Source organism: Ptychodera flava, chromosome 12 (genome assembly GCF_041260155.1).
Source record: "Ptychodera flava strain L36383 chromosome 12, AS_Pfla_20210202, whole genome shotgun sequence".
In the NCBI taxonomy this organism is placed as follows: Eukaryota; Metazoa; Hemichordata; class Enteropneusta; family Ptychoderidae; genus Ptychodera; species Ptychodera flava.
The window spans coordinates 11080865-11152953 of NC_091939.1; the positions used below are offsets into that span (position 1 = coordinate 11080865).

General features: G+C 39.5%; 2 protein-coding genes across 5 annotated transcripts in view; one reads left to right on the forward strand and one right to left on the reverse strand.

The window, feature by feature from the left end:
- Positions 1–9317: 9317 nt before the first annotated feature.
- Positions 9318–60524, reverse strand: LOC139144979 (neuronal acetylcholine receptor subunit alpha-3-like). 4 transcript variants are annotated; one of them, XR_011554881.1, is made up of 7 exons: positions 60005–60497; positions 24000–24139; positions 15386–15430; positions 14449–14558; positions 12855–13839; positions 10758–12287; positions 9318–10682 (listed from the first exon to the last, which is right to left on the reverse strand). XR_011554881.1 is itself a non-coding variant. In XM_070715860.1 (6 exons), exons 1-6 carry the CDS (start codon positions 60141–60143, stop codon positions 12087–12089), a joined length of 1620 nt encoding a protein of 539 aa, XP_070571961.1. In that variant the 5' UTR covers positions 60144–60524; the 3' UTR covers positions 9318–12086. The 4 variants fall into 4 exon arrangements, 2 of the variants coding, with proteins under 2 accessions (XP_070571961.1, XP_070571962.1); XR_011554882.1 differs by lacking the exon at positions 60005–60497 and adding an exon at positions 37597–37819; XM_070715860.1 differs by having other exon boundaries at positions 9318–12287; positions 60005–60524.
- Positions 60525–68033: 7509 nt separating this feature from the next.
- The window catches only part of LOC139144981 (glutathione hydrolase 1 proenzyme-like), a 13605-nt gene continuing 9549 nt past the window's right edge, over positions 68034–72089 (forward strand). Inside the window, exons 1-3 of the mRNA XM_070715862.1 lie at positions 68034–68178; positions 70747–70914; positions 71935–72020. Of these exons, the coding sequence (XP_070571963.1) occupies positions 68159–68178; positions 70747–70914; positions 71935–72020 (274 nt within the window). The 5' untranslated portion in view covers positions 68034–68158. The remainder of the gene's footprint in view (positions 68179–70746; positions 70915–71934; positions 72021–72089) is intronic.

Here is a 72089-nt window from a genome sequence, read left to right on the forward strand (position 1 = left end):
AGCTATAGTGTACGGCCTATGTGCTCAAATTAGCGACATAAAACAAATAAATGCTCTGTATATGGAAAATTTCATATTTGTCAAATTTGTCATTTTATTTTTAATGATACAGTGACGACGATCTGTCATAAATCAGCGGCCATAATCAAATTTTTACGGGTTTCATTGCATCTCCTTTTGAGAAAACTGGCGGGAAAATAAATTTTCATACTTAAATGTACGTCAGTACATCATTCACTCCCGTTGAGAACTGTCTCGTGGTTGAAGAGGGAAGTGTAACAAATCGATAACGTTAGTTAGCCTAATCAGCTAGCGTGCTATCCCCCCGGTTAGCTGAATTAGATGAAGATTATCTTTCATGGTGAAATAAGGGATTGCCTTTTTAAAGTTACACTGAGTAGGTTACATGACCAGCCGAATATGGGGATTAAGTTTATCAGGAACAATAACAACACCAAATTCCTCTTTACGTTTCTTATCAGACTTGTCCATTTCGTTTACAAGGGATTAATAAGACAAGCAGATAGAGAAGCAGAGAAAAATATTGGTGTAGCAATTTGAATGGAGGTCGTGGTGTGGTTACAGAATGCCTCGTCGGCGTATTTCAACAGACGACCATAGACCTTATGACAGATTTTGCTATCTTTTGATGATACTTTGATGGTTGAAACTTGCGCGGAATCGTTTGAACCGTTCTGTTTTGCGAATTGCAATTTAACACAAATAATGTAATATAGTTTATCTTTGATTTTCTTTCAAATTTACTTGATGACCCGTGATTCTTATTCTTTATTATGAAAGAAAATAAATCTAATTTTTTTATTGACTGAGTATAAGCAAATGTTGACTTAATTTTCGGAGTGCGTACATGTATTTCCTAAAGTGGAACAAAGTCATGGTTTTCGCTGTTATTTGTGTGTGTTTGTGTGTGTGTGTTTCTGTCTGAGTCAACCATGATTTCACATCCTTTCATAGGCATTTCGCTCATGGGCATGTATTCCGTGGTAAAGACCGCCATCATTTGTTTATCTGTTGTCTCTAGGCGAGGTTGAAGGTTTATTTTCGGTGTTCTTGTCTCAAAAACAAAATGAAGTAATTGTTGATGATTGTTTTTCCACTATTTTTGATTTTTATTCCAATGCCAAGTCTTGTTCTACTCAAAAAACATCTACATGCCACATTTCTCTAAAATTTCGATGCGGGTGGGGGGGGGGCTGGCGCTCTTCCCCCGCGGCCTTTGCGGGGGGGGGGCTTGCGCTCTTCCCCCGTCGGCCTTTCGCATTCACGTTCTGTACTTAAACATACTCCCCCTGTCAGACATCTTAGTGAAACCCTGCACGTGTAAAAGTGCAATGTCATTGTTTACATTCGAATTTAGTGCAGACTAGAATTCACTTCTCAACAAGAACAATGCAGGTTATGCTGAGGTGACAAACTGAAAACTGTGTATCTCAATATGCTTTGGGGGAGAAGAACAAATGTTGACTTAATTTTCGAGTGCGTACATGTATTTCCTAAGTGGGACAAAGTCATGGTTTTCGCTGTTATTTGTGTGTGTTTGTGTGTGTGCGTGTGTGTTTCTGTCTGAGTCAACCATGATTTCAAATCCTTTCATAGGCATTTCGCTCATGGGCATGTATTCCGTCGTGGTAAAGACCGCCATCATATGTTTATCTGTTGTCTCTAGGCGAGGTTGAAGGTTTATTTTCGGTGTTCTTGTCTCAAAAACAAAATGAAGTAATTGTTGATGATTGTTTTTTCCACTATTTTTGATTTTTATTCCAATGCCAAGTCTTGTTCTACTCAAAAACATCTACATGCCACATTTCTCTAAAATTTCGATGCGGGGGGGGGGGGCTTGCGCTCTTCCCCCGTCGGCCTTTGCGGGGGGGGGGGGCTTGCGCTCTTCCCCCGTCGGCCTTTCGCATTCACGTTCTGTACTTAAACATACTCCCCCTGTCAGACATCTTAGTGAAACCCTGCACGTGTAAAAGTGCAATGTCATTGTTTACATTCGAATTTAGTGCAGACTAGAATTCACTTCTCAACAAGAACAATGCAGGTTATACGTGCTGAGGTGACAAACTGAAAACTGTGTATCTCAATATGCTTTGGGGAGAAGAACAAGAAACTAAAGCTTGCATACAAGACCAAATAGTGGAAAAATCATCAAAAGTTACAACTAGCCCTTTAAAAAAAGGCACATACATAAGCTTATAGATGGGTATTATGAAAACCCTTTTCGGATACAGGTGTTCAGATTTCAATTAAACCTATCCATTACCTGTTGTGCCGTTCTATCATAACTTGCAAGTTTTCTTCGTGGCGACAATTTCTGTCGTTGACTGAAGTACGGGATTGGAGGCTTACAAAACGCCACCAAGATAACACATACAGCAGTGGCCCATCAAAGTGCGCTCACCTTCCCACGGGAAACCTCTAACGCCCTCATTTCAGAATTTGAAGATAAAAATGCAGTAGTCCTTTCGGTTCTGTCTGCGCCAATCGTTCACTTCTATTCATGGATTGTATATTGGCATGGATGCCACGCGGTATGATACCTGTTTCACCATACGCTGCGAGGTGAAAGGTCAACGAGATACTCTATAGGCCCCATTAACTCGGTTTCTCTGGCAGTCCCCAAGAGCATGGCGATAGGGAATTTGTGTAATTTAAATTACGCGATAGAAGAATGGCTGACCTTCTGTGCATCTGTTGTCAAAAAGGAAATATTGATGAACTCAGCAGTCATCTCGTCAAACTACCAATTTCTTTCTTATCACGTGTACATCGGAAAAAGCGAAACACCTCGATTTGGCTTACTCCGTAATTTTAATAAATCCCAAGACTGGATGGCGCCAATTTTATGAATTTTAAAATCGATCGCCAAAATGGCTCGCAGAGATCTACAGAAGACGCAATTTTTCCTTGCTGTGATAGTTCAAATCCACAATTGTAAGTGACGTCATATGCATACGCCATTTATTCGACTGTTTCATCGATCGTTTCTCTACAAGCCTTTAGGGTGGCTACAACTTATTACTGTGTAAAGATTTTTTTCTCAGAATCGTCGCTTTTGAGGATATTTGAATGTTTTTTTTTTCTGAAAAATGCCCCCAATCCGCCGCAAACTTGAAAAACTGTCTGCACCGCCGTTTTTTCCTATTATCACTTAATGCGTGATATTTTCCTTGTTTTATTACAGAGTGAATACGTTGAAAACGATATTTTCTTTCGTTTCTATGAAATGACACACACTTCACTCAGACTTGGCGTTCAGTGTCTTAAAATTACTTAGGAAATTTAGTGATTCGTAAAAATTTCAAACATGGCTCGCCGATTCTCATCTTATTATTTCAAAGAAATTCAATTAACGATATTGCTTTGAGTGGTTTATCTGGAGATTTCATTGAAGAAGTATCGAATTAAATCGAATTAACTCGAGTTCAAACCAAAAATTGTCGAATTTCAGCCCAAAGGTTATTTAAGTTCGAAACATACGAAAAAGTACTCACTGTATAGCACTTTTTACTCTGCTGAGTGTAAATTCAAAATGCTTTCTATCAATTGATGGCGGAAAAAGTTTGCACAGCAGCTAAACTTTTGGTAAGATTCGCCATAGTTTACCTGTTAATTCACTCTGATGCAACACACGTTTTCATGAAAATAGATCCTTGTTCCGTAAGTCTGAACCGACATGTGCGCCTCTTTACACAAATTGATTTAATAGAAAGTTCTAAAACTACTAGGGCACATTTTGAACCCAAACTACCGTGTTGCATTGTAAAAGTCATTCTTCGATTTTGGAAGTTTATTCTGCGGACATCCGGGTATTTGCTATGATAATGAAAAGACCTCGTAGTAAGTTGTGCAATGTGGAATGATTGATGTGGACAAATAGCATCATTTCTGTACAGGGTATGTTTTAAAAAGTCAGGGTAATCAAGATATTCTAGCAATTCTGCAATCGCAACACCAAGTGTAACCTCTTCTGTAAGATAAGAATTGGAAAGTTATGAAAAAGTAAGTAAAGATTTCCCTTCGGAAACCGTTGCGGGCGCTGCAAATCGAGCATACTATAGTACTCACAACCGGTTGCTTCGATGTGGAGAATGACGTCTAGCAAATGAAAAACATGGACGATGCAACAATTTGAAATGCAGCCTGTTCAGTCTTCGCTACGTTTTATTAGGAGACTGAAATTATCGGGTGAGATAATTACTCGCAGACATCATGAGAATCTCACCAATCCACGCACAGTCACGTCGCCTGGGGGCCGCTGTATGATGAGCTGCTGCATGCTGCCAGCCGTCTCGGAATTACCCATTAATCACCCTGAGCGATGGTATAAATAAGAATAGAGAGAAAGCTGAAGCTTTTATGTATCATTCAGATTTTCTTTGGAGAAGAACACAGGAAGCATTCTCGGCGGCAGATTCTATTTGACCTCCGGACGACGTCCATAATCTAGGGAAATGTTCGTTCCCTACATTAGGCCAAAGAAAGGAAATTCTTTGTTTTGCGTCCACTCAAAATTGGAAAAGGTACGCGTATAAGCGGCTGAAAAACACACACAAGAAAATTAACACAAAGTAATTTGATATCAGCAAATAAAAAATGTAACAACATTTTTAGTTCACAAAAGCTAAGCGGGAATGTCCTAAAATGTCCTATTCAAATACACTGTGTGTGTTTTTCATGAAAACCTTTAAAACCTAAGCGGGTGGGGACGCAAAACAAAGACTTTAATTACTTTGGCCTTATTATCCACCCCGGCAGACTGATCGAGGGTAACTGTTTTGAGATAACATAAAACTCACTACAAATTTTCTTCCTGAAATAACATCTTCAAGTCAACGCGCAGTCAACTAAGTTGAAGGTGATACAAGGTTGATCTACTAGCCCAAGAGAGCCCTACTCTCACTTCGACATGTTTGTCGTTATGCGGTGTTGACAAGCCAACATTGGGACAAGGAAACAACGTTGATATGAAACCTATACCGTCCGTCATGGAGCCAATGGTTTCCTCCGCAGTAAGGGCGCCCTCATCGGGAACATAACTTGTACACATACTTCTTGCACTTCGTGCGCACTGCTTTGATGGTTCCTTAAAGGTATACTGTCACCTTTTGCAATTTTGCCACAGTTACCATGGAAAGAGAAAATCTAACCAATCACAGATTTTAAGCGGGTGGCCGCTTTTTAAAAACAGCACCCTCACATGGGCATTTTGAATACCAAGGAACGCCCTTTTGACCATATATGGGCATATTTAGATTACAGGTGACTGTATACCTTTAAGATATGTATTGCAGTGGTTTGACCGACACACCTACAAACTGCAATAAAGGTGTATTTCAACACATTCTCAAAGAACGCTTGGAGAGAAGAGTGAACATCCATGAACTCAATGCACTACGCCATGCGTGAGGAAAGGTTGGATTTGAAATTATTTCAAGAATTGTGCCAGTGTGTATTAGGAGAGGGACGTTCACGCCCTTGATTTAAGTGTATCACGCCACGACAAGCCCTTCAACCGATTTTATCGCCCTGAAATGTCGTTTTCGATGACTTTGAATTGACTGGCCCGCCTTGGATTGTATAACACATGTACAGAGTTCAGACAGGAGGAGAGAGATACAACTATTGTTGGTTCTCTAACAAAGTATATTTCTCATACATTTCGAGTGGTCGGATGGCCTGATTATATTTCTTACCTTCAGCATAATGCACAAATGCTTATTAGCACTTGGTGCAATTATTTGACTGAACACGCGGTAGAGAGAGAGAGAGAGAGAGAGAGAGAGAGAGAGAGAGAGAGAGAGAGAGAGAGAGAGAGAGAGAGAGAGAGAGAGAGAGAGAGAGAGAGAGAGAGAGGGGGGAGAGAGAGAGAGAGAGAGAGAGAGAGAGAGAGAGAGAGAGAGAGAGAGAGAGAGAGAGAGAGAGAGAGAGAGAGAGAGAGAGTGTGTGTGTGTGTGTGTGTTTTAGTCTGCCAGTAGTCAAAGCGTCATGTTGATATTGAAGTATTGCATACCCCACGAGAAATTGTCTGTTTATCGGAATGAAAAATCATCCCGGGGTAAAATAAATTTTCAAGAGGATGTATTTTCTGTCCGGCTCCCTGTCAAAGCTGTCTCAAATGTCAATACATATATCATGAGGAAGCGATAAATATTTGCAAAGAGGAATATTTTCATCACAGGTCACGTGCATTCATATGTCGCGGAGACCCATCAGTAATGTCCTGAGGGTTGACCAGTCGCACGTGATGGATTTAATATACTCCATCCGTGCCTCTGGGTTCAATAAATTTCACAGCCTTTCAAGAGATTCATTGCCTAGGCTTCATGGCCTAGATTCTGTTCTGACGTGAATAGTTTTCAAAGAAAAAAAGTATTTTGTATGCTTTTATGTTTGCGTGTCTGAGAGAGAGAGAGAAAGAGAGAGAGAGAGAGAGAGAGAGAGAGAGAGAGAGAGAGAGAGAGAGAGAGAGAGAGAGAGAGAGAGAGAGAGAGAGAGAATAATTTTAACGAGAGTTGTACCGAGAAACTGCCATTTAGTGTTAACATTTCTACGTTTCTATATAATTGATAGCTATACAACGCGTGGTTAATGGTTGGCCGACGTAGTATTCACATCTGTATCTCAGCAATATTAAACAGCGACGACGACTGTCATCTTTCGATAACTCTGAAGGAACGTCTGAAGAAGACGCCTTCCTATACTGTATAATTTGCGTCCAGTAAGATAAAAGACAATTTATCAAATCAATTATTCAGAAGACATCCTTAACTTTGCAAAGGTCAGTCTACATTGGTGACCCCTTACACAATATGTGTACTATTGAAACGTTTAGCGGCAGTCGGTCCCCCCCCCAAGTCGCTATGACATCACTTTAAGTGTTGTTTTTTCCTTGTAGTGCCTGCGTGCCCATGCGTTAAAGATGTCATTTGTTTCAATGTACGTTTGACAATAAATAGATGAAAAAATAGATAAGTAAATAAATAAGTAATAAATAAATAAAGTTGATAGATAGATGGATAGATAATTAAATAAAAAACGGGTAAATAAATAAATAAATTAAATAAATAAATATCATGTCTGCTGGTCCAAGGCTTACATGTACGTGAATAAACTAACATAGCACCTGATAAACTCTGGTGCCACCGTTTTTTCCCCTCGAACAAAATTCGCATTACTAATGTGGAAAGAGAATTTCAATTTTAAATTAAGTTACTTTTCATTTTAAATTGAAGTTAATCTTGGCAATCTTAGCTGTAGTTGCAGAAGAACACGGCTGAGGGCGTGAGATATATATAACAATCTTCCATCACCTGTGTTCATTATGAAAATAGGATAATATCGCGTTGATGTGAAAGGCCGGATTTACGACTGAGGTTTGTTATAAATTTCCAACATCTCACACATTCACATGCATGGAATATTTCGATCAGTTCTGAGTGCCCTCGTTGCACCATTACGTTTTAAGCTCTATATGGCTACCGTTTTCCACTTAAGGAGGTTTGAATTCCTATTAATCGCATTACGGCGTTGGTTGCCAAGTTTTGATTAAGCTCAGTTGACGTAAGTAGAAATTTTGCCCATACCTTCTGTCTAGCTTCTTTCACTCGTGTACTTTTGAACAGATCGTATGTGCGAGTTTGAATTCCGATAGCAAAATCAATGAATATAAAACTATGATATAAAAATATGTAGTCTGCGATGGAAAAGATTCCCTACTCCACTAATTTTTATCAATTCTATGTAAAATGTGCGATAATTTAGTCAAAATTACGACGTTAAAACCACATAAATTGTCAAAGACGTTGCACGAATGAATTTCTACTTTTACTAATTAAGTACAAAGCAGCAGGCGGTCGTCCAACGATGCATTCATTTTTGTCAAGATGTATCCCTTCAGGCTATGAAAAAGACATATGAAATCAAATTCAAAATGAGTTCTGGTTTTAATTACCGGGGCCCAGCCGCAGTAATCACCATCATGCGGATTCCACTCCAAAATGCAAGCAAATTGCCTTTTACAGATAGAATTGCAAATTTAAATTCGATGCAAATAAATATCAATACCAGTATGGGAATTTGTCTCCATGGAAATGATTACTTCGAAGGCAAGGAACACACCTTATCGATTTTTAGCCAATAACGACATTAGATTAATGACTTCGCAGAGAAATACGTTGAGCATCCATTGGTTCGCATCATGTCATCAGTTTCTTTGTTTGTCAAATTCACGGACTTCAAAGCCTAATCTTAGATTACCGTAAACTTTATATCTTTATATTTATGTATGTTATATATATATATATATATATATATATATATATATATATATATATATATATATATATATATATATATATAATATATATATATATATATACATACTATATACATATATATAAAGCTAGTAACCCTTTCACTTCTGAGGATTGATATATTCGATATATATATATATATATATATATATATAAATATATATATATATAAATATATATATATATATATATATATATATATATATATGTATATCGAAGTATACAGATGTCCTCGTGGGAAATTACAGTGCTCGATGCTAAGCAGAGCGTTATAAATAAACAAATTACTTCAAGTACAAAGTAATGAAATCTATTACTTAAGTTTCATGCATCCTGAAATCCTCAGATAGAAGTGAAAGAATTACTAGCTTGACATTCTTACACATATCCTTCCACTTCTATCTGAGGATTGCAGGATGCATGAAACTTAAGTTATAGATTTCATTACTTTGTACATGAAGTAATTTGTTTATATATATATATATATATATATATATATATATATATTATATATATATATATATAGATATATATATATATATATATATATATATATATATAATATATATATATATATATATATATATATATATATATATATATATATATATATTACACACAAAATGTATACAATGTGCCCTCCCGGTTATCACCATAATGGCTTTATGGCAACCTCTGAACTTGGGCACAGAGTGTACGGTTTATATATATATATATATATATATATATATATATATATATATATATATATATATATATATATATATATATATATATATATATATATATATATATATATATATATATATATATATATATATATATATATATATATAAGATCACTGAAATAAGCATTCTGACCCGTCAATACGCTCTTTACCTATTCAGAGTGCACTATTATTATTGCTAATACGCATACATTCGTCGCCAACCATATAGCAGGTAAGCTTATACAATAAATATAAACACGAAATTTGAAAATGTGTTATACTTAGCATTTATTCATAAAAAGCACAATAAATCCTTACAATGATAAAGCATTGCTTGAGTCCAATTCAAAGGTCAAAAGACAAAATTTACATATTTTATTAATTACTCAAACGTTAAATAGGTTAGCACACAAATTCAGCTTAAATAGAAAAAAATATCACATGAGAATAATGCGGTTGTTAAGGGAAGGTGGACATTAATTTATTTGGCCTCGTTAACGATGGTGGTTACCCAATGTGAATTCGCCCATGCGTTTTATAAACAAACCACCGTAAAGTAACACAAGATATCTCTTTTAAAGGAAATTTAGTTCACAGGAATGTCAGTGCGCAGGCGTACAAGGGGTGGACTGCCCCTGCTAAAGTTTTGAAGCTGTATTCGCGATTTTCAGCACAAATAATTCGATTGAGAGAGTCGTTACTGGGGTACCTGAACAGATGTTGCGTAGTCATGCGCAGAAAACGATTCGCCAAAACCGCTCAGTGCATGAGCTGTGTGGTTTTCAAGTGAGACATTAAAAATACGAAGAAAAATAAAACGGAATTGAGTGTTGCAAATGTTCTTTTTTTTGTTTTTTTTGTTTTGTTTTTGAAACACTAGTCCGCTTTCATTCACTCACATGAAGGTTATGAATGTTTACGGACGCTGACAAAAAAAACAGCAACTTTGGTTTCGTGCATGTCCACCTTCCCCCTTGTAAAATGTTCTTGTTACTAAAATCGATTGTAAAAGATAGCTAGCTTCACCAAGCGTATCGCCGCTTCGAGTGAATAGAAAAGTCTATTGATCAACGGAAAAATGTAGAGATTTCTGGTTGGAAAGTCTTCAAAATGATTATTGCTTAACATTTGACAGTTAATATCCCCATTAAATGACAACTTGTTGCATATTTTAAGATGGTCCTCACAGTTGTAAATTGACCGTTACGATCTGAAAATTGTACGAGAGATCGAAATGAGTGTGCCCGTTCACGATCAAACTGGTTCACCCCTCGAGATTAAACGTTTTTGAAGTTCTGAGTGGCGCTCTGATCTTAGTCGAAGAATTCTTGGTGTTTCCCCTCTGCGATTCCAAAGGTAGGGCACGTATGACATTGCGAAGACGAATGTTACTATAGTTACGGCCGAGTGACAGAGTCAATGATCACATCTCATGAGGGTACTGCTTAAATAATATCAAAATATGTATTTTATGAATCGCATCATAGCATATCTGATTTGGGTCTGAAAGAGATCTCTGAACGTTGAACAAAAATTGACAAAATCTGCTGAAGTAAAATGCCAGAGAAATTCAAAGGTTTTGCCGATAATACGTCATTTTGTGCAGAATAGAGAAGTGTATTCTATAAGACATAAACTAAGGAAGCTCTTAAATCTCTCCAGTAAGGTAATGTGTAACTTTTTATTAATCATAGAAAGTTGTCGAAGTAGCCTAAAGAAGTAGTTCCACTGCGCATGTGACTTTTTTTTTCTCTGAGCAATTTTTGCGCTCAGTCGTACGGTGCGAAGGCCCTATGATACATTTCAGATCCAAATTACTGGTGGACAGTTTGACATTGTGGCAGCTGAGCTGTTAGTCATGTTGTATGTTGGTCCCACCACGGAGGAAGCACAGAATTGAAAAAAAAGTGTTTAACATGTTGGAATATTTGGTTTTACAGAGCCTATTCGTAGACGTTGAAGTGAAAATTGGGAATTGTGCACTCGCAAAGCGGCACAAGGTTTTTGAAGTGTTGGTTCAGTGTACCGTTGTCAATCTTCTGAGAATGGCACTTTCCCGGAAAGTGCATATATTATGTTCCACGTAGTACCTGTCACGCTCTAATCAAGTTTACCTTATCCCCGCGGAAGCATGAAACTCCCGAACGATAAGATGTGGGCTTTACAATGCACGAACCGTTTGGAAATGGCTTGCTCAAAACTTTTAGCGGTAGACTACGAACACTAAAATACTTGAATAGAAGAGCGAAACAGTGTAAAAACCGACCGTTTCAAGTTCGCATATAATCGAACTTGTCGAGCGGCTCAAATTGATATCAAAGCAGCAAAAACCAAACAGAAGCTATGGAGGACCACCTTGAACAACAATTACAAATCAGACACTACTAATCTGACACAAACAACGTCTCCCATCCTAAAGTGATCATACCCAAATGAGACATGCGCAAACGAACGGGAAAATCATCTAAACTGACGCCATCTTGAAAACACGGTCAACGTAGGTTTAGATCTGGTATTAAAACATAACAACTTTCATACAGCTCTCGCTAGGTTTTGTGGAACAAAATACCTTTCGGTATTGCAATACTGTAATTGTAATCTATAACCATCCATTCAGTCACGACCTCTACTCAATCCTACGATTATTGCTTTGACTACAAAACGTACTTCATCATACTCTCGCTCAACGAGATTACCCTGATTGGCCACTGGGCAGGAGTGGCATGTGGCCTGCTTTCTACGATCAACACGAACATTAAACTCTAACAACGACGCCACGTTATTGCATTTATGTATGACGTCATTCAGATCAAAATCCGTTAAATTAGTCGCCTTGAAAAGATTCGAGTCTACAAATCCGGTAATGGTTTTTCCAAGCTCTGGACGAGCAAGCGAACCGCGTCACATGGAAGGTCGGTTGACAGCACAGCTTGTCTCCTCAGTTTTTACATTAATAATGTTGTATATTTGCATAAAATCGGTTTATCAAGTATACAAAAATATAAATTCCATATTGCATGATGGGGGTAAAGTCACTGGTTTACACGCTGTATTCGCTGTAAGCTATTCTCTCAACCAGAATGGGTTTTGTTAGAGGCGGGGTATTGTGTTCATTTGGCCCTTCCCACATCACGCGAGAATTCATGAGAATAGAACACGTGCCAACCACACAAACTATGAGAAATATCCACAGGAGACAGCGGTCGATCACCAAGGCAACGTACTTCCAATCTTCACTCGACTGAAATATAAATAGATGTGGAAATTAGATGAAGAAGTGTAGATTAAAATTGGTTTGTTGAATGTACAATTCATGTATTCAATTTAAACGTAAAAAATCAATAAGATTGATGACATATTTATAAGGACCAATCCGAACTGAGTGATTCAATATACTCATACTAGATTGCATTACATAATGCAACGTGCATGAAGCGTTTATGAATTTCAATCTTCGACGTGTTCCAAAATACACTAAACGTAGAGTAATATATATATATATGTATATATATATATATATATATATTCATACATATTAGGAAAATTAAGAAACAAATATAATTACTTTATACTTTAAGTAATGTGTTATAGTAATATATATATTATATATATAATTGATAGATACATGTATAAATAGATTTATTGATAGATGGACAGATGTATAGACGCATAGATACAGACATATCGACGAATGGATTGATGGGTATATCCATTCATATATGTAATAGGTATGTATGTATGTATGTGTAATATGTATGTGTGAGTGTGTGTGTCTTAAACGGTGTAAGTAGAAAATGAGAGTACTCACATCGTCTTCAGCGTCCTCCGCTTTCAAATGATTTGTAATGAATTGGAGGCTTCTTATTGCCTCTCTGTATTCTATCGGTAATTCTGAACTACACTCCTGGTAACCTTTGTTCGTTTGTTCTCTTCCTTCTATTTCCTCCAATAAAGATGGCGTGATAGTGTTCACCATGTACTTGGCAGCCGATTTCATGAATCTCTTATCGTAATATCCGTTCGAATGGCCCTCCTCGCTACCTTTCATGTTTCTCTTGTTCAAGCGTTCCTGTGCGAGCGAGTAAGTTTTCGGTGGTCTTTCCATGTGTAGGAATTTGGGGAGCGTGTCGATGAAAACCTTCCTCACCCAGTTGGGCATGATGTGGGTCTTGGAGCTGCGGAAGTGGACGTTGATGACGATGACCGTGGCAATGATGGACAAGGTCACCAGCGACATGGTGAACAACATGTAGCGACCAATCAGTGGCAAGCTCGTCGAAGTCGGTGGGATGATTTCGCTGATAAGGAGCAAGAACACAATCAAGGCCAGGAGGATGGAGATAGACAGGGTGATTTTTTCGCAGGCGTCCGATGGCAGGTAGAAGACAAGCATGGTGAGAAAAGAAATCAACAAACAGGGAATGACCAGGGTGACGATGTAGAACAGCGATTTCCTGTGCAGCACAAATGTGAAAGTGACATCCACGAAGATCTCTTCGCAGCATGGGTACTTGACGGCATTCCGCTTGACCGGCGACTCCACGATATCCCACTCCCCGTTCTCCCAGTAATCCTCCTGCCCAACGTACTCATCCATGATGACCAGGTCCAGGACGCCGCCTCCGTACGTCCATGAACCGAACTTCATCGTGCACTTCTGCTCGTCGAACGGGAAGAACTCGATGTCGATCTTGCACGAGCTCTTGTAGATGGCCGGCGGCACCCAGTGTACCACGCCGTCGGAGTATACCAAGGCGTTGGTCATAAACTGCACGTCGTACGGACCGTCGGCACTGAAAAAGAACATGAGGTGAAAGGTGGCAATAAGGAAACGTCGATGAAGGAAATATTAGCTGTTTACGTTGATTATTTGTCTAGCTAATTTTGAAAGAAGTACACATTCTGTTCCCAAGTTGACCTATGACCTTCAAAGACGTCCAGAACACAACATGAAGATAGTCAACATAATGAGATTATGCATCACGCTGTTCTCTTGTGGAAGCGAATTTCTAGCTATCTTGAAAAAAAAGTTATTGTTCATAATGTGTACTGTATAAATCATTTGGCACATCGCGGTAGTCAGTGTATTTCAGCGGACAATTTCAACTTCAGTGGTAGGTTTTGCCTAGTATGACCAATGACACAAGTCGTGATTACTTTCAGTACTTTTCTGTTTTAGTGAACGGCGAATGAAAATAGAGCTATTCTGTAAATTTAATAGAAGCCAGAAGTGCTAGGAAGCAATCACACAGCAAACTAAGCCTGGTTCACTTTGTGCGGGGACACCCTCTCTCAAGGGCGACATCAACTACTGTTGGACTACACAACACGACATGTAGATCTGCACAACAGCTTGCTGCCATTTTGAAGATGGGCGCCCCCTAACGGCCTGTGATACTCACTTGTTGTATAGCAGAATATCAGGCATCCACAGCATGTGCACTGGTATATGAATCAGCGTTAGACCATCAAACTGGTCAGGGTTCCAGGTTAACTGATAGTCGTTCCATTTCTGGGGAGACATATGAAAGAATATGCCGTCCAATTAAATGTTTTATCTAATATCACAGGTTTTAATGAATACACATATCCGAAAGGTGATACCACGTTTCAGTATTGAGTCACCTTATAAATGAAAGACACTTTAACTGAAGTATATAGCACTGCATGCCAAAGAACAGGAAGATCGAACTTCTCACAATTTTGTAATTTCCGCTCTGGATTTTATCGAAACTGTACTTTTCGAACTTTTAAACCATTTTTGAAACAAACTTAATTTCTTTCCGATTGACAATGAGATATGGCATATATTTCAAATTTGTCAATGGTAACGTTTAATGAAGAGACTCACATATGTCGTAGGTTCACTTTGATTCTAAAGAACCGGCAACGACTCTGTGCTAGACTAGCAATGCGGTGCATCCTAACGCGAAGCAGTTTTCGACAATTCAAACGAACGATCGTGCCATTACAAGTTCAAATTTGAACACCAAACCTCATGAAATGAAGGACTGGAAGGACAATCAAACAGCACCTTGAACATGTCTCAGTGCTTGCAATCATTTTGTACGTGTTGCTAAGATCTGAGCTGGTGGACAGGGACGAGCGATGCTGGCGATATCCGAACTGTCAATATTCCCTCGTGTTTATGTTTAAAATTTTCGATTCAATTCTATGTCAGGTAATTCTGTGTAAGATTCTTCTTATTGATAGTTAAAATTTAAAGGCCTTACCTTGCCTCTGTACAGCTAATAAACAATCAACTTACGTTTACATAAAACGTACGCACTGGAATGATAGATTAAGAGAGGAATATAAAAACTACGGTGGTGAGCTTACCTGTTTTACCCACATACTTGTCGTCATGATCTGGTTCCTCTCGTCCTGCGGACAAAACAAAATCAACCTTTTTTATTATTGTGAAATGAACAAGTACGACGGGGAAAACGTTGAGGATAAACAAAGTGTCTCAACCGATTCCCTGATGTCACTGACCCAGTAGCCCTGACGTCACAATATGTGTTATGTTACATCAGTAGTGACACAGTTTTTGTTATGCCTTGGAAGGACAGCCATATAGACGGTTCGGGGAGTTGTCAAGAATCCCCAGTGACGGATTATCGGATCGAGTATCAAAAGAACTTTCTTTTTGACAGAGCGAAGTGTGCGCACATCGAACTACTTTTTAAAAGTTCGGGCAAACTGCACGGTCGCCTAACAGCGCGGCAGGACATTCACACTTGTCCGTAGACAACTCAACACGATTGAAGCAAAAAACGAGATGTTCCACTCAGAGTACGGGAAAATAACTGCTATCCCTCGAGCGTACGTATTACTCTCACAATATCGGGAATATGTGACCGAGGCCACGCCGCTGGACACAATAGTGGGCAAATGTCTTCGAACACGAGACAACGCTGTCAAATATTTGGACTGTAATGTTTAAAGACATTCTTATCTGTAACTTTAGTGGCGGGTTGTTCACACTTTTTCCCATTAAGACACTAAAACTGTCAGGACTGTCCGTCATTAAAATAATGACCGAGGGATCGTTGAGCTGGTCGAGCGATACTTTCAAGTTGGTGATTCAGTTGGAAGTCGGTGGTGTGTATAATATTGTTAAAATTGTTCTATCTTTTGTTACTCTGATGTTTCTGTGCGATTTTGCACGAGTAGTTTTCTTATTTGGCCCGAAAGGGCACAATAAATCAGATTCAGAGAGGGAACTCTAACACAAAAAAGGGAGGGGGGCCATTATGTAAATCTTTTTAAAGGCAAAGGCTCGGTCAAGGTGCAAGTTGAGTGGAATGTGTCGCTGTCGGTATTGGCACGGAAGCAATCGACATCGGTAGTGGGCTACTAAAGAGACAGCTCTGCGTTGCAGGGATGTGTTCCAGGAGGTCTCCCATAGAAAAGGTGTACGGGTTTGTGCCGCCCCAATGAGTCAATTTTTCATGAAAAAATCCCCATACATGGATCGATTTTTCATCCGGAAAAAAGTTAAGTATGGATCGATAACAAAGCATAGGTCACGTGCTTTAGGAAAACCTTCACATACAACAGAATTAACGTTAAAATTCTCCAGATTTGTCAAGTGAATCCCTAACAATGGGTCACATTTTTAAGGAATGTACATGGGTATAGAAGTTTTCAACTTGGGCGGCACACCACAATATAAAAATATCAAGCGTTTGAATGGTGTAAATATTCAAAACGGTTTGTCATATTTTGTCATATTCAAGACCGACAAAAAGTTACCGAAAAGTAACATGAATCTAATTACACATCACAAACGTACTGTTATGGCACCGTGGTAAACATTCGGCATTCGGTAGAGATAGCTCCTGCACTCCATGGCCAGATTTTCCGACAAAGGAACAGACGGCCTCCTAAGCATAGTAGTTCCACATTAAAATGCTTTTAGTATTGTTTAAAACAGCTGGGTTCAGAGCTCTGAAAATACACGATTCTGCCCTTCAAATTTACTAAACGTTCAATAATTTATGGGGCTCTTTTATGTTGGCAAAATTTTCCCGCTTTGAAACCGTACATAGCGGGAAACTTTAATAACTACAGAGTAACATGTTCATCTGAAGATCTGTTGGTTGAATATTGTGGGTTCATTATATGGTAGCAAGGCTCGGAACTTTGTTTGATGAAGGAAGTAAAGTTGGCGATGGTAAATCGTCACTGCTACTAAGTCTGTGAGCGCTTTAACAGTGAACGTTTGGCGAGAATTGTGTTGACCTACGACGCAGCCTACAGTAATTACACATCAGCTCGGTCTTCTAAATTGAAAGTTCGCCGTATATGCGCACGTTTCAATTTTTTGATTTTCAATTCACCAACACAACCTCTGTCTCAGTGAGAATACAGAACATGCAGAATGCGTTCTCAAGGTACGGTCATGAGTAGAACTAATTTCTTCAGTCTTATATTTATATACTGGCAGCAGTAACAGTCAGGCAACTCACGGCCATTAATTTAATTAAGCAATAAACCAATAAATGTGATATATGCGAAAGGCTTTTGTAGTCTGAGCGCGCGCGCGCACGGCATTTACTAATGATTGATTTTGCTAGCGACTGTGAAAGTCTTCAACTGAATATCGAAGCGCGTTTACGTCTCGGCGACTCATTTACTCTGCCAGAGGAGTCAAAAGTCGGTAACATTTCGCTTTTTGAACTCTTTCACAGCTTGTGAGCCTGTCTCCAACCCTCGACACCCGCGCAAGAAGTCATATGCAAGAATTGGCTCTCGTGACCCGCTGTCAGATGAAGACTGCCAAAAATGGGGGAGACGATATCTGCCGTTCCTTCACCATGTCAACATACAATCCTTCATCACAGTCGATACACTCTACCGAAAAGCCGCATACCAAGTTCCTATACTTAGAATTATGTATTGGTGACGATTTACAAACGACAACTACTCAATCACCAACTTTACTAAGGGCGTCTCAACCACGTCTATTTGCGTCACTGCTCTCGTCATTGTGAGAACGCAAGCTCTTTTCCGCGGCTGTTTATGGGCGGCCTACAACTGTTTGAAAACTGGAAAAAATGGCGTTTGGCGGGAGCGGATGTCGGCCTATTTACAGAATATGACGTGAGCCAACACAAGTCGAGAGAGATGCAATCGAATCTGATTTCTCGTTCAACGGTCAAATGTATGGTCTGAGCACTTTCAACAAACATACTCATTTCTCTTATTTTTATCTGAGTAGGCCGATTATGAAATCTACAAAACGCAAATAGGACAATGGAGTCATCGTGTGAACTTTTCAACTGGCCTGCTTTGAACTTTAACCTAAAAGTGATTCTCAAATGTCAATAAAATTTGATAATTGGTCACAGAGGGATTGCGTGATCCAGAATCGCATGATCTGGTGGTCTAATTATTCTCAGGGGACCCGGACACACATCAATGTCTAGTATTATCGCTTGTCGTTTTTAAGGTCACCCCGTTCGCCCCTTATTGAGGATTAGCCACTTGATCTTGGAAGGTTTTTAAAATGGAAATTAAACACCCAGAGGAAAAACAGTGTGTTTCACCCTTTTTTGTTTTTGAAAAGAAATTTAGCTGAGAAATAAAACCATTGTTCGATGAAAATGAATGAGCATGGCACGCCCTGCCTTCTGAAGCACTGGTGATATACTTAGACAATGAAAAAAATACATATTCATATTCTGGGTAACCTTTCAAAAGATCAACTGGTGCATGCCCGATGGTGGCACTGCACTATTCTTCCAGTCACTCGGATTCGATCGTGCTAATGAGCGCGCTGTACTTTTGCCGGCACAGTTTTTAATCTAACGAGTAAACAGAGCGACAAATTAAACCAATCTGTATAAAGTGGGCCTCCGCGATGGTCGAAAAGGACTGGAGTGCATCTGTTGGACTGGATGAGAGCAAAGAGGGTGATTTCTATCGACCAGCTTGGTATACCGTCGGCATCGAAACGTAAAATTCCGCTTTTAGGCTTTCCAGGAAATCAAGCCGGGGATTCATGTAGAAGCCTGACTTGAATGAAGCTGCAGCAGCGGTTTTTCCCAAATTAGAAAGTAAAAGTACTACTGCGTCAGCTTAGCTGTTCTTAAGCAAACTGGAGAATCGATAATAAGAATTAGCTATACATACATATAACCCGACTTTCATTGATTTTGCAGACTTGAGCAGAAAAAAAGAAAACAACGGTCTGAATGCAATGAAATTTGATTGTTTAATATCAACATGTGTTGGCTGACAACCAGACAGCGGTGACCATTATTCCAAATAAGTATTTTAAGTTTCAAAAACCATATCTTTATTTATTTATTTATTTATTCATGAGAATCTGGCTGAAATGACCCCATCACCCTTTTTATCTGCATTATTCTTCTATTTTTCTGTCGATATGCAGGGACCGAGGCTGAACAAGATAACAGCGGATTGTGCTAGACACGTAGTCTTCGAAATCACAAACTGCATTCACTTCACGAACCTGTCGTACAGTAACGCGATTCATTATTAATCGAGGGTCCGCTGTTCTTTATCGACTAAAGTGCACCACTGTGACCCTTGATTGAGAAATGTGCATCGTTAAATATTGACCTGGCAACATACAGCGAACCACTGTTATCCTGATTGAAAAGTGTACATGGTTAAATATTGACACGGCCCGCAACACGTGTGGGCCTCCTATTGTTGTGGATTGTCCCACCACTGTTTATGTAAGCCTTCAATCCTTGTACCGGATTGCTATTCTGTGGCGGATTTAGTTTGTAATGTGAAAAAATTTTGAGCGTACATTGTACATTTTAGCATGGACACATTTTATCATCTCAATAGTTCTGACGTCGACAGGTGACGCGTTCAAAAAATATTAGGTAGCATTGCCTCTTTTTTTCCCGGACGAGCGACAAAACAAATTACGAAGACAGTAACTGCTATGCGTCCGCTAACTTTCAATTAATATTTTGTTCATAATATTCTGTTACTGTGGGTCGCAAAATGCACAGATAAAACCATGTATATATTAACTAACGAGTGTTGTCATAACAGCATTTTTCAATTGAAAACGGTTGACTCTTAAATAAATGGCGGACTTTTAGCCGTTTCACGACCTAGCGGCGAGACGAACAGACAAAATGAGAAACCAACCGAGTACTGAAAAACTCCGATGAATTAGATTAGTATCCAGAAATTGGTTTCTTTACAGACTTTCCGCGCTCGGCCTGCAAATGCCGCAAAATACGCTACGCTCGATAAATTACACGGGGCTTGATACCGCTCATAGCTACGCTGATCCCGGGAACAACGTGACCGCAGTGAATCTCATACGCGCGTGTCGACGCGTCGCATCGAAGGAAAATCTCATCTAATCCGTCTATCAATTGAAATGTCAGCACTGAAACGAATCATAAGCTTTCCCCTGAACTGATCAACGGTTCCGACAGCCATGAAATCCGTGACATTCTTCACTGTATCGACTTACACCAGGTCGTAAACTGGAGGTTTTGTGGCTTCGACGACACTTTGTCAAGATTACATGTTTAGACGCTGCCGTTATGTACAAGAACGACGTAACAAAAGTCAACGCCCTGATCTGTCCCGATCTAAACGATATTGCAGTAATCTGTCTGGCAGACTTGATCTCTACTAAATAACAAGCGACCTAGGGGCCGATATAGCTCCGCTGTGTTTTATAGAGAATAACTATTTTTGACACATGTTGATGGAGGTGGAAATCTTTGATAGCTTAATGCAGTGGCCAGAAAAAAGTGGCAAAAATAGCTGCAAAAATACACAATTGAAGATTCATCATACTTTGAATATATCACAGCAGATCATCCCTAAGAACATGTCAACCAAAGCTATCTGATAGTAGTTTTTTGAGAACAAAATTTTCAGACCAAAAATGGCAACTATTGCCCCCCATAAATAAAATTGCAGCTTTCATCATAATTTCAAAAGATCAATTTAGTTCATCTATAGAAACCTGTAGACCAAATTTCAAAGCTGTTAGATCAGTACTTTTTGAAAATACATTTTTTGACAAAAATGGCAAAAATTACCCCAAAAATTCAAAATTCCAGATTTCATCATAATTTCAATAAATATCATTAAGGTGATCTGTAGGAACCTGTATACCAAATTGCAAAGCTATCAGATGAGTAGTTTTGGAAATACACATTTTTGACCAAAAATGGCTAAAATTGCCCCAAAAAACCAAAACTCATCTGTAAAAACCAACATACCAAATTTCAAAGCTATCAGACCAGTACTTTTTGAGAAACACATTTTTTGACCAAAAATGGCAAAAATTGCCCCCAAAATACAAAATTGCAGATTTCATCATAATTTCAATAAATATCATTTAGTTCATGTGTAGGAACCTCTATACCAAATTTCAAAGCTATCTGATAAGTAGTTTTGGAAATACACATTTTTTGACCAAAAATGGCAAAAATTGCCCCAAAAATACAAAATTACAGATTTCATCAGAAGTTCAATATATATTACTTAGTGCATCTATAGAAACCTGTATACCAAATTTCAAAACTATCAGACCAGTACTTTTTGAGAAATACATTTTTTGACTAAAAATGGCAAAAATTGCCTTAAAAATGCAAATTTGCATATTTCTGCACAATTTGAACAAATCTGAAATAGATCATCCCTAGGGACATATGTACCAAATATCAAAGCTATCTGATTGGTAGTTTTGAAGAAGATTTTTAAAGATATTTTTTACCAAAATGACAAAAATTGCCTTAAAAATACAAATATGCAAATTTCACCACGATTTGAACAAATCTGACTGAAGTCACCCTAAGTAAACTGCATATCAAATTTCAAAGCAATCGGACAAGGGGTTTCAGAGGAGAAGACTTTTTACCGAAAACACAAAAAGTGCCCAAAAATACAAATATGCAAATTTCACCACGATTTGAATAAACTTAAGTGAGGTCACCCCAAGTGAACTGCATATAAAATTTCAAAGCAATTGGACTGGTGGTTTCAGAGGAGAAGGCAATTGTTGAAAGACGACGACGACGACGACGGACGACGGACGACGACGGAAAATCAACCTATTTGATAGGCTCCGCGTCGCTGACAGTGGAGCTAAAAACCTGATTGAAATTAGACACAAGATTTGTAAACAGCACCTCTGGGACACTTTTTGTGTATGGCAAACAACTTGTACAATTTCAACATGATTTGTGTTAAGAAGGCACATCAAGAACGCACATTGTAAGTCCTGACGTATTTTCTAGTATTTTTGCTGTGTTTGTGAAAAACAGTTTCTTGTGGTACTTTTATAATGACGTGCAGAGGTGGAAACGCCCACTATTCATAATGTCAACACAGTCTGTATGTATTTATATTCCATGGTTATTGTTGACGACTAAAATTTTTATCGACAAAAATACCATATATTGAACATTAGGCTTAGGTAGAAGATGACCTCGCTTTAAAATTAGCGTATTTTGGTAATGTCAGAATGCATCAACGATTCTCCAAGACACAAGCCAGCGACACTCGACACGAGGTTACAAAACGGACATGCCTGGGTCGACTCTCCCCTGCCATATCATCGACTAAATGACATTTAATTACAGCACATCACATGGCGCAATGTCACACGCAGTATGAAATATACAATTCCATGTCGCACAAGTCATGTGGCGTCGTATCTCGTATAGACAACATGGATACAGGGTCATGCCACTTCCCTTCCATCACGTTGTACGCCTAATTGCATCATGTATTGTCATGAGACCTTAAAGGGGCAAAGTCGGCCATTTTTCATGAATTTTGTTTGATACGACATACTACTTCTATTGTTTGACACGTTGAAAGATACTGAATGAATGGGTGACCATGCATATATTCGACCCAGGTTTTAGACACGATACATGAAACCATTGCGAAAATGAATTAATGGTCATGACCATTAATTCATTTTTGCGATGGTTTCATTTAATTTGTCTAAAACCGGGGTCGAATATATGCATGGTCACCCATTTATTCAGCATCTTTCAACATATCAAACAATATAAGTAGTATCTCGTATAAAACAAACTTCATGAAAAATGGCCGACTTTGTCGCTTTAAAGAAGTCAAAGCTGAAATAGAATACCAACATATAATAATACATTGGATAAACAATATGTATATATATAAATACATATTAACTTCATATATATATATATATATAATATATATATATATATATATATATATATATATATAAATTCACATTAACTTTATATATATATAAATATATATATATATATATATATATATATATATATATATATATATATATATATATATAAATTCATATAAATATATAAATTCACATTAACTTCATGCGATTTTAATGTGTCTATCCCCTTCTCTTGCCCTGTGCATGGAATGACGCCTGAAAACTTTGACGTGCTCTTATATTGCATATATCTACATCTTCATTATTTTCATCTATACCTGTCTGTCTACCTAATATATTTTTGAATATGAATTTGATGTAGCTGTTATAAATAATTGTAAATATTGTAAATAAATGTATATTTATAAATGTACGTGCACGCATAGTCCCATACAAGACAAATTTAATACATTATGATGTCAAGCGAAATTCTTTTATGTTGTTGCTATTGATATGAACTGTTGCCCTGCTTAGTGATTCGTTAAATAATGTATCTAGGCTTTGTCATGCAAATGACTCGATGTGCCATGTCGAAGCAAGGCAAAATATTTAGGATCCTATAGCCCATGACGTGCCCACAGCAAAATTTCGCTAGCAGCCTTACATGCTAAGTAACTGTAGTCGATTCATGGGCCTGTTAAATGTACACTACAGCGAAATTGACAACAGTTTATGGAGAGATTTGCATCAGCTATTCTGACAAAATAATTTTCATAGTAATTTTTACAGTGGGCGAGTGATTAAGACATAGAAACTTACAATATCAATGAGCTGGGATATCGACAGTCCGAATGTCACATTCAGCATGTCAGTTACGTTGGCCACTGGACGAATCAGACTGTTGTATCTGTCCATTAAGGTCGTAAAGAGTTTTTCTGCGCTCTCGGATCCATGGCAACCTGATGATGAGAAAAGATGAACAACACATTAACATTTTGCGTACTCTATCATTTTTGGTGACTTTTAAACACGAATGAGACTAGAATATTTTCTATTTTGAGAATATAGAAACTGTTTTGCATGTAACACATTCATTAAGAGAAAACTAGGCTTTAGAGCGCTACAGTCGTCGGAACTGCACTCAAAGGTCGTGGGGACCCATACGACCCATGTAAACACTGTATCCAAGGTACAATGGTGATTGATGAAAGTTAAGGAGGCATCATGGGCCAGTGGCTAGAGCAGTGGACTCACGATCACAGGATGGTGAGTTCGAGCCCCGGTATGGTGTTGTGTCCTTGAGCAAGGCACTTTATTCCTCATTGCTTCTCCCCAGCCAGAATCTGGTAGGACAGTGGTTGTAATGTGTGTGTTTAGCTCTGCTGCGCTTATTGGCTGCACATGTGAGCTGTAGTTTGCTCCCCAGGGAGTTGAGTGGTATCATATTAGGTCCAGTGACCAGGGGTAATAATAATTGTAAAGCGCCTTGAGCACATGTACTTGTGGATATGCGCGCTATATAAGAACCCAATATTACTATTATATATTATTAAAACATGTCTGTCATAATCTACATCGTATAACTCAAATAATGCAGCTATGATGATGAGGTTCATCTAGATATCGTGCACGAAATACATTGTTTGTAAACAAGAAAATCGCACAGGCGCAGTTCCGACGACGGTTTTTTCCTTTAAATATAACTTGCATGAATTAGATCTCTATCGTATCATGCTTTCTATGGTGCAACATTGCGAAGAACAGCGAAATCGATGAAGACGAGTTAAAATATGGGACCAGAAGCATGTTTGATTCTTCAAATCATTCAAATTCAAAGAAATGATATAAATCGCCCAAAATGATAAGGCTTTCGACGTTTACAACTCAACTATTCGTCAGTGAGAACTTAACACTATAACCAAGGGCGCACTCCTCACGTTCGGCTGTACGGAAACATGTAAGATGTCCGGAGTGTATCATGTTTCTACACCGCAAAGACTGGCTGAAAACAAAACCTTCGAGTGTAATGTAAACTTTTAAACCAGTCATTGTTCCCAGTTGACCAACACTTTGAATAGCGGCATGCCTCGACGTATGGTGGAATGTTTATCCGCGCAACTCGGCAGGGAATTGACACGCGAACGAGGCTGGCGCGGTGAGGTCAGCGGGGTCAAGACCTGCAATTCAAATCAATCAGAAAATTGCTTCGCTACTTGCATTTGGCTACGCAATTCATGTCTACATGACTCTAATAAACGATACATTAGAACTATTACAAAAGTACATCCATATTGATTGCAAGATCAGAATGCTTATCCATACATCGACCTTGAAAATAGCAAATCAATTTTCATTGACAATTTCATGGTGATCATGAGTAGACATTTGCGCTGAAAAATCAACTCTATCAGTGCACATGCACAACGAGTCGTAAAAACTCCCGGTAAAATTTCGAAAGTGGATTCTTGAGCGAGTGTAGTCATCTTGTCGACCACATTAATCAACTCTGGTTATTTCTGAAGTTCTTGACTTCGCCGTAATACTAATTGATTACTATACCAGCGATTCAAATTGTCGTGTGTCAAACTAAAAACGAGGATGAAGTGATGACTCGTTTTCATGGTGGAAGTACACGACAAACCTTCTCTGACACGCATACCCCACCCCTCCAGACAGTAACATGACCCCCCCTGCCCCCATCTCCAGACAGTGACAGGTCAAACATTTTCTTGTGACGGTATAGTATTCTGCGATGTCAAAAAAAATCACCGACTTTGTTGACAATGTGCAGCGAAACTCTCCCTGAAATATTACCAGCGGAGGTTTCTGTTCCGAAAGCTCGAACAACTCGTTTAATAGATAGCCTAAACTGATTAAATGACTACTATGCTTGAGAAATCGTACGTGCATCTTGTGACTTTCAGGTAAGTTTATCACACAAGTCCAATCAATTATGTAATTTCTTTGGAAGAACCGTTTTTGACCTTCAAAATCTTGCACGTTCTCACTTGTATACAGCGTGTGTGCATTCATTGTGAAATCCGCGACGGCAGATGAAATCGAGTTTTCATCAACTCGCTTTATGTATTTTTTTTTTTCATTTTTCCCGTTGAGTCGACGCAGAGACGAGGCCCCTTTTGAATTTCAAACATCTCTAAATTATGTATTATGTGAAAGGTGATCCCTGATTTTAAATTCTTAATAGTCAGCAAATGTTACGAAATTCTTTATTCTGACATGCACGTATCATCACAGCGCCATTAGCTTTTGATGCCCTTGCACGTTTTTTTTGTAAAATACAGTTTCTTGTTCTACTCTAATCACGCCAATACCTAATGGTTAGCTTGTCACTGGCTTCCTGTCTGTGTGTTAAATATGTCCTCTGTTACTACTGATGAATAAATTCTAACCCCCTCCCCAACCAGAATTCATTTGTCGACAACAACATCGTACATTGGGCTGAATTGTATCGTGCGTTGTGTTTACAAGGCTAATCCTGGGGTTTTCAGCCTACCTTATAGAAAAGAAGAAGAAAATTTACTTGGTTTCTAGAACAAAAATTAAGAAAATGTAAAATGAAAAATTTAACCACAAGTTACAGCTACCGCCTTCTGCCAAATTCTAACGATCAGAATGCGTAGACTATTGCCAAGAGGTCAGCTGATCATGTCTCATCTATTACGTCATTTCCGCCATCGTTGATTTCCTGTCCCATCACCAACAACATAAAAAGTTTAAACAAATTACGGAGCTAGGTAATACATTATAGCATGATACTCTCCGAGGGGAAATGTTAGCTCTGCATTATGAATTCTTAGCTCTCGGGTGGCATGCACAATATTATTAAAAAGACATTATGTAAGTCTTATTACAATTCAGTTACTGTAAGAAGCTAGCAGAGGTCATTTCGCTGACAGAGCTGCCGTACAATATCAATTTTACAATATCAGAAGAACCGATCGTACGGGCAAAATACCATCTCAACTCTACTTTGAAGAAGTTAATAGCTGACATGATTTTTATATGACATATATTAGATCACTATGTGCTGGAAATAAATTGGGCGAAGACCTCAGATGATTTAAACATACATTGTGTTCGCTAACATATGACCTTTGCATTCTTTGGTTCTGTAAAACGGATGTATTTTCTTAATCTTCTGCCAATTTATGCTAAGAGATAAAGTATAAAAGCCATGCCAACATAATGCATTGTGTACGTGTAATTGTTATCGTTGACGAACAAAGCAAATCCAGACTAAAATTCACTTCTCAACAATAACACTGGCCATTCGGCCAAAAAAAATATGTTTCCATCAACATGACTTCATGAAACAGGGTAGGTCGATCCGGAACTTCTTCATTTTTTATTTGTAATTGGGTGCGTACCATTGAAAACAGCAAACTTTAGCAAAATTAATGCATGGTTTTCTAAACAATGCAAGAAAAACCGCCAAGGGTTGAAGGGTTAGGATAAGTAGGGTGACTAATTTTTTTTTTAGGTTGTCCTTTTGACACATGCAGGCTGTACTGACATTCATTTACTGTATTGGCATCTAGTTGAACACAAATTATTTCGACACGACCTTTGGAGTAACACGACTCGGACACAGTGCATTTTTACAGACAGAATAAGAACACTGCAAAGTATATCGAAAATGATAGATAATTGATCTTTAAGCTGGTGAAGAGACAGACAGTTTGTATATAGCTTCATATACGTGAGGATACTGGGTAGACGATTATAAACGGCCAGTTCATGGACGTGTCCAATTAATAATGGTATTGAAAAATTGCCTCCGCACTGATTTATTATATTGTTCAAACAGGAAGTGTGACCACCCAAGCTTTCCCCCGCCACGCCCTGTGAACTCTTTTCATGTGCGATTGAATTTCTCCAGCGATTGAAATTAATTATTCCAAAACGAGGAGACGAGAATACTCGCATGACCTATCGGTGGCTGTGGCGTGGCAACTGCTCTAAATTCACGCGAGTTTGCTTTTGACATTTGGCGACGGCCGCGTTTTGAGGCTTACGTCTGGAAATATTCAATGTTGTTCGAAGATGAACAGTACGTCGTCAACATAGCTTTCGTTTACATCACAAATATGTCAACTCAACGGACACAGCGATGTATGTATGTATGTATGTATGTATGTATACATATATATATATATATATATATATATATATATATATATATATATATATATATATATATATATATAATATGTACGGTTGTATACATACCACGTTTTTAACTCGAAAAATGGCGAAGTTAACGTGAAAAGACGAGAATTCTAATCAAGATGCTATTTATATCGATTTTCGTTTAATACAGTCAATATATCAAATTTCCAGGGAACAAGTGCCTTTATTTTACGAGTAGCTCACTTTGTGTTGAGCAAAATTTTTTTTTTGTAAAACTGGAAATCAAGTCACGTCCAATTCAAAACTAAGAAAAATCCTAGCGATAAGACCAACGGTTTGATTCTTCAAAGTGCAGCGAGTTGAATATTAATGGACAGCTGCTTGCGTCGCGTCAGGATCCCCGGATTTTTTGCATAAAGTCAGGCACACTTCTCCGAGAAAACACTGTTTTGTTTTGATTGCATTACCATCTGATAAATTTGTAAATAACACACGAGTATTGAAAATTCCGAACCGACTAACTTCCCGGGAGCAGTGAAGACGCCGTTGTTTCGCGACATTGAACGATACACCACCAGGTTCGAGCGAGGCAGGTCAGGACAGATGGTACACAGTTAATCAAAATTCCAAGTCAACGGCATCGGAATTTGACTCAATATTTGTACTTCCCCTTCACTGTCAAAAGTCGTCCTTCGTTTTGGTTTCAAGTTTCTAAGAAAATTAAATTTGTGAAAGAAATGCGGTGTTCGTTCTCTATGACATTAAGTTTACAACGCCAGTCATGATCTAGAGCAATCGAAATTCATTTTTTCTCACGACAGGTCTTTGTATTGTCCCCGCGCTATAAGACTTGCATAATATCTTGCCCCTATGTGACCTACGTGACTCCCCTATAAAAGTGACTTCCTTTGCAAAACAAAACACATTCAGTTCACCTGTATTAATTGTTGTTTTTCACGTCAAAATAATTGATTGTACGTTAAATTTGCTTTTGGTAGATCGCTAGTATCTTTTAATCTGTAATCATACTACGTTATGTTGTGTTGTACTGAAAATGAACCAGTAAAAGGTTTGCCCTCCCTTGTGTCAAGTGTTGTGGCGTTGTGACTGACTTTGCCAGCGAGCGCCCTACCTAACGGTCAAGTGGTTTGACAATTTGCGTACAACTTTGCGATTGCGTGGCGACAACCTTAACGATGCAAAGGAAAATATGGACGTTAGTCGTTAGCCATTTTTTCTCCATATCTCCCTGTATGTAATGAGTTCGTGCAGAAAGGGGCAGAGCTGCGAGCACAATTTTCCCATGATGGCCAGCGTTTCGTGTTCACACTAACACGAAATCGACATGGCCGACAAATCAGTCAACATATTAGAGGATGTAAATCCTCTATGTCAACAGCGGCAGGTCGGTTGTAAGATCTGCTCATCCCTCTGTCAGATACGAATCAGATGTTCCGAGAATGTTGAGAATGAAGATTCGATTGCAATCTGACAAGTAACCGATAGTCATATCAAGGCCATCTCGCGTGGAGAGGCCTGGCTGTTTACCGGTAGTTCTAATTTGTCGACAGGCAGAACATACCTCATATTATTCAGATCTAGCCAATCAGATGTTTTTGAGCGAATATTTGCATGGGCGGACTAATCATCCCGTTGTTATGATCACTAGTAAACGCGATGTCCAAAACAGTCACCATTTTTTTCGGGTTGTTAAAAGGGCGCCCCCACGCAAAAAGAGGCGATTCCTTAACCGACAACATCATAAATTCCGTGTGACTCTTTTTGACGTCGGCGGGGGAATCACAAGTGTTTACAGAGGTAAGCTATGCGGAAGAGGTTCACTCATAAATCCAACGTAGGTCCCACGCAGAAATACGCTGGGGTTACATGTTCCAGTAACCGTATTGACAGCTTCCATTTAAGACATAACAAATCTGCTAAATGGATAGATCTAGCTCACCCGTACTTCATAACAACGAAGCATAAGCGGGAGCTAGGTACACTTGGTTTACAGCGATCACGGATGGAAATGGCAAGTTCGAATAATTAAAACTTAGATATCTGTGTCAATAATGGTATCCGACAATATCGCCGACAATTTGATTTAATGAACATAAGGGAGCGAAACATTGAAATGTGGAATCCTCGATCTTTTACATAAAGTAGTAGACAGAGTATGAGAGAGAGAGAGAGAGAGAGAGAGAGAGAGAGAGAGAGAGAGAGAGAGAGAGAGAGAGAGAGAGAGAGAGAGAGAGAGAGAGAGAGAGAGAGAGAGAGAGATCCAAATTATTAACATTCAGTATCGCCAAGGTGTCCTGCGTATGTTTACCAACACATCTTACTTTCAATCACGTCAAAATGTCATCAGCTCATGCCACGTTATCGTTTTTGGTTAATATATATATATATATATATATATATATATATATATATATATATATATATATATATATATATATATATATATATATACTGTATATATATATATATATATAATATATATATATATATATATATATATATATATATATATATATATTATATATATATATATATATATCGGTGAAAGCGCCGGAGCTACTCCGATTAACAGACTTTTTAAAATGGAGTACGCATTTCTGACAATCTGTAACTGTTCTGATATCAGTTTCGCATAGAAACAAAGCTAGCTGCGAATAAGCCAGCTTGGAAACGGTTGTACGATTTCCGCGCCTTGGGAAGTTTTTTTTTCAGTTCTATGTTAATAAAATGTAAATCCACCTAATATGGGTATATGCTGAGTGCTTTCACTGCATAATAGGGATCAACCGACAAGTTCTGTGTCGATCAAAGATAACAGGAAAGAGGCGTCTGTATCCATGACAGCAACGGATGCGTATCATAAGCTCTTCGACTCCTGGCCACCGAACGTTAAATGGTAAAAAGAGTTGGAATTATTTCGAGATTTTTTCAAAAGAGTTGAGCCTCTAGGTACGCAGCACGACCAATACTAATTCTCGACTGAGACTGACATAAACGGAACGCAAAACCTGTTAACGTAATTACCTTTTTACTACATCCTCAGGGGAACCGACTCCAGAAATTGAACTTTAGCTCTGCTCGTCATGCTTGCTAAAGCGTCTCACCGGCAAATAGGATAGCCGTTCACTTCAACCCCCCTCCCCCCCTCAATTCTCCACTTCATATCAATTCGACGCGAAAGTGGGAACTATTTCGAGTTCAGCTACTAAAGAACGCACCGGTTACTATCTACACAACTTAAACATAGGTTTTAATAATATGATTTCCATTTTTCGCAAAATCTGCACGTCTAAGACTTTGAACCGGTGATTAAAATGTAAGGACCTTTGAGTTGTAGACAAATGGACTAAATCGAACTCTTGAGTGGTAGCGACCAGCAGAATTGCCCATGGCTGTTTTGAACGCTGCGTTTCCGTGCTCCATTTTACGGTTTATTTGTTTCGTGTGGTTAATGGATGAATTCTGAGTGAAGCCCATTATTTGATTAATTAAGTATTCAATGAGTATGGTATAATACTGGCATGACATAAACCTTAAAACTGAATTAAAAATTTAATATGGGAGAAAATCCTATATGGCCTGTCTGTGGACACATTTCTTGGGGTAGGCTATAAAACCGTTTTGGTGACCTTGGGTTTCTGTGAAACCTAATACAGGAATAATAGTATTCAAGGCAAAGATGCTACAATAACCTGAGACATTCAATTGTGAATATTTCGGTACAAATGAAGGTAGATCGTACGATTATTCTATGTGAATATTTACGTTGATTAAAAATAATTTTGGAACTTACACCCTGACATTATGTTCATTTGATGGTTTACGGCTGCTATCACACACTGGAGTCTCAGATACGGATTTCTGTCAGTGCTTACGACTCACTTGACAATATGGTGATATCAGTCATGTTCAACTCTGCCCTTCAAGAACAGAAGCACCTTCCGCCAAAAATTACCAGAAAGCTAGAATTTTCAACCTTAAAGTGGATAAATTCTTAACATCTTCATGAACACGTACAATTTGAATCCGCAGGACATGGAATTTATCAGACATTCTACTCGACTTAATGTGCCCTCGCAGAGTAATAGATTTTTCCGTTGTTTTTCCCCTCACATTTTAAGTAGTCTCAACAGCGATCCATTTTCCCGGCAATATTTTACGCCGCGCGCACTTTGCTTTCTTCAAACTTCTCATCAGATATTAATGACCGTAGGGTGTAAGTTATCCAAGTGCTCGATGTTACGTTTCCACCTGACTAAATATTGTATATTGCCAGAGTGGTGTCCATTTACATCCACGCCATATCAGACAATTCACAAGAAATTAACATCAAGCAGCAACGACAGAGGCAAAAATATGGCATTGACTGATTTCGCAGAAAGATTCCTTCTCGCGTACTCTAGCGTCTGTTCACTCTGAAACAGAACTGTTCTAGCGAACAGAATCTTGTATACCGTCCGATTATTTAATTTCCTTCCATTATAATATATATATATATATATATATATATATATATATATATATATATATATATATATATATATATATATATATTTATTTATATCTCTATTTTCAATATTTTGTATTTTTATATATAAAAGGATATCTGTGGAAAAGCCGACATCAATAGATATGTATACATGCGTTTCTATATATATATATATATATATATATATATATATATATATATATATATATATATATATATATATATATATATATATGGCAATTGTTCACAGTTACTTGGCATATAACAAATAAATATCTGTATAAGATATACATTTCATTTTACTTTATCCAATCACAATGCAATTTGCAATCCAATCGCATCCGAGTCGGATTACATGTCACCTCAAAAATCATAGTACGCATCTCATCACACTGTCTTGTGTGACGTCACATCACAGCGTATCACTACGCGGATATCACACCAAATGACGTGACATTTTAGGTCACGTCATTTAAAATTTTCTGGGCCGTATCATTGCTTGATGTTGAATGGATAAAAAAACGGCGTCATTACTCGTGACAGATTTCCTGTGTCGTTGTTGAAACGTTGAAATCATCAACGAACATTCCTACTCACTATACCCGCTCCCATAGTAACAGCCGCGTTGAATCACTCTGAATCGCCGACAAGGGGCAGGAGACACCCTTCCCCGATCTAAAGCATGCTGCAATTTTATAAGCGTTTCATTCAGCTGATTGCCGCAATTCACTCACATAGCTTCTAACACCTAACACGGGCGAATCTCACACTGGTTTGCGTTTCAACGGCAGTGAACCTTAATTTACCGGGTCAGTCGCGTTGTCATAGACGAGGGGAGAGAGCAAGCAATTAGTCAAATCTTTTATAGAGGCACGGTGTAAATTCCATCAGGCGATTTGAATTCGCGCCATCTCCTGGGACCAAGCTGCAGCCATTCGGCTTGCCGATCTAATTGTCGTCGATTAGGCGGAATAGTCGTAACAGAAATAGCCCCTGAAGTGGAGGGTCGTGGAGCTGTTGCAAAATAAGCCATGTGGGATTTGTTAGGTTTCTGTATAGCTGACTTAAAATATTTTTAGGCCAAACAAAATAAAGTGTGCTGTTCTGATACATGGTTTTCAATAATGGGGTAGGTAGGTAGGTAGGCAGGGATTTTCTCTTTCCAAAATATTTTTATTTTTAAATATGCATTTTTCAGGGGTTCAGGGCGATTAAACACTGCCAATAACATTTCCAGAAAAACGTATCATACATATAGAAGGAATAAAAACATAAAAGACATCCTCGTACAAGCAATAATCAAATGCCAAATAACGAACGCGTGATTTTACGGTTTTTTTCTTTCTTTGTTTACTTCCGTGTTTACGTAGCTCTAAAAAGTTGAGGGTCGGCAGGTAAAAGATAGGGTAGGTCGGATTTTCGGAACAGCACGATTTTTTCGGCCTTACGTAACGTCGTTTAATGGAAGCACATGCAAGAAGGACGGAACGGTATTAGGAATTGGAGACATAAACGTCTCTCCCTCTCTGCCTCGAAGTCTCTGTCTGTCTGTCTACCTTTGTGAGGACAACATGGAGTTACGGCTGCTTGGGTCGGGGACCTCCGCCCCGTGTGCATCCGAAAGCTTTGAAGTATCAATCGATTCATAAGAGTTGGGTCTGATCTATCGGAAAACGACGCACGGAGTATCGGCAAATAGTTCAGTATATCCTTGTCGACTGCGGAAAAGGCCGTGATGGTAATGAGAGATTGATCTGCTCAGTCAGGTGGGCAACATAAAACAGCTGATAGAAATAGAGATGGCAAACCTTGCATGCAGATTACAATTAATTGAATATCAACGATAAAAATAGGTCGACTTGAATACACGAAAGAACTCTCTTCCATCAAAGTAAACATTTTCGTTTTTTTCCTGACTTCGGTAGCATTTGGAGATATTACTCCACGGAACGAATTTAAGGTAATTTGTGTGGCGGTGATTATCATTTACGATAACTGAAATATATATATATATATATATATATATATATATATATATATATATATATATAGAAACTGTAGAATTCAGGTGATCCCCAGTGGAGCGTGGAATGGGGTGAAGATAGAAGAAACTTGGGTTGAAACACACTACCACACCTGGTTGTTAGGTTCCAAACGTATTTATTATACCTCAAACACAACGTTTCACTCTAAATTTAGAGCTTCTTCAGGTGTTTTCTACAATAAAAAGTACGAACATGAAAATTACAATGGTTGAATTGTGTAGGAAAACGAGCAATGTAGAGTTATAAGTCTGTGAAAATCTGGAAATGTAATTTTTTAGTCTCTCCTGTCATTCATGTACATTTCCAGATTTTCACAGACTTATAACTCTACATTGCTCGTTTTCCTACACAATTCAACCATTGTAATTTTCATGTTCGTACTTTTTATTGTAGAAAACACCTGAAGAAGCTCTAAATTTAGAGCGAAACGTTGTGTTTGAGGTATAATAAATACGTTTGGAACCTAACAACCAGGTGTGGTAGTGTGTTTCAACCCAAGTTTCTTCTATATATATATATATATTCAGAAAAGCTGCACATTATCAATGCTGACAAATCTACACTGTTAAACAAACGCTCTGAGTTGGTTTCAAAATGTCGAAACCAAAACAAATATTATTTATCGAATTTTAACACTACCTACAAATAGAATGGTTCGTCCCAATACTATATGTAAGAGTGTCGAGCTAGAAATCCTTTCACTCTATCTGAGGATTGCAAGATGCATGAAACTTAAGTAATAGATTTCATTACTTTGTACTTGAAATAATCTGTTTATTTATAACGCTCTGCTTTTTGCATTGAGCACTGTAATTTCCCTCGAGGACATCTGTATACTTCGAGATATATATATATATATATATATATATATATATATATATATATATATATATATATATATATATACACACACACACACGATGCACTGTCATCTACGAATTCCCGTGCTCTCCCATATACTGGTCTGTCTGTGTCTGCTCTACTGCCTGAATATCTGTCACGCTAGACTGTCACTTTGCACCTTACAAGTTACATACAAAAGCTCTTGCCGACTCTCAAACCACCGCCTCTTTTTTTGAATATTGAATGAATTTTCTTTGGTACGGCCGGTGCCCTATCGAAGAAAAGCCCCAATGCCCGTCTATTCATGTCGTCGCCGTACTCTGCAGGAAGCAGTTACAGACGATTACAATCAAGACCTGCTGATATTAGCAAAGAACTGTTTAACAACGCTTTGCCTGTTTCCCTCTTTTGGATTAAACCTTGCCACTGAAACTGCAAAGAACACTCCTGGCACGCATAAACATCAACGACAGGAAATTATTTTTGTAGAAGGTCTTGGTTAATACGAGTAAGTGCATAATCGCTCCGGCTTTACAACGCTATTACAGTTTTTATTCACAAACATTCGCCGACAACTTTCACCTGTATACCAACTGTCAGAGGTGTAATGTCACAGTGAAAATACGACCCATGAGGCAATGCCTCTCTCTCTCTCTCTCTCTCTCTCTCTCTCTCTCTCTCTCTCTCTCTCTCTCTCTCTCTCTCTCTCTCTCTCTCTCTCTCTCCTCTCTCTCTCTCTCTCTCTCTCTCTCTCTCTCTCTCTCTGTATCAGATATATCGTACACACAGTTGTGATAAGCTTTCCTCCGATTTATTCTTGTGGAAGAAAAATTGCTAGTAATCCTCGCCATCGCAAGAGTGCAGATCCTCTTACGTTTAAGTGTCGATTTCATGATAGAGTACGTGTCGATTTCAACCTTGTTTGGCTGTATCATATGACTAAGCCCGCCCTTACGTTCTGATCAGTCTTTCACGTTCACAAAACACACAGTGATATTAGACCCCATCTCGCTTGACGATGCCCTCATTCCGCGCTTCCAGAAGCCTCTCATCAAACGCTCACCCACGCAAACAAAACCTTGACTTCATGTAGCGATCAACATAGCATGGCAGTATTTTTATGGGTGACTTTTCCTTGAAGAAACGAAATAGTTTTCAGCGACTTTGATGAAAAAGAAAATCTCAATAACCTACGAACAATAATCGATAAATCTATAACCTCGAATTGTGGCACAAGCTCTTTAAAAATGTTTTACATTTTATACCTGGAAGACATGACTGTGCAACAGACAGAATAACTTGTTTATCTTTGTATATTAATAAAGATTACACAAAATGGTATGATAAACGATAGCACAAGTATCTTATTTGAAGGAATTATTTCTAAAACGTTAATTTCAGAACTTACCAACCACCGAATAAAAGAAAGCGAAAAGTAAATGTGTTTTAAATTGGTCGGGTTTGTTCCTCGTTAAAAAGGTAAACTGGACGAAATTGAAAACACACATAGTATTATATAACAGTCTCGTCAAACGCTTCGGCTTGAGTCCGTACTTTGAGTGTCCGTTTTTTTTACGAAAATAACAACACACTGGTCGCTGATGCGAATGCTATTTCTGCAAATTGCGAAAAAACGGACGTATAAGTGTTGCAAGGTCGAGCCCTTCCTCGACAGAACGTGCGTTGACGAGCGACCACTCGAACGGTCACCGACGGAGGTGGAATACTTGACTTGTAAACCAATATCACGGAAAAATAGAAGTGAGTAATGTCGACAGTCGCTGTATATGCGTATATGAACTCTGATAGAGATTCCGAACGAGAGAGAGAGGGAGAGATATTAAATCGTCTTTTAAGACGTACTCACCGTGTGTTCCCAAGGTGAACATAAGCAAAACGGCAATATTTATCCGGTACATGGAGTAATTGATTGCGATATTCCTGATTCTAAATCGAGTGACCATCGGCGATGGAAGTTTTGAGCATTGCTCGGGACAGCAGAGCGTATTAAATGAAATACAAATTGGTCCAACCTCGGAGTGCCTCATACACAGAAATCATGGGGCCGAACCATGCTACACAGCCTACTCCACTTTAAACTATACGTATCAAGTGAACGCCCGACGCGCATGCGCTCACGCTGCATAATAGCGAAAAAATAAATCATTTTTTTATCCGTTATACGCATGCGAATTAGTCCGTGTCATGAGATCTCTGATGGTCATCTTTTGAAAAAGTGTCAATGTCGTCTATTTCATACTCGATCTCGTCGTATTAATTTCGCGACCTGTTTACCGGAAGGAACTGGGTCGGGCAGTGTAATTGTCTGCACGGGAATTCTACCGGAAGACACCAACGCGAATAACAATCAGGCACCGTCATATGTCGTTGTTTGTTTTACAAAGAAGTGAAATGTCCAGTTATAGGGGGAATTTGAGCAGCATTTTGATTACAAGAGTTTGAAGAGTGTCGGTGGGAAAGGACTTAAATTTTAATATTACCTTCGGCCATACCTTCGGCCATTGCAGGTACATTTCCGCTATCTTTTCATTAAAATTGCTAATATGATTAATCATTTCTATACAGCCGTGAGTGCTAATTAATTCAATAATTGATAATCATTTCCCTTTCATTTGTGATAAGTTTCCTTTGGATATTGTGACGTCATTTTCGTTAGAGTATCGACAAACTACGATGTTATGTACACGAGTACTGTCTCATTAGTAAATGGCACCCAGCGCATTCGCATACTTGCATACCGGACAACTTGAAATCTGACCTACCAATTCTCTTACCGAAAAGTATACAAGCTAGGAGCGGGTAAACCCCCCCAAAAAATCATCGTATTTCCATCGATAACAGAGACGATTAGGCCAGAGACGACGAATGGAGGTAGTCATTTTGCGATATGCTGAAGATGACGAGAGGCAGAGGTCATTAGCGGAAGAGCGGTGAAAACCTGTAATTAAACAAAGTCACGGATATATTTGACCTGGTTCTGATAACAAAGGCAAACGTTAATTTACGATCGCGTCAGAAAAAAGTGGACTCACTTCTCCGTGTGATTAATTAACTACTCGTTTTGTTTTTTTTTCTATCCGTTTTCTATGGATTGTTTTATTCTGATTTCGAAATGATATCAATGGAAAAGTCTCGATGGAAAAATGGCAACTGAGTATATTTCCTAGCAATGGGAGTCAAAGTGCCTGTGAATTTTGTGTTTGGTATGCAAATTTGCAAAGGGTATAGAATGTCCGTGAAAGAAAATTAATATTTGGACGGTAATTGAATAAACCGTCAACAAAATTGAATTTATCGATGACTGAGAAGTGAACGGGTTCGTTTGGAAGCTAATCAAATGTTGGGGGCGGACATCTCGGCATAGCTAGTCATTTGGAATCATTAACGTTTTTTGTAAGGCTGCATTTCTGTGGCGTTGCCTAAATCAATTGTGAGGCGTTAATTAAACCATGGAAACTCCGAGCTCCAGCCCTGACTCATTTGCACCTTGACTAGCGGGGTGATCGCTGGCTTTTCGGGGTCACCTGTACGCACGCTATGCAAGATCAACATAATCCATGGCTACAAGTTTGGCAAAAGAGATATCCATAGTTACAGTCAAAGCAGAGGCCCGACGTAGCATTTTTACATCGGAAGCTGATATTTAATGCAGTGAATTTCTTGACTTCCAGTTCTATAATATCATAACTCCATGAATACCAATTATATAAAGTCGAATCGGAGATTATTTATAACTACATCATTTCTTGTTTTTATTGAAACGAACACAATTTGACACCGGCTTCTTGATCTAATTGCAAGTTTGCTAATGGCGCCAGGATCACAATTACCAACACGTCAAAACAAAAAGTAACCCCAACCGACCTCGCCATTTCACCGACGATGGAAAATTTCTACTTCACAGCCCTACTTAAGAATATAAATAAAAAATGTGAACAGAACCTCGGTAATGTTCGTCGATCAACTTTTAATAAATCAATTACGTCGTTTGCGGCAATTAATATCAACGTGTATAATAACTAGGAAAACTATGTAGTAAACGAGTATAGGAAACATCTGCGTGATAGTGTTCATACACATACATATATAGCTACATACATACATACATACATACATACATACATACATACATACATACATACATACGTACATACATACATACATACATACATACATACATACATACATACATACATACATACATACATACATACATACATACATACATACGTACGTACATACATACGTACATGCATACGTACATACATACATACATACATACATACATACATACATACATACATACATACATACATACATACATACATACATACATACATACATACATACATACATACATACATACATACATACATACATACATACGTTCACTTATAAACATTTCACATGTATTTTAGTTGGCTCCTTGTAAAACAGCGCATTTGCTGACAGGATTCCTAATAAACTGAAACTCAAACATCTACATAGGCACACGTTTCACCCATTCCTTCTTGTCACGTTTACTCACGCTAAACGATTTGATTGATATTTTCCAGAGCTGGCCAGTTTCACCTCGTTCTCTCTGCAACCCAAACCTATACAAATCTTTCATCGATACAATTACGGGTCATTCAGTCGTTGAATTCATAAGATCCTCGTCAAGTGAGTCATTTATGCGCTTGTCCGCTGATCTCTCATAATTTCAAATACTTTGACAGGGAAGATCACCTGGGTGGCAGCTAATCGCATTTTAGGCCTCAAATATCATCTTTCATAAAACCCCTCAGCCAAGCATTGACACGGTGGACTGGAAAGGCCGATGTAGCTTCTCTATCGAAACAAAGCATCGGAAAGCTCGTTTGTTGGGTAGAGGATGACTTGCCAGCAGAGATCCATTGCACCAGGTGCTTCAATCAAACTTCAAACAAGGAAAATTAGTTTGCTCGACATAAATGCGATTTAGCGTGAAACAAAAACAGTGCTTTTCCAAAATTTGAAGCAATGTCCAACCATGAGACAGTGAGTCGAGACAGAGTCGTGGCAGAGCTATAACTTTTGATAATATTTGCATTATCTTTGAAACGATATTTTTTTTTTAATTTTTTACTCGTCTCCCTATAGAATGTTTAACTACAAAGCATCGGCCTTGCCAGTGCAACGCATTTTGTACAAATATGCGATGTTACGATTTACAAATGATTTCTAGTCCTACAAAAATCCAGTTATCAAGACAATATTGGAGGGAAAACAGGAACTAGCAGCTCATTGCAACTGCCCATACCCCGCTATAAGATTTTAAAAATTTCCCCTCCCTCCCAGTAGTTTACCCTTTCTCCCCAATGGGGATTCTTCCAACTTCTTCTCTCCGCACTTAATCTCCCAACTGCCCTCATATCCCTGCAAAATTTTAATTCTGTTCAAAATAACTTAAAATAGCATACCTATATGTAAAAAAATCATCTGATTACAATTTTTTAAAAATAAGATGGTTAATTGCCCCTTTTTTGTCAAACAAACATATGACAAATACACACACATCCTGGAATTCTGGTACATTCTCCTCCTTACCAACTTGGACACCGGAATGTCACGTATTTGATTCCTACAAGTTGGGACAGCGCTGGAATGTTTTTGGAAAGTGTCAACTAGTCAGAAATATCCAGTCAAATATGCTCTGCTGGGCGGTGATATTGAAAGACATCTCTTGATGTTTGGAACCATTCAATTATTAATCCGACGGACGGGAGGTTGTCACCCTCACTTAAAAGTTTCAATCCAAAAGTGTTTTGCGTGTCAGGAGTTAAAAGAACTAGTGGCGATAATTGAGGGCGATAAACGCAACCGTTTCCTAGGGCTTATTTTATATTCTCTTTAAGTGTAATTATCTTCATTCAAGACGGTTCACAAATGAGGCAACGCGAGTATATTTTCTATTTATGTGGCATAGTAAATCGTTCCATCTTGAGATTTTATCGCCCGCGGGCCCTCGTACAAATTGGCCTGGCGTCTGCAGCCGGCGGGCTGGCCAGTGTTTGTGCAGCGGTGATCGCTTTGGCAGATGCGTGTATCGGAGGTATTTGGGCAATCAGCGAGACGCTGAGACAATAACAGACAAATTTCTTGAAGAATTTATTGAGAAGTTTTAATTTTCAGGCAAACATTAAAATGCCAACTGCAGGTAATTTGAGGAGAAGCGTTCCACGCACGGGCTGACCAGACAATGAGTAAACCAGAAGTCGTTGGAACCTGAAGAGTCACACTGAGTCACATATGATGGAGTATATAAATTATACAAGCTGCAAACGATCGATTTGCTCCCCCTCCAAGCGCGCGCCATTTTTGTGCGTTTGTGGTCGACCTACAAAAAGTGTTCAACGACTGGATTCAAATAAAGTACGTATAAGCGTATGGAATCAACGCGACTACGTGAATTCGGAAAAAGCTCGTCGAAGTAAATCCGATGCACTTTTCTTAACTGCTGGACGTTTTTACACTAATCGCGATGCGCTCTCACCTGCTGCCGCCGCGGACTGAACACTATTTTCAAATTTCCTCTGGATCAACCGCTTTCCAGGAAGATGATGTTAGACTCTCGCTGTGCTTGTGAAATCACTGAACAAATTTTGTAATTCATGTCGGCGAGTTCATTGGATCAACAGAAGTAGGTTTCTGTACATGACAGAGAAGGATGTAATTTCGCAATGTTGGTAGCCAAGGGTAGCATTTGATGACGTCATTCTTGACGACTCACTGGCTTGTTCATCGTCGGCCGTTCGATTTGGGAAGTGTTTAACAGGCGCATAGGGTCACCAGAGGTCATATCTCAGTCGAATCAGCTTGAACTAGGCTCTTACGATGGAATGTCACGATATTTAGGGGACAAGGAGTCCCAACTGTGCCATTTATAGCTTTAACGATTGGAGTGTTTTCAGTATTTTTGAGTTTGTTTATAAAATACAGTTTCCTGCTAAACCAAGAAACTGTATCCAAAAGCCTACTTTGCCAACACATGCTGTGTGTTAAGTTCGATGTCACTGTTGACAACTGACATTGGTCCGGACTAGAATTCATTTGTCACACGTAACATTGCATATTATGACACGATGTGTTGTATTTGCGAGACCAATGCTTTATGTTTCCCCGTACTGTGGGAAGAAGAGGGAAAAAACGACGAAAATATTTCATAAGTTATCGCAATATCACGTCGCGGCGCATCAGTTGTAGAGAGTTGCATCAGCGTTTCTGTCAATCTCGACTTTGGCCTTGGAAATGTTCATAGCAGGATGAAATTGACAAAATATGTACCTTAATCAGAGCAATTCGCTGTCGCCCTTTCTTTTTAATTCAAACGGTGGGTGGTATTCCGTAAATACTCTAAGTCACTCTTTGAATCAACCATCGCCGACAAAAGGATCGCGCTCATCCACTTGTATTTTAATATGTCGTTAGGAAACACAGGGACGGCCACTTTAAAGCATTTCGACCCCTTTTGTGTTTAAATTGACATAAAGCCGATTAATACGCGCCCTGTTGGGGCATGTCCAGAATTTTAGGAGCAGAAAGTCAATCGAACATGAATCGGAGAATAAATGTGCAAATTTGTTATGTGCAGGTGATAGAGAGACCGTGAGAAGAATAGCGCTGATTGGCCCTAAATGGCGCCTTTTTTATTCGGCTGTATTTGTTGTCAGAATACTACTATGGTTTATGTTCCCTCTTGATCAGCCAATGGGATTGCTTTCTTCATCATCGTGATAGAAGTCATCCTGTGAACTCGGTTGGACACTTTAGAGGGATATTTGCTAAACCTCTCGTAATATTTTGACTACTTTCATTCTAGCAAACGAGTACAGACACCTGTATTTATTCTGCAACATATTGGACTCGTCACTAAGCAATGTTACGATTCATTATGATTCCGAATTTGCAATTTAGTCGTGAACAACAGTAATTTTGGGCATTACTCACACACAGCCGGTACTGACAAGCTGAACAATAGCACGGTTACTCTAGATCTACACCGTGGCAGTAGGTAGTTTGTCATGATTTAAGTGCGGAACAAGAAACTGTATTTGGAATACTGAACAAAGATATTGGAAAACAAGACATATTATATCCATGGAGCTTTGAAGAAATCGTGGACCAATTTGAGTATAGAACTAGATTGTCTGGGATACTCCAAAAAGCGTAAAAATTTACTGAGCTGACAGCAGCGCAACGCGTATATCGAAAGCATGACTTTTTCACTTTTCTTTGCAACCGCATCTGACAAAATATGCAAACATACTGCAGTAGTAACTAACTTTCGATGTGACGACACAAAACGCAAGACGAGATCTGCACACGCCACTTTATTCATTTGAAAGCGTGTTGACCGTGTTAGTTCGCCCTATGGACGCTATTCAATTGATAAATTGGTTTGTTTCGTGAAATGTTATGGTTGGTTTGAGTACCTGACTGACTGTGCATCAGTCTACTGTCACGGTCGTCCAACTTCGCCATGCGGATCCTAACTATATAAATCGTCTTTTTTTGAGTCACATTACTCTCGTATTTTATTACAGTTAACTAATTTAGGGAATTGATCTGCCCTGAAGTCATCAAAAATTTCGTCCCCGGGGCTAAAGCGGTGGCTCAAATTTACCGCGTTTCGCGCTATCCTGTGTGGTTAGTCTTATTTCCTTGTCTTGGTAAGTGATGCGGGTATGCGCATGGGCAGTAGCTACTATCCATGACATGAGATTATTTGAAAACACGACACTTATCGCATCGCTGTAATAATTTAAGAGTATGCGAAGGAGCAAGAGTCACAGAGATCTTTAAAAAAGTATACCATTCCTCATTAGGAGTAAGTGTTATATCTGTGTACTGTAGTATGAAAAGTACAACAAACGAATCAGATCAAACCTTGTTTGGTAAACATAACCCCTGCAAAGACGCGTTAATATTATGAAATTATACAAAACCACATGGTGGGGACAATGAGAGGTCGCTTCGCAGTCATATTTCAGAATAAATATTGAGCATCCTGCTACTTTTGACCTCGAAGTTAAACGGCACTATACCAGACATGTGCAGAAGTCGTTTTGAGAGAAAAGCGTTTTATGTAAGATAATGGATAGCGAGTGAGTCCAAATTACTTCGGGCTTGAGTCGACCGACGCCGGCATGACATCAGTTCTATCCGCGATATCGGTAAATCTTGAATGATAAACGCGGGAAGTATGTATATCCTGCCAAGGACAAGTAGGGCGCTGATTAAAACTGGTTGAGAACAAGCCAGAAGGCCATGAATCAACGACTTACGGCCAATAAATAAAACAGTAATTTATTATTCTCCTTCGTGTAATTCAACTTAAAACAAAAACTGCGGTCTAAATGCGATAGTAAAGCAAACATGGGTGATATTGAGGTTCGCTTTTTCGTTTATTTTACGTGTCGTGCTGTGTTGAAGTTAGAGTCTCATTTATTTTTCTCTCAGTGATACTCTGGAACGAACAATGATTTAAGACAGTCTTTAACCACTCTAGGCCTACATATATGCAGTCGTTAAGTGCGCATGTTCGCACTTCGGACGATCGTTAATCACAACCTTTGATCGCAGCCACCCTACGGACCTGGCTTTAGCCGGGTGCTCCCATTCATCACGTCGAGGCGCCAATGTGGGAAACAGGCTCATGCAGTTAATATGTCTCTGTCTTTGTTCGTCTCTCTCTGTCTGCCTATCCCCGTTACCTTTGTCTTGTGTCCAATATAAGTTCAGAAGCTGTAACTTTCAGAACTATGATGATTTTTTCCACTATGAATGTTTTTAATGTCAACAACAATTTCTTGTTCTACCCCCTACAGCACGTTATGATATACAGTATTTAGCTTGTCAACTCAACCTGTACGTGTGTAAACTGCATCGTAATTGTTCACAAGTGAATTCTGGTCCGGACTGGCTTAAAATCCAAATACAAAAAATAACAGAGCATTTTTTTCAAAATTTATATCGACCTCCGCCGTCTTCGAGCGCGAATAGGATCGGTGATTCATGTCAGCGACTAAGCTCTTTAAGATCGATTGACTGGCAGAAATCTAAACGCGCAAGATGTGACGAGACAGTAAACGGTCATCCGGTGGGACAACTCTATTCTTTGGAGCCACTTCACAAGGTATCATCAGTTTATTTGGCATTATCCGTAAAACGCTAAAGAGTATGATGCTTTACAACTTCTGTTGTATGCATTGACTGGCTGCGTTGTACCATTTGCAGGGATTGTTTATAGCTCTGATAATTGTAACATCTGATGGATTGTCTATTTTGTCTGTTTGTCAGACACAGTCTATTGTCCTGTATCAATCATCATGCCGACAGGCCTAGATTCCAATTTGTTAGTTCGCAAAAAAAACAAAACAAAACAAAAAAAAAAACAACGTCAGCTTTTATGATTTTCACAACTTTTGATGCGAATCTGAGAAATCAAATGCATGGTTCCATGGAACGATTGTTAAGAAAATAAGTACGATCGTAAGACGAGTATACACGATCGTTTGTATTTTTCGCAAGAATTATGGAAATTATGGAGTCATTCTCTTTGCCCATTCAAGTTCGTGTTCCCTGTCGCAGTTTTCTCGCAGGTGCAATTGTACTATCACCATCAATTAAGTTTTGTTTTCTTCCGCAAAGAGAGTTTGGTTCAAAGTTACGGTCCGAAGTAAGGAAAAAAGAATCAAAATAATAAATACAGCCATGCATGCGTGCAATGCCCGCTATTATTGTTGACAATTGAATTGTACTATGAGAATTCATTCGACGCTCAACAAAACATTGCATATCATACACCATGTGTGGTGTTTGCAGGATAATACTTGGATTTCCTACACTCTTTAGGGGAAACACACAAATTTGATGTATGAAAAATATTGAAAATAGCTGCGTTTTCCCGCTAGAACTTTTGTACGTTCAAGACGAGAGAGCGCACAACTTGCAAAATTTCGGCCATTCTTGACGCTCGGCTACTTATATTTAGTCTACACGACGGAGTATGAAACATAACACGTGACTTGAACGATGTATAATTTGCATAATGTAAACTTCTATGTGAATTTGAAGTTCATTTATTACATTTAATTTTCACCAGCAACAACAAAACCAGTTCAAATCTACTATTCAGGAAAATTTGAATATTTGCAATTTCAGTACGTAAAGCATATCGAAATTGCGGCTGATATAAGAGCAAAATGCAAATGAACAAATATAAGACGACATAACCTTGTAGCATGTTAGCCGATTGCTATGTATATGTGGAAAAATGTCCCCTATAACCATTGCAGTGGTGTTGTTATACCTGTAGCGGTGTATGGGACATTGATGCTATTGACGCCCCAGTGGGATTCAAAGTGGTCGCTAGAAATTAAGAGATCCGCTAAGGGGCGCTGTCTGACTGCCAGATTAGAGTGAAACTTGCACACAGTGCCTACAGGTCTTTTCAGTGATAATGGAATCACTACAGGCCATACCTGTCCAGCGATGACGCAATAACGGGAGGGACGGTGCTGGGATATTTTTTTGAAACCTGAACAGGCGCTCCCTCCCTGTTCCCTCCAAGATGGCCGACACAGAGCGATATTTACATTCCGTATACGAGTGCATGTCTCACGATCCAGAGCGGACGATGCCACGAAATCCTTGAAAGGCTTCTATCGGTTCGTGAGAAAACATTGGCGAAAACAACAGCTGTCATAGTGGGGACTGTTCTAACGAAAATTGGCTGCATTAGGAGAATGTCTTTCAAGGTTGGAACTTATCTGTCCCGGAAAAGTGGCGTATTTGTCGACGCTGCAGCCAATCAGCTGTAAGACTTAGTCATTTTGTGAGAAGAATCGTAATATGAAATAAAATGTTTGGGTGAATAAGTAAATTTGCGTGCCGATGGATATGCCCCTCCCAATCACTCGAAAGCCGTGACGTCACGAGAGAAAATTACGATTCAACCATATCTGGTGGCATGAAAGAAATTTCAATCGAATATTATTGTCACAGTCCCTCTGGCTTGTGATTATTGTCCTCGGAGTCGAGTCTCTCTGGCAGAAATTACAGAGCGCAGCGTTACACCGGAGTTGTCACTAATTTCCAATTGACAGGACATAAAGAGAATGCAATCAATGCTTGCTGTTGAGGATGGCTTTTCCTAATTGCCGGTTAACGCTTTATTTGTCAGCTCCTTGCATGACGAATCCAAAGCTGCTTTAGCTTGAACATATCCATCAGACTGTCCAACTCGTTTACTATTCCAAGTCCGGCTGTCAGCGACCTGCAATACTTGTGTATTTGTTTAATATCATCACCTAAAATGGGAGATGTTTATTCAAAAAAAGGAAAATGTGAACTCTCCATGCGTGTGTTGTCCGTATAGTTGTTGGGAGGCATTTGACGGACACATACACAGGTATACATAGCCGTGCAGACCGTCGCACAATCGGATTCAGTTTGTATAGTTACGTCTATCTGCTGACAGTGAGTATTTATTCCACGTGGCGTGCATCCAACTTGCATGCCTTCTGGTCAACAAGCCGGCTTCAAAGGCAACGACAAATCCATTACACCCCGACATTCGTTTTTGTTTGGCTCACGTAACGCGATCAAGAGTGCGGCTGATTGTTTTGTCCCGTGGCTGGCCAACAGAATGGCTGTAGACAATTATGGTATTAAGGACTTCAGGGGAAAGGACCAACGCGGAGAATATAACCTTGAGGAACATCTGAACGAAACTGTTCTGTCAATCTCCGAACACCTTAACGCGCCTTCTGTCAGTTGTCCCATCCCGTCAACGAGGTGACGACTGTCAATGTACCAGACCAAAGTCGAAAACTGCCATGGCTCTACGAATGTTGGTGATCGCGTGCCACCTTGCGTCCATCAACTCCCCCTAGGGAGGGTGAGATAAAGAGCAAGCTCACGTCAGACGCCGCGGTTTCTGAAGACTTATCGGTCATTCATTAAATGCAGATTTCAAGGAATTACTTGATTCCATGCTTATAGCCTGAGCACAGTAAACAGGCCCACGTATGGTCGCGATGGTGTGTTGCCCTTTGCAATTTACATTTCGCCAATCTTTTTGTTGAGAAACATTTTTAATAATATTTAAGGAGTGTCAATGAAAGCTTCTAGTACCATGACGATGCGAACACAGACAAATACAGCAATAGTAGATTATGCAAGTGCTTGCACCTATTGGCGATCTTTCCATACAGAATTTATGCCAAAGAAATTAACAAACCTATTTAAACAGTGGCGATTCGGCAAAAGACAAAAATCAAAACTACTGGACTGAGTCCTCAGATAAAAGTAAAGTGTCGACACGACTGAGTGACATCGGGGTATACACTCTACATAAACTTCACGGAATACTTCATTCGTTTTGGTCCGTCGAGCCTCATCCATTATGGTCAGTTGCCTAAGCTGGATTTTTTAGAATTCGTTGTCATGGATATTTGAGGTCTCACATTGATATGACTCACAATGATTGCATTCAATTAAGTCAGATTCACCGGGCAGAAAATGGTTTCGCTACCTCGATATAGTTATTGTTGGTTTGTTGATTATGAACATCTTTAAAGTATTCTATGTCATTCATATATATATATATATATATATATATATATATATATATATATATATATATATATATATATATATATATATATATATAGGTGTCTTCGTCGGAAAGTAGTGCTCGATACATACATATATATAATATACTATATATATGTACGTGTATATATATATATATATATATATATATATATATATATATATATATATATATATAAATCTGTCATATTTCAATATCACGTTTCTAGTTATATATATATATATATATATATATATATATATATATATATATATATACATATATATAAGCTGACCTACCATGTTCATGGTAAATTTAAATACACATGTATGTATGTATGTATGTATGTATGTATGTATGTATGTATGTATGTATGTATGTATGTATGTATGTATGTATGTATGTATGTATGTATGTATGTATGTATGTATGTATGTATGTATGTATGTATGTATGTATGTATGTATGTATGTATGTATGACATGTATGTATGTATGTATGTATGTATGTATGTATGTATGTATGTATGTATGTATGTATGTATGAATGTATGTATGTATGTATGTATGTAAGTATGTGAATATACATGTACATATTAATACAATGCAACTCGTATGTGCATTCACACAGACAGAGAAAAATAGACAATGTCAAACAAACAAACATGCGTATTTTGTGAGAAGAAGTTTTGGCGAAAGCTTAGCAGTTATGATGCTATCCGTAAATCACATAGAATTTCAGCTAGGTGATGTACCAATCGACACATTACACAAATAAATACCGGGTGCGGACTTCTATTAATTTTCGGCTGCACGATAATTATTCATTTCGGCTGTGAGTATTCCATTTTGTTCAACTACAAAAATCAAACTACCAGAATAGAATGTTCCTTACACTAATGCAGCTGTAAGGATGCCGAGTAATTCATTAATAATTATCATAAAGAGTGTGGCGTTCATTTCACCAATCCTGAGTGGTTTAACACTGTTTGCGCGACTCGGCTTTTTTGCTCAGGTCCAAGTGTTTTCTTGTCGGAGCCGAGGGAGAGTCGCTCTGAAGCATCTGTGGTCGTGGGGATTTATTAAGGACTTGGGTCGACTTACAAGAAAGATGGCATGAAGAATGCAACAATTGACAACGCGGTAGGACTACCTCAGGTTAGGGGTATTCCGGCAATGCGAAACAGTCTAATAGATTTGGATACACGGAATACCGAGCGATATCAGAAAAAGTCATCATACACGGAGTAATTTATCGCGATCGGAGTTGCGTTGACCTCGGGGATGAGGGGTGACGGGACATGTTGGTCGAAACTTCGACAACTGTTTGGCATTTGTCATGTCTGTCATGTTCCAAAGCGTCAAGGAATCTTAGGGCGACAGCCTGTGGTCGGAGAGCACGCTGCCGTGCATGTTTTCCCTTCTCAGCGTCTGGTATCTTCATTTGTCCGGGCATAACCGTGGAGAGAAGGGGGCCAAGCAGTAGGAACTCCCCCCCCTCTCTCTCTCTGTCTCTCTCTCTCTCTCCCTCTCTCTCTCTCTCTCTCTCTCTCTCTCTCTCTCTCTCTCTCTCTCTCTCTCTCTCTCTCTCTCTCTCTCTCTCTTTACCAAACCACGTATCTGAATTATATTTTACTTGACAAACTACTCAAAATTGTTTGTTTACGAAAAAACATTCAGTTGGTAGCCAAATGAACGGCAGTACAATAGACACTAGCTACTGTCTTATCTGTGGTATAACGAACTGTAAGAAAGCCCCCTCCCCAACGGCAAACATCTTCAGTTTGCCCCACTGGGAGCCGCAGTCAATGCACTTGTCGAAAATAGCTAAATCTGGCCCTGTAAGGTTCATTGACTCCAGGCAGTATTGGTTGATTGTTGCCGTTAGGGGCTATTCGGAGAGATATCCCTGCGCACGCATGCTGCGATTTTTTTTATGCAGTGATTGACACGGTGAATTGATGGGGCTAGGTGGTGCGGACGGACGAATGCGGTGGTCGCTTGGCTAATTGGCCGTTTGATTAATTGATTGGTTCGCCAAACGGGTTAATGTATTGAAATCGACAATCACATCTGATCACTTTCGTCCATCCTGACAAATACGCTGATGAGGGAATGAGTCAGGGTAATGCCATGTGAAGGATTTCATCTTCACTAAAACGTGATGATCGGGGAAGCAAAAATTTCACCGAAAAGACATTACACTAAGCAGATGTACTATCAACATTTCCTCTGTATCACAGTTCAAGCATACTTCAAGCTGTCTAAGCTTACAGGGAACACCGCAGATCTCAGGCGAATCACAAATTCAGAAAGACTTTCAATCGCAGCTCTTTCAGCCTGGTCGGTACTCCTACAGAACCCTTATCTAGTTCTCCTGCAGATATCTACCTTCATAAAGAAGTCTTTATCTGTGATCCCGGGATCTTCATCAATGTCTTTTTGTTAACGTCTAATAGATGACACAAGACTAATTTACCAAAAGTTGGCCGGACTCCAAACAGTTTTAAACTTTGAACACTTTCACGCGGTGTGCGAGATTAGACTGTCGCGCCACGTGACCGATTACTTTGAATGATGTAACATGTCGTGAACCGTGCTTCGAGGGGGAAGAGAATTCAGAACGGATTTAGATTTGAAGGAAAGTTTGCGTGAATAAAGTCAAAGACGCAAGATAAATGACATCACTGTCATAGTTGTTGGATACTGTGGCAATGTACAACGTTACCCCGACGAATGAATCTTAGACGGAAAGTTGAAATTGAAGAAGGAATATTATTAATTGTCAATAGCTGTATACAGTGATGTTGTTGGAAAGGTTAAATTATACAAGGGAGAGATGACAAGCAGTGAGTAGTCGAACATGCACGGAGGAGTACACACTGCAATTCATCTCAACATCCGAGTAACTTGTTAGGTCCAGACATAGCGAGAAAAAGACATATAGTTGTGATCACGATATTTAATACACGTGTTCTATGCTGCCCTCTAGCACCAGTTATTAATCAAACGAAATCAACCTGGAGACTGACTTTAACGTAACAAATGTATGGTTAAAGTACTTGCGAACCCTTGCTGCGCGACCATCAAGCAGACTCGGCTGCTGTTAGAATGAATTTATAATTTAACTTGTCAACGGAACCAAACAGCTGTTGTGGAATATTGTATAGTTTGTATATTGGAAAAGAGGGGATTATGTCAAATCCATAGTAGTAGTCGCAAAAAGTGCGACTTGTTGCTACGAAGCACTGAGTTCGGACCGAATATCCAATGCCCAAAAGCACTTTCTATTCTTACGTCACTGCGGTGTGCGGTGATGTACCGACATCATGTATGCAAATTTCAAATACGGTGAAATGACGAGTCGGTAATACGCCAACCAGCCACATATCGTTTGGCACTGTTCATAAGCAATGTCCTACACAGATTTTGAAACTCAAAGACCATACAGCGAAAAGACTGGCAAAGTTTCACAAAGCCTAGATAGCTAACACCTCATAAAAAAGCTACAGGCATATTTCCAGAATGCATACGAGATACGCGGGGCTTATAGAATGAATCTGAACCCAAGAGAGACACAAAATTTCTCATTTCCCGTCTGGGAATGTTTGCCACGTTCCATACCGTTGCAACGCAAAATAATGAAGCTACCGACAAACGGTCGCTGTCCTAAAAGAAATTCGTGGCATTACAATCCAATGGACCACCATTTGATTTGCAACTTCTCAGAGATATTTATGTTTTACAGCACCACTCACGAATTGTAAAATTTGACGTATAAACTGAAACTATACTACCGACAAAATAGCCCGAGAAATTATCTGCAACTACACACGAGGATAAACTCTCTCTCGCTCCCCCCCCTCTCTCTCTCTCTCTCTCTCTCTCTCTCTCTCTCTCTCTCTCTCTCTCTCTCTCTCTCAATGCTTTTCTGTTAACTGTATCACGCGGGCTGCAATGTTGGTCTTCATGAGAGTGCAGTTGTGTCGTATCAGCTGAAAGATAAACCAGTTTTCACACGCATCCCTCTCAGCCGGTATGTCAAAAGATGAAGTGGCGTCAGTGCGTAAAACATCAAATTTCTAAATGGTTATTCTCTACTCTTCCAACAAAATAGTATGAACAACCAAACGACATTTTTCCCAACGACCATAAATTAGCACACATATGATTAAAAATCATCCGATTAAACGTCAAAACACGGCAAATTAGCTCCCTTTCGAGTGTCGGTGAGACCGAAGTCCGATGCAGATGACGTCATTGCCTCGCCCGGGGCTCCAGTTAGTCAAACAGAGCAGAAAATCGAAGCATGTCGGGTTACCAACTCATTATTACAAGCACACGCACTTGGAGAAGTATATCGACGAGCGCTCAGTATATCAACAAGAGTAATGCGATTATTTACACGGGAGGCGTGCACAGACGACGTGTAAGTGTTATGTGAACCCGTGCTCGGTTATTGGACCCAGGTTAACGACAATGTCTGGACACACCCTTTGCTAGCGAGATGTTGTGTAAACTTATAAACTTGAGAGAGAGAGAGAGAGAGAGAGAGAGAGAGAGAGAGAGAGAGAGAGAGAGAGAGAGAGAGAGAGAGAGAGAGGTTGTTGATAGATCGCCTTTTATTCTCATTCATATTTTAAATTCCAAAGCTTGAATATTACAATTTAACATAACTTGTTAGTAAATTTAAAAGAAATATTCCCATTCAACAGCGTTTTATTTTTGAAAGCACTTGCTGGGTAAACAACCCATGAAATATGTTTTGCATAGCTTGGTGTCATAGTACAGTAAGCTATCATGTTCGTGAATGTGGTAAATTAATGCGACATCTCATCTGCGCTGTATTTCTAGTTTACGTAAGTAATATTTGAATTAAACAAACATTCATAATTCTTCTCCGAAGCATATGCTCTTAATGGCAGCGGGAAAGTGAATTTCACTTACAAGCCAATGTCTTCAACTGAATGATATTATCTCTTCTGCGTGTAATGGAAACTATTTGTCTGTGCGATAATCGAAAACAGCACTCAGGGTTAATTTCAGACAACGATTCATAGACAATGTAGGCTTTTGAAATACTGACTGAAAATCACACAGGCTTTGAGACAATACCATGGGTGATAACTCCAAATAAAGTTAGGTATTATGTGATCTTGACCTTCAATCATCATGCCCTGAAAGTCAACGGTTGACATTTCTGCGAATATCCGAGGCAAGCTGAGAGATGTTGAACGCAGAGACGATTTTATAAAAAAAGCGAACAGTTCTAGACAAGCAATTTTGTACGCATTTGTTGTGGAATATAAAATGGTGACTCAGACTTGGCTGGCTCGCTCATGGTCAAGTATTGAGCTTCAAAGTGAGCGCGCTAACTTGAGATGTGGTGGTTTCCTCATAAATGTCACATCCTAGGGGTACACCCGTAAATGTCAAACATAACTGTCTATTGAGCATAACGTTACTCTTGTAATTCTGAGTGTGTTCAAGACATCTATAATCACAAACATCTTGCATTATAGCGGATCAGTAGAGACGCACCAGCAGATTGCCAAAAGAATAGACCCAGCTTTGAGAGCATTTGCTGTGTTTGTGCAGTATGACGTCATTTCTTGAAGTGACAAACAGAATGGACGTCGCATATAATTGTGTCTCCTGAAACTGCAATAGTCCATTTGCTTGTAGGGGTGTTTCGCGTTATATCAAATTATTAGAAACTGGTAGATAATTCCCGGTCCGAACTCTTGCCATGTTCGTCTTTCAAGATGCGTAATGCATTGATGGTTTTATAACGTAACGATAATAAAGGTGACACATTTTACATCATACCGCGGCAAGATTTAATCCAAGGATCAGATTTGGTAACGATAAATTATTAAATTTCCTTCGCTATTGTCAAAGTACGGACTTAAATAATCACCTATAGATGGCGGAATGTTGATTCGGGTATATGTATTTTGGGCTGTACATAGGGACATTTTTGAGTAAACGTCATCATTCTCAAAAAACTTTGTGCCACTGTGGTATTCAGTGCTATCGAAGGTTTCATCGGTATAAAGGGGACAACCAAAGCAGAAAGAATCTCTTCATCTGTTATGGCAAGTCAACATGCAGATCTGAAAGGGCTTCAAGACTATTTTGTTCAAAGACGGAGGGGTCGTCGACGTCTGGGACAATGAGAATTCGTCAATTGTATCGACGTGTCACCGGTCCCAGTACACGCATTTTACTTTTTTTTTAAACCGACTACAAATGCGAACTCAAGTACTGACTGCCCATCCTTGCCGCGCACAATGTCTTCCTTTTACAAGGTGAGTGTTTGGATTGCCCCCTGAAAAGCCGAGCTGAGAATTGAGAGGCCTCGGACAAAAGAAAACAAAATACGGCACGCACGGACAATAAGGGAATGGAGCTGTCTGTGATACGGCGCTGTTACTAAAACACGCCGGAAATGTTGGTGTGGGTGTGAAGGTAATAACATCGGTACAGTTTAATTCGCCTTTGAATGGCGTTCGCGCTAACATCGCCCTGTTCAGAGTACCGAAACACAGCGTGCCCAGCTCAACTGCAAATCGCATCTGTTTGAACCCGTTTACGGCACAGGTGAAACTCAAAAGAAAAGTTTAATTTATGTGCCTTGAAGGCGCACACATATCCGCCAGAAGAAACATGTGGCGGTCTGCTCCGTTGTACTATCGCTTTAATAAGTTGAGCTAACTCAGTTTAACAGTTGTGCCCCTTTTCATTACAGAGGTTATCAGTCCCCCACGCCCCATGTCGAGTAGATTAATTTTGCTCGGTGTTCCAGCGATCAGAGGTAGGCGTTTTGTAGTGGCTTCCCTTTCAGTTTTCTACACGCCGTTCTCTGAGACCGTGTGCTATGTGTAATTGGACAGAAAATTCACAAAAGCGATGATAAGACAAGGTAACCTGACCCTACATTGTTACTCACTGGTCTGCAAATCCACAGAATAATGTCACCCGATGGGGACAATGTATGGGCTTGGTTCAGCCGAGCCGCACGTGTCAGGCCCGACTCTTCTCAGCGTGACATCTCGTTTGAACACATGGTGTGCCATTAGAGCACGGTTTAACGTTGAACAGATGACTGCCAAAGCGTGCTTGCGGATTCAACCACATCTGCAGAAATTGCGGCGAAAGAGTGTGAACAAATTGGAAAACATCTGCAGAAATGACGAGCGGTCTGGGAGATCCGTTGTTGTCCGACAAACCTGTTATTGGTTTTATTCTGAGACTGAGTCGTCTGAGATTCTGTAGGTGTCGTCTGCACTGCGAGTTCAACCCTCTAACCGCTGTAATTTTTCCCATCGAAATTTTAATGCAATATTTTACCAATTTTTGTGAACTTTTCTGTAAGTTTTTTCATAATTTTGGACCAACTTGATATCACATTCACCGGCTACACTTTTTAATCAAAATTTTGGCAAAAATCAGAAAAAAAAAATTACTGTGGTTTATTTTTATAAAGGTGACAAAAATAGACTTTGGTGCTCAAAGGGTTAAACTATGCACGTTTGGTTCCCTGCCGACTATCCGACGATGCTTATAAATTAGCCCTCGCATATATGGAATTTACGGGTAAAAAATTATCTTCAGTACAGAGTCGTCAATAAGGGCTGGGTCAGTGTCCTGACAAACAGAGTCGACGAATCATAAAAATATCCACAGCAACATTATCGGAATTTTTTCAGAACGACATTTTTAAGATGCAACACTATTTTGCCCTGTGTTTATACTCCATCAGAATGCGAACGATTCGCCATCTACGATCACAGTCAAACTTGTACATAGGATACTTGCAGTGTCGGTAGGAATTACTCGGTGCCGCGGTGATTTACTTACAACAAGCTGTCTGAGCGTAAAGCTGACACTTCCTGTCGACCGACCCGCCCGACGGTCAATGTTCGCGGATTTTTTTTCGCTGTCATTTAACTATCAAGCAGTTGGAAATAATGGCAACCCTAATGACTTCAAAAATAAACACTCCTTGAACGACGATTGAACTCTGAAAACAGATAAATCCCCCGAACTTGCGCTGTCAAACGAGCCGCGGTGCATTGTGGGTATCGTTTTAAACAATGCGATCGATACGTGTATATTCAAAACATCCACGCAGTTATAACATCTAACATGTTCGAGACATGACATCATAGTTTACTTGTATGGGGTGAAAGTACTCGAAATGTGCGTATAGTTTTTGTTGGCGATCCAAAAATCTACGCATGCCGAAACCCTGCACTTGTCCCACTGAGTGTTCTGTTTAAGTGGATTGTTAATCAGGAATGTTTTCGTCTCGAAATTTTAGCAAGGTAACGCTAACAAGCTCTTAATTGACGTGCTCTCCATTGACCAATACCAAACTTAGCAACCGCTGTATTAATTAAAGCTGACCATAGCTTTTGTTTTCAGTAGTCTTTGGTTGCACTTCGTAGTGCCGTGTCTTAAATTTTAAACGAGGGCAGTGACAGAAACCTCCAGCGTGTTCTTTTTGGCCTTCTACTTATAATTTATGCTCCTCACCTTAAACCGTAACATCGTTTTTATTCTTTCTTCAAGATGGAGGGAAGGGGGTGTCTGGAAGGGGGTTGCCTGTATATCTGTTTATGTGTTATTGTTTTTTAAACGACCCTCAAAACCTCCGATACTCTTCTTTTGGCGCTTGCCTGTTTCGGATAAAATACCCAGCTTCTAAGCTCCCATCTTTCAAATATCTTCGTATGCCCACTCTGAAGTCTTAATGATCTCAAAGTTGTCTTGGACCCACCTGAGTTGCTAGATCCCCAGGACGGTACCCTTTTATTCAATCGAGTCCCTGGCTCCGTCCCTCATGGATCGTACAGACGGTTCAACAAAGTGACACCATATGTTCTCTTGTCATTTGAAAACGAGAATTAGAGAACGGAGGATGATAAAGATAAAGTATTTGGAAATAGGACGGCGACGACCCTCGGTGGATGCTCGCGAGAATCTGTTAATTGGTATGCAGAGAAGGTAGCCGTTGTGATGGGGACGGGCTCGCTAGAAATTGCCTCAATTTCCGCACCTGTCTACGCTTGTCAACAGTTATCATCCCAATAATCCATCATTACTACATGCTTCGATTTATGATGTACGTGACGAAACAAAAACCTAGAGTAAAAGGAGGTGAGCAAAAGGCGGGGAACGTTTTCTTGTTTTAATCAAACGGCGTTCTTAATCTTTCCAACACGGTGCTTATACGTGCAGTCTCCAATAGCGATTCCTTGCAATCGACACAGCGATGAGAACAAAAATTAATGGAAGAATACTCCACCGACACGCGTGCCTCGGATGGTTGCAATGCCGACGTGTGTGCCTCGAAATCAATGTGTTGAACTGTCCTGTTCATAATGAAACTAGCTTCGAACTGTTTATTTAAGACGCGCAGCCGCCTCCAGCTACAATTCTGGGTGAATGCATGGAGGTTATACGTTTAATTGAATTCAATTTGGACCGATAAGTTGCAGCAGTGATTGTCGCCCGCGGTTTTCCGCGGTTCTCTGAGAAAAAAACAGCCATTCGTCGAGGGAAACTACATACGGACTGTAGCGCTGACTGGTTGAAGATGGACTGATTTCATAAACTGTTACCGCAACAGATTATTTGGTATCCCATCATGCACCATTGCATGTAGATTGAACACTAACAGCTGTGCATATAACTTTGCGATATACTCTGCAAAATTATTTGCTTTGTGGTCAAAAGGAAATCAACGATCGCTGTATTTTTTTTTTGTCAAATTAATGATCGATTATGGCCGATTGGGTAATATTTCATAATGGTTCATCGATTTCTTCAGAGGTGAATGTCTCATGTTGCATCTCATCTGGCAACCTCTTGACGCGAAAACACGTGACCATAATGACAGCACGAGACTGGCCACACGTCGATGTGTTAAGAATAAGATAAAAAATGTTTAACGGATTAGAGTGAGTGTTTGTAAACATAAATAGAGGTGATAGTGTTCTTAGCTTGGTGTGCTGAACAAAACTGATTTTTGTGAGCAGTAAATAAAATAGCAGGAATGATTTGTCCAGCACGGATAGAGAGGATGACATAGCCCTGAGATTGGTCACTCAACATCATACCCAGCAAAGGATCGCAGCAGTCCATTTCGACATTTTATCAATGTAACGGCGAACAGTCTGCTTCCGTCTTGCCAAAACTGGAGCAAAACCACTTCACACGGAATACTCTTATACTCAAGAAATAGCTTAACAGCGCGTTGTGACGTCACTTTAAGCCGATTACGGTTTTTTTTTTTGTTCGACCCCGAAAGGGCATCAAGAACCGGAATAATGTTAGGTCGACGCGCATTGCAATATCGAATGCCACGCTCTCTTGATCGGCCATTTTCTAAGACATGATAAACAATCGGGCGTACTGCCTCGTCCAGCTGACGACCGCGACGAAGTTCGAAGGCAGCCACCAACGTTTCAGTTGGCGTAGGGAACTGATTTAATCTGCTGTGAATGTTCAGACTACGAATCGCTTTGCGTGGCAAGTTTGTAAAAATAGGATGATTATGAAACAGAAAAAATCGAAGAACGGACGTCAAAAATAAACGGGAAAAGAGAATAATGCGGTGTATTGATTACCTGACAGACTCCTGTGTTGTAAGAGCAAGAACGTAACCAACAGGAGTGTTGTCGACGGTTTTGAAATCGTCGGCTTCGGCAGCTGACTAACGCAGTACATCGTACGGTCGTTCCTGAGTCCGGGCAACCCTGTGAACATATGCTGTCTCTGTAACGTACGCCAAGTGCATCCACTGGGCGGTCAGCAGTTCACCTCTGGCCAATGTAGTTCACAAATTGTTTCGAGTGATCGAGCACGGCTATACACCAACCGTTCACAATTGTCATCCGCGGCAGCTGTCGGGCCAGTCCGTAGCACACATCGAGCCTCCCTCTTGATTCACAAACACAGTGTGCGGTGTCACTTTGGGAACCCCTCTGAGGGTGGCTACTGGAGAACAGCACGTCGGAAATCAGTCTCTGTCCCAAGTTCCGTGTCTGTCAAGCTGGTACAACCGAACGTCATCACAGTACCCAGTGTATATTCAACCGCTTCGACAAGTGCATATGTACACACACAGCTCCGATTGCATCGGCATATAATAGAGATGAAAGTGGACCAAACCATTCGCTTCAGAGGGGAGGTGGAATGAAAATCGGCAGTTGTAACGGCCACACCTGCAGGTGAAGTTTACATGTGTAACCAAGGAAACGTCAGGTGTTTCTCCTAATTTGATAACTATATCATTAAATAAGAACACTTATTTAGTGTGACTGTGTTATTATGGGTGACACACCGAGCAGGAAAAAAACATCGGAGTTGGGAGCTGGATTAACGAGTGAAAAATGTATTTTCCAATGTGACTATTTGGACACTGTCCAGTAAGGTTGGTTCGATATTGACGGTTACAATTACCTATAGGTCAGTGCTCTATGTGCAATTTTAAACGTTTGGTTCGTAGTAACTTGAGAGGGATCCATACGTGTTTTGAGTACCATCACGAGTGTCTACCTATAAACAGAAAAATGGGGACAAGAGAGCTGAAAACGACGGGAACAGCTATGACTCTACCAATGTATCTGGAGCATCATGGATAGACAAGTCGAACGACTGCGAGGCACAGGCTCGTGAGGGGGAGAGAGAGAGAGAGAGAGAGAGAGAGAGAGAGAGAGAGAGAGAGAGAGAGAGAGAGAGAGAGAGAGAGAGAGGAATGATCAAGGAAAACATGACTGACAGCGACAGAGATACAAAAATACAGAAACACAGATCAGAAACCGAAGGACAGTTTAAATGTGATGGCAGAGACGTCTGTGAGAGCATTTGTGTAAACTGACACAGAGAGGGTTTCCGTATCAAATAATATCACCAGAAAATTCCCAAGATAGTTTATGCAAGGAGCATCTGAGCCTGTCATTTGCAATAGGAGTGATGGACATTAGAGGGCGTTTACCCATGTCCATTTAAAGGGCTCCGATGGAGTAATGTATAAATTTTGAGGGGTTACATCGTACTTTCGCAATAAAAGCAGGAGCTGTCTGTTGCAGTAAGCTCATTATATTTAACAATGTCCCGGTCCAGAATGCTTGATAAAAAAACCCAATGAGGATAAAACGGTTCCGTTTGCTCCACGGGAGGTAAATGTTGATTTTCACAACGCAGGTCTATTGTCATCGGCGAACAATGCTCTTTGTTATGCCAAATAGCGCAAAATAAACATGCCTAACTGTGAATCGGTCGGAATTGGCGAAGATTTCGAGTTGTTTTCGCCTCCCAGTGAAAACAAAACATGGTCAGTGTCATTTTCTTGCCTGTGATAAACAGCCACTTTCAAAGGGCGCATTTCATACCAGGCTGTAGCACGACGGTATGTGAGCAAGACTCGATGATACACTCACACACACATAGGTATTATAACTTTCATTTTTTTGCCTGTTATTTACAAAACCTCACACGTCGACACCACAAGATTTTCAAACACTTCTAGAATTGGCACGACAATGGCCCGCCGACGTGTTAAGTAGACACGGGATTAGGGTTGGGTGACAGCATTCCTAGCAGGGAGACGTTATACAGCCCATCCGAAGAACAAATGCAACGGGCTTTACTCTATAAACAAGATCTGTTGGGCTAACGAGTTAGAGCACAAAAAAGACTACAGTGTTATTGAATCGCTATCAACGTCGTTGCCCAACCAATCAATACAATTGGCTATCTACACTGCATCTCAGGGCTCATGGTATCAGCCGTGGCTCTAGATCGTCGCTGATTTGTCATAGAATTTCAAAACAAAAGACTTTCAAAATTATTCCGTCATCCGTGGCTGAACACGTTGTTTACTGTTGTTTGTCCTACTGCGCATATGTATGATTAATATGAAAGAAAGCTTTCAACATGGACAATTTTTCTGTAAATGTATTTTTCTATTATAACAATACAACTGATTTCACTGTCGAATAGATGGTAGTAAAGGTGATACCTCGGTTGAGTCCGTAAACCATGCATTAAGCACCTTTTTGTAGACGAATGGCAGTACTTGAAATAGACTGCGTATCACGTGACAGAAGCCACATCTCGGGCTTGATTGACGTCATAGACGTGAACAAAAATACCCAGCACATTAAGCGTTAGTACGATTTGGCTGTGTTTGATGTAACACGGACAGAAGAGCTGAGCACGATGTGTATAGATCGACCATTTTAATGTGATGGTTCCCGGCTGCCGCAACTCTCGATCCACCAGCTTCATGGTCGGTAAATAAAGGGGACCTCTTTCACAATTTCTTTTCAACTCGCCCTGACGATTGCAACACATTCAAATCAAATTTATCAGCATCAGGAAAAGTGATCGTGAACTTTTATCAAAATCAAGACCATCATAGGACAAGAGAGAAAGATAAAGTGTATTATTCCTGAAGCCCCATCGTATCTGTGCAGCTTGATCTAAACTTTCGTGAGTAAGCGAAAGATAAACGGCTTTGACTCGAAGTGTTCTGTGTGTCAGAGATAATCACGTCATAACGAGAAGTGGTAAACTCACAGCAAGAGATCTATAGCACTCCGTCAAAATAACTGCCGACTTCTGTCACAAATGGAAACCGTTTACTTACCCAATTTAAATATCAAACCCGTAAAACGATATCCACATGGTTTTATGAGTAGGAGAAAAATGAAGCAAATGTTTGACACACGATACTGGTAGCTAGATCCAATGTCAACTGTTGAAATTATTTTTTTATAGTTCGGTCATGTGTTTATTCAATTTGATTGCGCCCGACTGAGGGTATATTAGAGAGAATGGAATAGAATGTGACCTTGGCAATGTGTGGTAAAGTCTGCTTTCGGCATGAGACGAACGATAGCTCACGTTCAGTGGCATCGTATATTAAGTTCGGTTGTAATGTTTTAGTGATATACGTTATGTATATATATATAATTATTAGAGACATTCCGAAGCTCACTGAATGAGTACAAAAATCTGACAGGGTAATGACCAATGATTACATGTAAAACAAAAAGGGCCTGAGGTGAAAAAAATTGTCATGTTACTTAAAAATGAAACCTTTTCGAAATAATGTTATCAAATCTCGATTTTCCGTGACTTCATGTGACCAGGAAATACACTGTCGAAGCGCCACATGTTAAATGGGCTTTCCTTTTTCGCACGATTTGTTTTGTGTTTGGGAATTTCGTCACAAGCCGTGGGGTCAAATGACTGCTATGTAACTGGTGTATGTTACAGATCCAGTCGGCACAAAGCTTATCGATCGCCTGCCCCCATAGCTTTGATTGAACGCTTCTCTTGTTTACTCATCCTTTCATTACAAATCAATTTACAACGAACCCCCGACTGAAAATCGAAGCCAGCAATATGATTGCCTCCATGCGTTGAATAGTCAAAGGGAAAGGCGTGGGATGTCTCGTTCAGTGCGGTCTTTGTAATGAGGTCGTTATAACGTTTGGACGCAGGCAAAAGCGTCGTAGTCATCGGTTACAAGCCTCGGCTCCAATAGAGAGACCAATTCTCCACTAGAAGACAGCCATTCTAAAATTGTACTCCGTTCGCCACCATCACACTTGACAGCTACGTAACCGCAAAATTCTCTTTTCAATGGTGGTTGACTAATCGATCCGTACTTTTCCCTTACTCTTGCCATGGATAAAAAAGACTGACATTTCTATCTTTGATTGCCCTTGACCACGACAAGAAAACATTTCGAAGCAAGGTTGGGTTTCATCTGAGTAACATATACTGAGAGCGTGTCCAGTATACTTTGCAAATATAGGTATCTTTATGAAATCAACGGTCCACGCAGAGTGTTATTGAGATGAAAACAGACTGAAACAAACGTATATGTAGTGTGAAAAGAGAGGGATAGACCTAAATATGTGGCAAAATGTTAATGAAGAGTTGCTTCTAGTCATGATCAGCGTGCGCATCAGTTGAAAGTTTTCGCGTTAACCTTTTTTCCACTTTCTGCGGACCAGAGATCGTCGACGACAGAGAAAACAACAGAGAAAAATGAAGTTTTAAGTCACAAGTGGAGTGCTTTATACAGACTACCTCTTCCCCAGCATTCAAATAACAAAAATTCAACACATCGCATGAAAACAAACAGGTAACTTATGGAAATATATGGTCGGAAAGTAGATGAGCTGACCTGAGCCAGTACCCCCCCCCCCCACAATATTACAAAAAATTGGGTCGTCGAGCACTTTTTCTCGAGAAACCCGTGAAGAGACATTTTTTTTCTTCTCTTCGTTTTATAAGTTGTATGTAAGAATTGATCTGCAAATGCACTGGTGAACGGACTGAAGATGAAATGCTTGAGGGTCACGTGACAGTGTATGAAAACAAGTCTTCGCTTCAAATAGATTCCAAGTTTTGTTCATACTGAGGGTCATGCAATTAGCGCAAATGGACAAGTGGCGTTTGGATATGTTCTGAATGTATAGAAATTATGTGAATTACTGAGTATATGATGAATCACGGTTGTCGTAATACACAGGTCACTTCAATTGGGGTCGGCGAGTCAGCCGGTTGTCAAGGGGTATTGTTTTTATTTCACAAGGAGCGCGTCACTTGGGCAACAAAGGCGACGGTTAATTAATGCAACACTGATAATTAACTCTTGTCTTCTCCCCTTATTTTCTCAGTACCTACCGTGCGAGCAATTATACCTGCTCTGAGGTAATGAATCAAGTGTGACGTCATTGAGCGGCCTGAACACTCGCTTTGGGGCCCTAGATGGGTCAGAGAGAAGGCGATGTCGTAACCAGGGGGGGGGGGGGAGTAGGTGGACAGAAAATTTCACAATTCTGCTTCAAACCCGAAGAGTGATCAAATGCACCAAAGTATGCGACTACGTCAGAGCAGCCATTCTCCGTGATGCATGCTTAGGGATTCGTAAAAATTTACTGATTTTACTTTTTAGAGATAAATGTGGACGCGGCCCGAATGAAATGTTCATTTCGAGAGCTTAGTTTCTCTTCGGGTAGTATAGTATCTTTGTTTACTTATGAAACAAAGAAAAAGTGTCAGGGAAGAGGATGACATCGGTGTCATTACATCTAGCGGGCCCAAGATGATGTCGGAGCTGCATAGAAACGTCAAGTATACGTTGAAACACTGCACTCACCTACGAGTGTAATTCCGACATCACTTGGGGCATTTTGGTCACGTGACAACAAACCACGATCGAACTGCTTTTTTAATGCAAAGCAGTTTTCTCGTGCCACATACACGCAAACTCGAGCTGAAATGACCGTCATGGTTTTGTTTTCAGAGTGTCTACAATTTTTTGCGTTAATTAACTGCTAATTGTGTCAATTTCCCACCATTCAACTCATAGACGGAGTCTGTTCTTTTTAAGGCCATTCTTGCCAGCCTATCTATGACTTTATTGTTCCTGGAGAGGTTTTTTAAAAATCTAAACCAACAAATTTGAGATGGCCTTAGAATGCCGTGGTAGTAAAGCGCGGAATTAACAGAATAAGGACTGGCATTGTTGTTTGCCTTAAAATATTATACAACCATTTTCAGGAAAGCATTTGAATTTTTAAGAAATCCACTTTTTGACTTTTTCGACCACGTGAAAATATGGATCATAATATATAGGTCTTCTTTCAATGAAACGTTGCATGGTTGCAAAAGGTTTCATTAACAGACGAACCGTAATCGACAAGTGAAAACCTATACCTCACAGTTTTACTGACTAGACAGATCCGGCAATGTATGTCAGATGATGTATTAAACATTAAAATATAGGATTATAGGAAATCTTAGTGAGATAAACGATGATGAATCGATTGACCCTAGGAAAACGCCGCTAATGTGAGTTCTTTTTCCCTACTTCATGTATTTCCCCGTCAATGATGAAGTTTATTGATGAAGTTTAGCTCAAATTTGTGCTACGTCACATGATAATAACTTCTTTACTCTATTATTTGAGCTTCCTATTAGCCAATTAGACTGCAATGTCAAATCACTATGATGATCGCAAGAACTCAATTTTACGACAAAGCCTCATATAATCGCACGTTACAGTGAAACACGGACACTTCTACCGTGTGCAAACGGTAGATAGTAAACGAAGGAAATGCTTCTTGAAACGGGAGCGGGCGCTTAAAACAAAACTGGAACGACGCGTTGCATGGATGCATGCAGTTGGATTTTCCTTTCCATTGTACCTCACGTGATCCGAAAGAAGTCTTATAGATGTTACACATTGGAACAAAACAGAAGCGAAAAGTATAGGATGATCCACGTTTGTATTTTCTGTGAAAGTTTTGTATGTGTTTTTATTTTAAGGGGAGGGACATTATCGCTATCTTTTGACCCATTTTTCACCAATATTGTTGCAAGCGAACAATTGCCGATGTCATTCGACTTATTGAAAGATGTCTAAAAAATGGTCGACCATAGACAACTTCCATCCAATTTAGCCTACACTGTGTAGAAAAACCTGGGGTCAGAGGTTTTAGGTGGGCTACTGTTAACCCCTGACCCGAGGTTTTTCTACACAGTGTAGGCAAACTTGATGGAAGTTGTCTATGGTCGACCAATTTTTAGACATCTTTCAATAATCGAACAACATCAGCAACTGCTCGTTTGCAACAATATTGGTGAAAAAAGGGTCAAAAGATAGCGATAATGTCCCTTTAAGGGGAGGGGGATAAAATGAGTTACCGAACACTAGCGTTACAAACTGAATGACAACTTTGTTGCTTGTTTTAGTCTTTGCGTATAAAACGTAAAATAGAATAACAAAAATCCAGCCATGATTCTAAATGACGTTGAAAACGTTTGATATGAATTCCAAATAAAATCCCGCTGTACCGCACAGTTGCACTTTTATTGAGGCAGCTTATGGCGCACTAAAATATTAATATCAGATACTGAAACTTTTATCGCCTATTTCTTTTAACCTTCTTCCTTTGTGAGGAATCTGAGATGTATTTTTATCAAATATCACTTTAACATGTTTCAAAGCTCTGGTGTTTCCCCGAGTTGTCAACTAATCAGATTTTATCAGTATCAAAAGACAATGACTGTATCCTAGGCTAGATTTTCTAAAACTTAGGAAATGTCACGGGATAGTGTATAGGTTTTAATCTCTGAGATTTTGCAGTGACTTCAACATTGCCCCTGTATATCGAAAAACCCCATTTCTCACAGAATTTCCAATCGACGTCTTCTAAAATGTAGTATAAATGATCTCACATCAACACACCTCAGAGATGGACTTTTTTGGAGAAGTGGATTGGGATAACGGCGTGCGATTTTTCGCGTGTCATGACTTTTGACGGGAGCAACTGGCGACACACTTTTTCCCGAGTTTTCAATACTTTTCTCTGTCAGATAAACAATGCTGCAAAAATGGCGAAGCTTCAGATTTTCAATCATTTTGTTTTGCAGATTTTTTCAAAATTTTAACCACCCCAAAGATCTATTGGCTCACCCCTAAATTCCTAAACCCTGCAAATCAAATTGACCTTGATAACGACGCCGTATCGTGTTGAGATGCCTCTCCTGTCAGCCTCGCATTATGCAATATCGTGAAAGCAATCAAGGGGGCGTAAAACTTGCAATCAATTATCAAGAAATCGCATAGTGAACACTCCGCGTTTGGTCTTCAACGGAAAGACACAGGTTGCACTGGCTTCGAGAGGTTTCAGCAGCTCGTAAAAAAAGTTTCAAAAAGCATTGCCGACAAGTTCAGAGTCTGGCGAAAAACCATGCCTGACGAGACAAAACGGTAAGAGAATCTTCCGTTTCAGCTTCCTATGTATGCTGTGAGTGAACATCGCCAACGGTGGTTGAGGTCACAATCTGGTGTATAAGAAACACATGGTTTACACTTCAAGTTGTTAGTCGTCAACGTCAAAGATATATTGATATATATATATATATATATATTGTGGCACAGATAAGGATAAACACTTCGTTCCCATTACGAGATAAACAGTATATCTTTTGAAACCAAAATACCGATTTGAAAGATGACTTTTCGTTCGAAAATGTAAAGGATTAGAACCAAAATTGGTATTTACACTTAAGCAGAGGTCATTATATGAACACGGTGGTCGCATAATATAGCGTAACTGATTTCAGAGCAGTCGGTCGACCATTCGTTTTATTATTAAGTTTTTGGTTTTTCACTGCTAAATTATAGAATTTAATGTAAAATGTTGGGATGCCTACGAAAAATAATCACCGTTTGAAAGAAAGTTGAGATCACTTTATTAGAGTTTCTCTGGCTTCGAACTAGCTCACCATAACTTAAAATCATTTACTAATCTTGGATTTCATTGAAACTCTTGAATGATGCATGTATGTGTATTCGTACAGTCAGAACACTATCTGAATCTGAGCTTAAAGGGATATAGTCGTCGGAACTGCGCCTGTGCAAGTTTCTTTTTTTACAAACAATGTATTTCGTGCTCGATATCAAGATGCACCTCATCATCATAGCTGCAACATTTAAATTATACGATGATAGATTATGACAGACATGTTTTAACTGTCATCAATCACCTTTGTGCCTTGGATACATTGTTGCCATGGGTCGTATGGGTCCCATACGACCTTTGAGCGCAGTTCAGACGACTATTTCCCTTTAAGAAAGCCTTGTCTTTATTTGTTAACAATGAATGACATAATATCATATCAGAATGTTACCTCGGATACAGAATCACCCAGACGTTTCATTTCTGCATGCGACATTACAGGAATCTAACATTTCGACATTTTTTTCAATATTTTTTTAAAAAAGAGTTGTTTGTCGTGACTCCCTGCTACCCAAAGCTGCGACCAATGCCACTGTCATAAAAATAGTTGGAACTAACGAAAGCCCTCTGTAGAAAGGTGATATCAACGGAGTGCAATCGCATGGTTATCTATCTGTAACTTTAGACAAATATTTGACCGTCGTCTCTAAGTAGTCCACCAGGCTAACGTATCGCGTCGTCATGCGCCATGAACGAATTGCCTTCAGCTACCATCGATTGTTCCCATCAAAGTCACGTAAAGCTTTTCTATGTATGAAGTCGCTTCGAGAGCCGATGTTTTTACTTCTTCTTCAGAGATTCTACGCTAACGATAAGACAGGCGACAAAGACACTATGCTGATTACAGATGCAGCGTTGTGTGTATGGTCAGATCGTTTTTCAGCGTCCAGGAACGAACTCTCTTGTATACCAATTTATGACACGAAATATCTTCTAAAAATCAGCCTTGAACTTGGTAGTGGTATAAAATGAAATAGACCGCAACGTACTCTTGGGTTGATTTATAGTTTATAAAGGCAACAGTTGCGGTTTAATGCAGAAATTTATTATGTCATCGTCGAGTTTATTTGCTCTGTTCGTCATCTGCTTTGAAGGTTATTTGTCGACTATTCTGCATTATATTACCATGCCCTGCCCGTCGCATTTTGATTGGTCGAGCTGAACCACGTGACTGACCACAAATACACAGTAATGGTCTGTTTACATGCCCATGAATATGAATACTAAGATTAACAACTCAAAGTATCGCAACTTTACAGCTCAAATCATAATCAATCACAAAATGAAAAGGAGCACTTGTAGGTCAAGTTGAGATACTTTTTTCTGAAAACATCTCCGGATTTGACAATTTTTGACAGCGCGTGTGACAGTGCGTCGCGTATTGCTCAGTTTCTGGGGCCCAGTTGTCGTTCGCTCATGAAATTTTCGGTAATTTTGACGGTTTTCTTGGGTTCGCTGATAAGATAATGGAAATAACAGACTCCGCTCTGACCATTAACGTTTATTTATGGGCGCGGGCTCATGGAACGCCAAATTAACGGGCTCGGCAAGCCTCGCCCGTTAATTTTTGGCTTTCCTCTCGCCCTTGCCCACAAATAAACGTTAATGGTCAGCGCGTCGCCCGTTATTTCTATATTCTAGCCGAAATATGAGGTTTCTAAAATAAAACTTAATCGATAAAATGATGGCAAAAAGAAAAACAATATGCATATTCTAGTAACCAATCCTTTCAATCTAATATGGATTTCAAACTTGCCATTTATTTAGTTTTCCTTGACTCAAAGTGAGCATAAATCAAAATAAAATCGTTCTTTACCGACTTATCCTATTTTACGAAGCTTACTTTTTTCTATTTTGGTCTAATGCAAAATGTTTCATTGGGTCTAATGCCCACAAAAACTATGAGTTACTTTTCTCTTTCCACTCCTGTCATGCGGGCGCTTATAGTAGAAGCCTTTATCAGTCCAGCTGGAGTCATGAAAACATTAACAGTGCGCATGCTCCTTATCAACTTCAAATCAATTTCAATCTCGCAGAAACACGAGGAAAATTATTGCCGTGACTGTGCTGTCGATCGCGTTCATTGGTTGCACCGCCGCTGGTGTGGTGGCCGTGCTGTTCCTTTCCTCCAGTAATGATGAAGGTAACGTCTACTCCAGTGCAGCCGTCGCAGCCGACAATGGCCAGTGTTCACAAGTAGGAAGGTAAGGCAGCGAGGTAACTCAATCATCGTGGTAATATTTCCATAGTGTTGTAAGACCCTGAACTTTGTTAGTTGCGAGAATCTACTGACTGTAAAGTGGTCATAAAAGCGACAGAGAAAAAGAGAACATTACATGGAGGTGGCCTTTCTTTATTCAATAAAAGTATTTTAGAATCTCTTGAAAATTATGATGCATGCTTTGATTAACGTAACTATGGTATGCAGGTATAAGTTGGGCAAAAAAGAATCAATCATTTATCGTATATTAACGCGGGGATAACGCAAGAAGCATGTCCTGTTTCCCGACACTTGTTGGCATTAAAAAATAGCAAACGCTGCCACAGTGTTACTCTCATCAAGATACGAGGAAAGACCACGCTGATTTGAAGCAACACAAGATCTTAAGATATGCAAAATTTGAGACTTGTAGCTTTTGCCAAAGAATGTTTAAAACTGTAAAAGTATTGTTCAGTTACTCAACTCATATAATTAAGCAATAATGCACCCCTTCCTGGCCCATGATGTACGATAGCAAACTTAGCACGATAAATTGTGCGAGGCGAAGCCGAGTACATTATGGAGTGCACAGTTTGCTTGCATCATTATGGGCTGGTAGGGGGCACATTATTGCTATTATTTTATAGTTTTTGGGAATATATTGCAGTGAATTTGTAGATGTAGAAAACATCTCGGCCACAATACGGGATAATCGGATGCGTTATCAGTAATAATCGGGGGGGGGTGACGTCACTAATTCACTGGTATTGATAAAGCTATAATATAGTAACAATTAGACCGTTATTTTGCCTTTGATGCAGCCTAGGTTAATGAAAACATGGGATTTCCCTCTATTAGTGTTCACTGAGTATTGCAAATTCAGAAACCAAGTATCGATGAAGATGTCTTTCATGAAAGCACCGTCACTCGCGGAGTGACCGTGATGAAATGCATCGCACTATCAAATTAACTTCAAGTTCATATTGCATGGAACATGGCCTACCGTGGCACCACTTTTCGACAGGGATGTTTTACAGGACGGTGGATCGGCGGTGGACGCAGCCATCTCGTCGATGTTGTGCATCGGTGTGGTTCACTGCGACAGTGCAGGTAAGGCTTGTACCGTTGGATATTTTACCAACATGAAATAATATTTCGTCCAATACGTATACATCAACG

Excerpts from the sequence above, each read along its gene's own strand:
- LOC139144979 (XM_070715861.1), bottom strand. The coding sequence starts at position 37,777 with ATGAGGCACTCCGAGGTTGGACCAATTTGTATTTCATTTAATACGCTC. Across the intron at positions 15,431-23,999 it reads TATCCCAGCTCATTGATATT|GACGAGAGGAACCAGATCAT; the intron begins GTAAGTTTCTAT and ends TTTTGTCCGCAG. Across the intron at positions 12,288-12,854 it reads CGGAGGACGCTGAAGACGAT|TCGAGTGAAGATTGGAAGTA; the intron begins GTGAGTACTCTC and ends TTTATATTTCAG.